The sequence below is a fragment of the Quercus robur genome, chromosome 4 (assembly GCF_932294415.1).
Source record: "Quercus robur chromosome 4, dhQueRobu3.1, whole genome shotgun sequence".
NCBI lineage: Eukaryota > Viridiplantae > Streptophyta > Magnoliopsida > Fagales > Fagaceae > Quercus > Quercus robur.
Genome location: NC_065537.1, coordinates 36,029,054 through 36,101,142, shown reverse-complemented (window position 1 = coordinate 36,101,142; position 72,089 = coordinate 36,029,054).

Sequence of the window (72,089 nt, the reverse complement as noted above, 5' to 3'; positions counted from 1 at the left end):
AAATTCAAAAATAAATTCAAAAAAATTTTAAAAATTAAAAAACATCAACCAGGTTTCATTTTAAGACAAAACGGACCAGTACAGGCCGAAAAATAGAGAACAAAAATAATTTCCTCCCTATCCGTTCGAACCCGACCAGAGTTAGAAAATTCAAAAATAAATGTGAAAAAATTTCAAAAATTAAAAAACATCGTCCGGGCTTCATTTCGAGACGAAACGGGTCAGGACAAGCTAAAAAATTGAGAACAAAAAAAATTTCCTTCCTATCCGTTCGAACCCGACCCATGTTACAGAATTCAAAAATAAATGCAAAAAAATTTAAAAAATTAAAAAACATCATCCAGGTTTCATTACAAGACGAAACGGGCCAGTACAGGCCAAAAAATAGAGAACAAAAATAATTTCCTTCCTATCCGTTCGAACCCGACCCAAGTTACAGAATTCAAAAATCAATGCAAAAAAATTTGAAAAATTAAAAAACATCATCCCAGCTTCATTTCAAGACGAAACGGGTCAGGACAGGCTGAAAAATTGAGAACAAAAAAATTTTCTTTCCTATCCGTTCGAACCCGACCCGAGTTACAAAATTCAAAAATAAATTCAAAAAAGTTTTAATAATTAAAAAACATCATCCAGGCTTCATTTCAAGACGAAACGGGTTAGGACAGGCCGAAAAATAGAGAACAAAATAATTTTCCTTCCTAACCGTTCGAACCCGTCCCGAGTTAGAAAATTCATAAATAAATGCAAAAAAATTTTAAAAATTAAAAAACATCATCCGGGTGTCATTTCGAGACGAAACGGGTCAGGACAAGCTGAAAAATTGAGAACAAAAAAAATTTCCTTCCTATCCGTTCGAACCAGACCCAAGTTACAGAATTCAAAAATAAATGCAAAAAAATTTAAAAAATTAAAAACATCATCTCGGCTTCATTTCAAGACGAAACAGGTCAGAACAGGCTGAAAAATTGAGAACAAAAAAAATTTCCTTCCTATCCGTTCGAACTCGACCCGAGTTAGAAAATTCAAAAATAAACGCAAAAAAATTTTAAAAATTAAAAAACATCTTCCAGGTTTCATTTCAAGACGAAACGGGCCAGTACAGGCCGAAAAATAGAGAACAAAAATAATTTCCTCCCTATCCGTTCGAACCCGACACAAGTTCGAGAATTCAAAAATAAATGCAAAAAAATTTTAAAAATTAAAAAACATCAGCCAGGTTTCATTACAAGACGAAACGGGCCAGTACAGGCCAAAAAATAGATAACAAAAATAATTTCCTTCCTATCCGTTCGAACCCGACCCAAGTTACAGAATTCAAAAATAAATGCAAAAAAATTTGAAAAATTAAAAAACATCATCCCGGCTTCATTTCAAGACGAAACGGGTCAGGACAGGCTGAAAAATTGAGAACAAAAAAAATTTCCTTCCTATCCGTTCGAACCCAACCCGAGTTACAAAATTCAAAAATAAATGCGACAAAATTTCAAAAATTAAAAAACATCCTCCGAGCTTCATTTCAAGACGAAACGGGCAAGGATAGGCCTAAAAATAGGGAACAAAAAAATTTTCCTTCCTATCCGTTCGAACCCGACCCGAGTTAGAGAATTAAAAAATAAATGCAAAAAAATTTTAAAAATTAAAAAATATCATCGAGGCTTCATTTGAAGACGTAACGGGTAAGGACAGACTGAAAAATAGTGAACAAAAAAATTTTCCATCCTATCCATTCGAACCCGACCCGAGTTATAAAATTCAAAAATAAATGCAAAAAAATTTTAAAAATGAAAAAACATCATCCAGGCTTCATTTGAAGACGAAACGGGTCAGGACAAGCCGAAAAATAGAGAACAAAAAAATTTTCCTTCCTATCCGTTCGAACCCGACCTGAGTTAGAAAATTCAAAAATAAATGCAAAAAAATTTTAAAAATTAAAAAACATCATTCAGGCTTCATTTCAAGACGAAACGGGTCAGAACAAGCTGAAAAATTGTGAAAAAAAAAAATTTTTCCTTCCTATCCGTTCGATCCCGACCCAAATTAGAGAATTCAAAAATAAATGCAAAAAAATTTTAAAAATTAAAAAACATCATCCAGGTTTCATTTCAAGACGAAAAGGCCCAGTACAGGCCGAAAAATAGAGAACAAAAATAATTTCCTCCCTATCCGTTCGAACCCGACCTGAGTTAGAAAATTCAAAAATAAATGTGAAAAAATTTCAAAAATTAAAAAACATCTTCCGGGCTTCATTTCAAGCCGAGACAGATCAGGACAAGCTTAAAAATTGAGAACAAAAATAATTTCCTTCCGATCCGTTCGAACCCGACCCAAATTAGAGAATTAAAAATAAATGCAAAAAAATTTTAAAAATTAAAAAACATCATCCAGGTTTCATTTCAAGACGAAACGGGCCAGTACAGGCCGAAAAACAGAGAACAAAAATAATTTCCTCCCTATCCGTTCGAACCCGACCCGAGTTAGAAAATTCAAAAATAAATGCGAAAAAATTTCAAAAATTAAAAAACATCCTCCGGGCTTCATTTCAAGACGAAACGGGCAAGGACAGACCGAAAAATAGAGAACAAAAAATTTTCCTTCCTATTCGTTTGAACCCGACCCGAGTTACAAAATTCAAAAATAAATTCAAAAAAATTTTAAAAATTAAAAAACATCATCCGGGCTTCATTTCGAGACGAAACGAGTCAGGACAAGCTGAAAAATTGAGAACAAAAAAAATTTTCTTCCTATCTATTCGAACCAGACCCAAGTTACAGAATTCAAAAATAAATGCAAAAAAATTTAAAAAATTAAAAAACATCATCCCGGCTTCATTTCAAGACGAAACGGGCCATTACAGGCCAAAAAATAGAGAACAAAAATAATTTCCTTCCTATCCGTTCGAACCCGACCCAAGTTACAGAATTCAAAAATAAATGCAAAAAAATTTTAAAAATTAAAAAACATCATCCCGGCTTCATTTCAAGACGAAACGGGTCAGGACAGGCTGAAAAATTGAGAACAAAAAAATTTTCCTTCCTATCCGTTCGAACCCGACCCGAGTTACAAAATTCAAAAATAAATGCAAAAAAATTTTAAAAATTAAAAAACATCATCCAGGCTTCATTTCAAGAGGAAACGGGTCAGGACAGGCCGAAAAATAGAGAACAAAATAATTTTCCTTCCTAACCGTTCGAACCCGACTCGAGTTAGAAAATTCATAAATAAATGCAAAAAAATTTTAAAAATTAAAAAACATCGTCCGGGCTTCATTTCGAGACGAAACGGTTCAGGACAAGCTGAAAAATTGAGAACAAACAAAATTTCCTTCATATCCGTTCGAACCAGACCCAAGTTACAGAATTCAAAAATAAATGCAAAAAAATTAAAAAAATTAAAAAACATCATCCCGGCTTCATTTCAAGACGAAACGGGTCAGAACAGGCTGAAAAATTGAGAACAAAAAAAATTTCCTTCCTATCCGTTTGAACCCGACCCGAGTTAGAAAATTCAAAAATAAATGCAAAAAAATTTTAAAAATTAAAAAACATCATCCAGGTTTCATTACAAGACGAAACGGGCCAGTACAGGCCAAAAAATAGAGAACAAAAATAATTTCCTCCCTAACCGTTCGAACCCCACACAAATTAGAGAATTTAAAAATAAATGCAAAAAAATTTTAAAAATTAAAAAACATCATCCAGGTTTCATTACAAGACGAAACGGGCCAGTACAGGCCAAAAAGTAGAGAACAAAAATAATTTCCTTCCTATCCGTTCGAACCCGACCCAAGCCAAGGCCAAGGCAGCCCCCATAGGCAAGCAGCGCTGTCATGGGCAAGGGGCACGCAGCCAAGGCACTCGGGGGGCTAGCCTCCGGAGGGCACGGGGTAAAGAGTTGATTTTTTTTTAGGGGGGGATTGGGAGAGGAGAGGGGGGAGGGACGAATCGAAGCGACACAGGGCTGAATCTCAGTGGATCGTGGCAGCAAGGCCACTCTGCCACTTACAATACCCCGTCGCCTGTCCTGACCCGTTTCGTCTTGAAATGAAGCCGGGATGATGTTTTTTAATTTTTCAAATTTTTTTGCATTTATTTTTGAATTCTGTAACTTGGGTCGGGTTCGAACAGATAGGAAGGAAATTATTTTTGTTCTCTATTTTCTGGCCTGTACTGGCCCGTTTCGTCTTGTAATGAAACCTGGATGATGTTTTTTAATTTTTAAAATTTTTTTGCATTTATTTTTGAATTCTCTAACTTGTGTCGGGTTCGAACGGATAGGGAGGAATTTATTTTTGTTCTCTATTTTTCGGCATGTACTGGCCCGTTTCGTCTTGAAATGAAACCTGGATGATGTTTTTAAATTTTCTAAATTTTTTTGCATTTATTTTTGAATTCTGTAACTTGGGTCTGGTTCGAACAGATAGGAAGGAAATTTTTTTTGTTCTCAATTTTTCAGCTTGTCCTGACCCGTTTCGTCTCGAAATGAAGCCTGGATGATGTTTTTTAATTTTTAAAATTTTTTTGCATTTATTTATGAATTTTACAACTCGGGTCGGGTTCGAACGGTTAGGAAGGAAAATTATTTTGTTCTCTATTTTTCGGCCTGTCCTGACCCGTTTCGTCTTGAAATGAAGCCTGGATGATGTTTTTTAATTTTTAATATTTTTTTGAATTTATTTTTGAATTTTGTAACTCGGGTCGGGTTCAAACGGATAGGAAGGAAAATTTTTTTGTTCTCTATTCTTGGGCCTGTCCTTGCCCGTTTCGTCTTTAAATGAAGCTTGGATGATGTTTTTTAATTTTTAAAATTTTTTTGAATTTATTTTTGAATTTTGTAACTCGGGTCGGGTTCGAACGGATATGAAGGAAATTTTTTTTGTTATCTATTTTTCAGTCTGTCTTGACCCGTTTCGTCTTGAAATGAAGCGCGGAGAATGTTTTTTAATTTTTTAAATTTTTTCGCATTTATTTTTGAATTTTCTAACTCGGGTCGGGTTCGAACGGATAGGGAGGAAATTATTTTTGTTCTCTATTTTTCGGCCTGTACTGGCCCGTTTCGTCTTGAAATGAAACCTGGATGATGTTTTTAAATTTTTAAATTTTTTTTGCATTTATTTTTGAAAAATTGAGAAAAAAAAAATTTCCTTCCTATCCGTTCGAACCCGACCGGAGTTAGAAAATTCAAAAATAAATGCAACAAAATTTCAAAAATTAAAAAACATCCTCCGGGCTTCATTTCAAGACAAAACGGGCAAGGACAGGCCGAAAAATAGAGAACAAAAAAATTTTCCTTCCTATCCGTTCGAACCCGACCCGAGTTAGAGAATTAAAAAATAAATGCAAAAAAATTTTAAAAATTAAAAAATATCATCGAGGCTTCATTTGAAGACGAAACGGGTAAGGACAGACCGAAAAATAGAGAATAAAAAAATTTTCCATCCTATCCATTCGAACCCGAACCGAGTTACAAAATTCAAAAATAAATGCAAAAAAATTTAAAAAATGAAAAAACATCATCCAGGCTTCATTTGAAGACGAAACGGGTCAGGACAGGCCGAAAAATAAAGAACAAAAAAATTTTCCTTCCTATCCATTCGAACCCGACCTGAGTTAGAAAATTCAAAAATAAATGCAAAAAAATTTTAAAAATTAAAAAACATCATCCAGGCTTCATTTCAAGACGAAACGGGTCAGAACAAGCTGAAAAATTGTGAAAAAAAAAATTTTCCTTCCTATCCGTTCGAATCCGACCCAAGTTAGAGAATTCAAAAATTAATGCAAAAAAATTTTACAAATTAAAAAACATCAACCAGGTTTCATTTCAAGACGAAGCGGACCAGTACAGGCCGAAAAATAGAGAACAAATATAATTTCCTCCCTATCCGTTCGAACCCGACCAGAGTTAGAAAATTCAAAAATAAATGTGAAAAATTTTCAAAAATTAAAAAACATCCACCGGGCTTCATTTCAAGATGAAACGGGTCAGGACAAGCTTAAAAATTGAGAACAAAAAAAATTTCCTTCCTATCCGTTCGAACCCGACCCAAATTAGAGAATTCAAAAATAAATGTAAAAAAATTTTAAAAATTAAAAAACATCATCCAGGTTTCATTTCAAGACGAAACGGGCCAGTACCGGCCGAAAAACAGAGAACAAAAATAATTTTCTCCCTATCCGTTCGAACCCGACCCGAGTTAGAGAATTAAAAAATAAATGCAAAAAAATTTTAAAAATTAAAAAACATCATCCAGGCTTCATTTCAAGACGAAACGGGTCAGGACAGGCCGAAAAATAGAGAACAAAATAATTTTCCTTCCTATCCGTTTGAACCCGACCCGAGTTACAAAATTCAAAAATAAATTCAAAAAAATTTTAAAAATTAAAAAACATCATCCAGGCTTTATTTCAAGACGAAACGGGTCAGGACAGACCGAAAAATAGAGAACAAAATAATTTTCCTTCCTAACCGTTCGACCCGACCCGAGTTAGAAAATTTATAAATAAATGCAAAAAAATTTTAAAAATTAAAAATCATCATCCGGGCTTCTTTTTGAGACGAAACGAGTCAGGACAAGCTGAAAAATTGAGAACAAAAAAAATTTCCTTCCTATCTGTTCGAACCAGACCCAAGTTACAGAATTCAAAAATAAATGTAAAAAAATTTAAAAAATTAAAAAACATCATCCCGGCTTCATTTCAAGACGAAACGGGTCAGGACAGGCTGAAAAATTGAGAACAAAAAAAATTTCCTTCCTATCCGTTCGAACTCGACCCGAGTTAGAAAATTCAAAAATAAATGCAAAAAAAATTTCAAAAATTAAAAAACATCATCCCGGCTTCATTTCAAGACGAAACGGGTCAGGACAGGCTGAAAAATTGAGAACAAAAAAAATTTCCTTCCTATCCGTTCGAACCCAACCCGAGTTAGAAAATTAAAAAATAAATGCGAAAAAAATTCAAAAATTAAAAAACATCCTCCGGGCTTCATTTCAAGACGAAACGGGCAAGAACAGGCCGAAAAATAGAGAACAAAAAAATTTTCCATCCTATCCGTTCGAACCCGACCCTAGTTACAGAATTCAAAAATAAATGCAAAAAAATTTTAAAAATTAAAAAACATCATCCAGGCTTCATTTCAAGACGAAACGGGTCAGGACAGGCTGAAAAATTGAGAAGAAAAAAAATTTCCTTCCTATCCGTTCGAACCCGACCCAAGTTACAGAATTCAAAAATAAATGCAAAAAAATTGTAAAAATTAAAAAACATCATCCAGGCTTCATTTCGAGACGAAACGGGTCAGGACAAGTTGAAAAATTGAGAACAAAAAAAATTTCCTTCCTATCCGTTCGAACCCGACACAAGTTACAGAATTCAAAAATAAATGCAAAAATATTTTAAAAATTTAAAAACATCATCCAGGCTTCATTTCAAGACGAAACGGGTCAGTACAGGCTAAAAAACAGAGAACAAAAATAATTTCCTCCCAATCCGTTCGAACCCGACCCGAGTTAGAAAATTCAAAAATAAATGCGAAAAAATTTCAAAAATTAAAAAACATCCTCCGGGCTTCATTTCAAGACGAAACGGGCAAGGACAGGCCGAAAAATAGAGAACAAAAAAATTTTCCTTCCTATCCGTTTGAAACCGTCCCGAGTTACAAAATTCAAAAATAAATTCAAAAAAATTTTAAAAATTAAAAAACATCATCCAGGTTTCATTACAAGACGAAACGGGCCAGTACAGGCCAGAAAATAGTGAACAAAAATAATTTCCTTCCTATCCGTTCGAACCCGACCCAAGTTACAGAATTCAAAAATAAATGCAAAAAAATTTGAAAAATTAAAAAACATCATCCCGGCTTCATTTCAAGACGAAACGGGTCAGGACAGGCTGAAAAATTGAGAACAAAAAAAATTTCCTTCCTATCCGTTCGAACCCGACCGGAGTTAGAAAATTCAAAAATAAATGCAACAAAATTTCAAAAATTAAAAAACATCCTCCGGGCTTCATTTCAAGACGAAACGGGCAAGGACAGGCCGAAAAATAGAGAACAAAAAAATTTTCCTTCCTCTCCGTTCGAACCCGACCCGAGTTGGAGAATTAAAAAATAAATGCAAAAAAATTTTAAAAATTAAAAAATATCATCGAGGCTTCATTTGAAGACGAAACGGGTAAGGACAGACCGAAAAATAGAGAAGAAAAAAATTTTTCATCCTATCCATTCGAACCCGACCCGAGTTACAAAATTCAAAAATAAATGCAAAAAAATTTAAAAAATGAAAAAACATCATCCAGGCTTCATTTGAAGACGAAACGGGTCAGGACAGGCCGAAAAATAAAGAAAAAAAAATTTTTCCTTCCTATCCATTCGAACCCGACCTGAGTTAGAAAATTCAAAAATAAATGCAAAAAAATTTTAAAAATTAAAAAACATCATCCAGGCTACATTTCAAGACGAAACGGGTCAGAACAAGCTGAAAAATTGTGAAAAAAAAAAATTTTCCTTCCTATCCGTTCGAACCCGACCCAAGTTAGAGAATTCAAAAATTAATGCAAAAAAATTTTAAAAATTAAAAAACATCAACCAGGTTTCATTTCAAGACGAAACGGACCAGTACAGGCCGAAAAATAGAGAACAAAAATAATTTCCTCCCTATCCGTTCGAACCCGACCAGAGTTAGAAAATTCAAAAATAAATGTGAAAAAATTTCAAAAATTAAAAAACATTCTCCGGGCTTCATTTCAAGATGAAACGGGTCAGGACAGGCCAAAAAATTGAGAACAAAAAAAAAAAAATTTCCGATCCGTTCGAACCCGACCCAAATTAGAGAATTCAAAAATAAATGCAAAAAAAATTTAAAAATTTAAAAACATCATCCAGGTTTCATTTCAAGACGAAACGGGCCAGTACAGGTCGAAAAATAGAGAACAAAAATAATTTCCTCCCTATCCGTTCGAACCCGACCCGAGTTAGAAAATTCAAAAATAAATGCGAAAAAATTTAAAAAATTGAAAAACATTCTCCGCGCTTCATTTCAAGACGAAACGGGTCAAGACAGACTAAAAAATAGATAACAAAAAAAATTTCCTTCATATCCGTTCGAACCCGACCCGAGTTACAAAATTCAAAAATAAATTCAAAAAAATTTTAAAAATTAAAAAACATCATACAAGCTTCATTTAAAGACGAAACGGGCAAGGACAGGCCGAAAAATAGAATACAAAAAAATTTTCCTTCCTATCCGTTTGAACCCGACCCGAGTTACAAAATTCAAAAATAAATTCAAAAAAATATTAAAAATTAAAAAACATCATCCAGGCTTCATTTCAAGACGAAACGGGTCAGGACAGGCCGAAAAATAGAGAACAAAATAATTTTCCTTCCTAACCGTTCGAACCCGACCCGAGTTATAAAATTCATAAATAAATGCAAAAAAATTTTAAAAATTAAAAAACATCATCCGGGCTTCATTTCGAGAAGAAACGGGTCAGGACAAGCTGAAAAATTGAGAACAAAAAAAATTTCCTTCCTATCTGTTCGAACCAGACCCAAGTTACAGAATTCAAAAATAAATGCAAAAAAATTTAGAAAATTTAAAAACATCATCCAGGTTTCATTTCAAGACGAAACGGGCCAGTACAGGCCGAAAAATAGAGAACAAAAATAAATTCCTCCCTATCCGTTCGAACCCGACACAAGTTAGAGAATTCAAAAATAAATGCAAAAAAATTTTAAAAATTAAAAAACATCATCCAGGTTTCATTACAAGACGAAACGGGCCAGTACAGGCCAGAAAATAGAGAACAAAAATAATTTCCTTCCTATCCGTTCGAACCCGACCCGAGTTACAAAATTCAAAAATAAATCCAAAAAAATTTTAAAAATTAAAAAACATCATCCAGGCTTCATTTCAAGACGAAACGGGTCAGGACAGGCCGAAAAATAGAGAACAAAATAATTTTCCTTCCTAACCATTCGAACCCGACCCGAGTTATAAAATTCATAAATAAATGCGAAAAAATTTTAAAAATTAAAAAACATCATCCGGGCTTCATTTCGAGACGAAACGGGTCAGGACAAGCTGAAAAATTGATAACAAAAAAAATTTCCTTCCTATTTGTTCGAACCAGACCCAAGTTACAGAATTCAAAAATAAATGCAAAAAAATTTAAAAAATTAAAAAACATCATCCCGGCTTCATTTCAAGACGAAACGGGTCAGGACCGGCTGAAAAATTAAGAACAAAAAAAATTTCCTTCCTATCCGTTCGAACCCAACCCGAGTTAGAAAATTCAAAAATACATGCGAAAAAATTTCAAAAATTAAAAAACATCCTCCGGGCTTCGTTTCAAGACGAAACGGGCAAGGACAGGCCGAAAAATAGAGAACAAAAAAATTTTCCTTCCTATCCGTTTGAACCCGACACGAGTTACAAAATTCAAAAATAAATTCAAAAAAATTTTAAAAATTAAAAAACATCAACCAGGTTTCATTTTAAGACGAAACGGACCAGTACAGGCCAAAAAATAGAGAACAAAAATAATTTCCTCCCTATCCGTTCGAACCCGACCAGAGTTAGAAAATTCAAAAATAAATGTGAAAAAATTTCAAAAATTAAAAAACATCGTCCGAGCTTCATTTCAAGACGAAACGGGTCAGGACAAGCTTAAAAATTGAGAACAAAAAAAATTTCCTTCCTATCCGTTCGAACCCGACCCAAATTAGAGAATTCAAAAATAAATGCAAAAAAATTTAAAAAATTAAAAAACATCATCCCGGCTTCATTTCAAGACGAAACGGGTCAGAACAGGCTGAAAAATTGAGAACAAAAAAAATTTCCTTCCTATCCGTTCGAACCCGACCCGAGTTAGAAAATTCAAAAATAAATGCAAAAAAATTTGAAAAGTTAAAAAACATCATCCCGGCTTCATTTAAAGACGAAACGGGTCAGGACAGGCTGAAAAATTGAGAACAAAAAAAATTTCCTTCCTATCCGTTCGAACCCAACCCGAGTTAGAAAATTCAAAAATAAATGCGAAAAAATTTCAAAAATTAAAAAACATCCTCCGGGCTTCATTTCAAGACGAAACGGGCAAGGACATGCTGAAAAATTGAGAACAAAAAAAATTTTCTTTCCTATCCGTTCGAACCCGACCCAAGTTACAGAATTCAAAAATAAATGCAAAAAAATTGTAAAAATTAAAAAACATCATCCAGGCTTCATTTCGAGACGAAACGGGTCAGGACAAGCTGAAAAATTGAGAACAAAAAAAATTTCCTTCCTATCCGTTCGAACCCGACCCAAATTACAGAATTCAAAAATAAATGCAAAAATATTTTAAAAATTAAAAAACATCATCCAGCCTACATTTCAAGACGAAACGGGTCAGGACAGGCTGAAAAATTGTGAACAAAAATAATTTCCTCCCTATCCGTTCGAACCCGACCAAAGTTAGAGAATTCAAAAATAAATGCAAAAAAATTTTAAAAATTAAAAAACATCATCCAGGTTTCTTTTCAAGACGAAACGGGCCAGTACAGGCCGAAAAATAGAGAACAAAAATAATTTCTTCCCTACCCGTTCGAACCGGACCCGAGTTAGAAAATTTAAAAATAAATGTTAAAAATTTTCAAAAATTAAAAAAACATCCTACGGGCTTCATTTCAAGACGAAACGGGCAAGGACAGGCCAAAAAATAGAGAACAAAAAAATTTTCCTTCCTATCCGTTCGAACCCGACCCAAATTAGAGAATTCAAAAATAATTGCAAAAAAATTTTAAAAATTAAAAAACATCATCCAGGTTTCATTTCAAGACGAAACGGGCCAGTACAGGCTGAAAAATAGAGAACAAAAATAATTTCCTCCCTATCCGTTCGAATCCGACCAGAGTTAGAAAATTCAAAAATAAAGGCAAAAAAATTTCAAAAATTAAAAAACATTCTCCGGGCTTCATTTCAAGATGAAACGGGTCAGGACAAGCCTAAAAATTGAGAACAAAAAAAAAAATTTTCCGATCCGTTCGAACCCGACCCAAATTAGAGAATTCAAAAATAAATGCAAAAAAAATTTAAAAATTTAAAAACATCATCCAGGTTTCATTTCAAGACGAAACGGGCCAGTACAGGTCGAAAAATAGAGAACAAAAATAATTTCCTCCCTATCCGTTCGAACCCGACCCGAGTTAGAAAATTCAAAAATAAATGCGAAAAAATTTAAAAAATTGAAAAACATTCTCCGCGCTTCATTTCAAGACGAAACGGGTCAAGACAGACTAAAAAATAGATAACAAAAAAAATTTCCTTCATATCCGTTCGAACCCGACCCGAGTTACAAAATTCAAAAATAAATTCAAAAAAATTTTAAAAATTAAAAAACATCATCCAAGCTTCATTTAAAGACGAAACGGGCAAGGACAGGCCGAAAAATAGAGAACAAAAAAATTTTCCTTCCTATCCGTTTGAACCCGACCCGAGTTACAAAATTCAAAAATAAATTCAAAAAAATATTAAAAATTAAAAAACAACATCCAGGTTTCATTTCAAGACGAAACGGGCCAGTACAGATCGAAAAATAGAGAACAAAAATAATTTCCTCCCTATCCGTTCGAATCCGACCCGAGTTAGAAAATCCAAAAATAAATGCGAAAAAATTTAAAAAATTGAAAAACATTCTCCGCGCTTCATTTCAAGACGAAACGGGTCAAGACAGACTAAAAAATAGATAACAAAAAAAATTTCCTTCATATCCGTTCGAACCCGACCCGAGTTACAAAATTCAAAAATAAATTCAAAAAAATTTTAAAAATTAAAAAACATCATCCAAGCTTCATTTAAAGACGAAACGGGCAAGGACAGGCCGAAAAATAGAGAACAAAAAAATTTTCCTTCCTATCCGTTTGAACCCGACCCGAGTTACAAAATTCAAAAATAAATTCAAAAAAATATTAAAAATTAAAAAACATCATCCAGGCTTCATTTCAAGACGAAATGGGTCAGGACAGGCCGAAAAATAGAGAACAAAATAATTTTCCTTCCTAACCGTTTGAACCCGACCCGAGTTATAAATTTCATAAATAAATGCAAAAAAATTTTAAAAATTAAAAAACATCATCCGGGCTTCATTTCGAGATGAAACGGGTCAGGACAAGCTGAAAAATTGAGAACAAAAAAAATTTCCTTCCTATATGTTCGAACCAGACCCAAGTTACAGAATTCAAAAATAAATGCAAAAAAATTTAGAAAATTTAAAAACATCATCCAGGTTTCATTTCAAGACGAAACGGGCCAGTACAGGCCGAAAAATAGAGAACAAAAATAAATTCCTCCCTATCCGTTCGAACCCGACACAAGTTAGAGAATTCAAAAATAAATGCAAAAAAATTTTAAAAATTAAAAAACATCATCCAGGTTTCATTACAAGACGAAACTGGCCAGTACAGGCCAGAAAATAGAGAACAAAAATAATTTCCTTCCTATCCGTTCGAACCCGACCCAAGTTACAGAATTCAAAAATAAATGCAAAAAAATTTGAAAAATTAAAAAACATCATCCCGGCTTCATTTCAAGACGAAACGGGTCAGGACAGGCTGAAAAATTGAGAACAAAAAAAATTTCCTTCCTATCCGTTCGAACCCGACCGGAGTTAGAAAATTCAAAAATAAATGCAACAAAATTTCAAAAATTAAAAAACATCCTCCGGGCTTCATTTCAAGACGAAACGGGCAAGGACAGGCCGAAAAATAGAGAACAAAAAAATTTTCTTTCCTATCCGTTTGAACCCGACCCGAGTTACAAAATTCAAAAATAAATCGAAAAAAAATTTAAAAATTAAAAAACATCATCCAGGCTTCATTTCAAGACGAAACGGGTCAGGACAGGCCGAAAAATAGAGAACAAAATAATTTTCCTTCCTAACCATTCGAACCCGACCCGAGTTATAAAATTCATAAATAAATGCAAAAAAATTTTAAAAATTAAAAAACATCATCCCGGCTTCATTTCAAGACGAAACGGGTCAGGAGAGGCTGAAAAATTAAGAACAAAAAAAATTTCCTTCCTATCCGTTCGAACCCAACCCGAGTTAGAAAATTCAAAAATACATGCGAAAAAATTTCAAAAATTAAAAAAGATGCTCCGGGCTTCGTTTCAAGACGAAACGGGCAAGGACAGGCCGAAAAATAGAGAACAAAAAAATTTTCCTTCCTATCCGTTTGAACCCGACACGAGTTACAAAATTCAAAAATAAATTCAAAAAAATTTTAAAAATTAAAAAACATCAACCAGGTTTCATTTTAAGACGAAATGGACCAGTACAGGCCGAAAAATAGAGAACAAAAATAATTTCCTCCCTATCCGTTCGAACCCGACCAGAGTTAGAAAATTCAAAAATAAATGTGAAAAAATTTAAAAAATTAAAAAACATCGTCCGGGCTTCATTTCAAGACGAAACGGGTCAGGACAAGCCTAAAAATTGAGAACAAAAATAATTTCCTCCCTATCCGTTCGAACCCGACCAGAGTTAGAAAATTCAAAAATAAATGTGAAAAAATTTCAAAAATTAAAAAACATCGTCCGGGCTTCATTTCAAGACGAAACGGGTCAGGACAAGCTTAAAAATTGAGAACAAAAAAAATTTCCTTCCTATCCGTTCGAACCCGACCCAAATTAGAGAATTCAAAAATAAATGCAAAAAAATTTAAAAAATTAAAAAACATCATCCCGGCTTCATTTCAAGACGAAACGGGTCAGGACAGGCTGAAAAATTGAGAACAAAAAAAATTTCCTTCCTATCCGTTCGAACCCGACCGGAGTTAGAAAATTCAAAAATAAATGCAACAAAATTTCAAAAATTAAAAAACATCCTCCGGGCTTCATTTCAAGACGAAACGGGCAAGGACAGGCCGAAAAATAGAGAACAAAAAAATTTTCCTTCCTATCCGTTTGAACCCGACCCGAGTTACAAAATTCAAAAATAAATCGAAAAAAAATTTAAAAATTAAAAAACATCATCCAGGCTTCATTTCAAGACGAAACGGGTCAGGACAGGCCGAAAAATAGAGAACAAAATAATTTTCCTTCCTAACCATTCGAACCCGACCCGAGTTATAAAATTCATAAATAAATGCAAAAAAATTTTAAAAATTAAAAAACATCATCCCGGCTTCATTTCAAGACGAAACGGGTCAGGAGACGCTGAAAAATTAAGAACAAAAAAAATTTCCTTCCTATCCGTTCGAACCCAACCCGAGTTAGAAAATTCAAAAATACATGCGAAAAAATTTCAAAAATTAAAAAAGATGCTCCGGGCTTCGTTTCAAGACGAAACGGGCAAGGACAGGCCGAAAAATAGAGAACAAAAAAATTTTCCTTCCTATCCGTTTGAACCCGACACGAGTTACAAAATTCAAAAATAAATTCAAAAAAATTTTAAAAATTAAAAAACATCAACCAGGTTTCATTTTAAGACGAAACGGACCAGTACAGGCCGAAAAATAGAGAACAAAAATAATTTCCTCCCTATCCGTTCGAACCCGACCAGAGTTAGAAAATTCAAAAATAAATGTGAAAAAATTTAAAAAATTAAAAAACATCGTCCGGGCTTCATTTCAAGACGAAACGGGTCAGGACAAGCTTAAAAATTGAGAACAAAAATAATTTCCTCCCTATCCGTTCGAACCCGACCAGAGTTAGAAAATTCAAAAATAAATGTGAAAAAATTTCAAAAATTAAAAAACATCGTCCGGGCTTCATTTCAAGACGAAACGGGTCAGGACAAGCTTAAAAATTGAGAACAAAAAAAATTTCCTTCCTATCCGTTCGAACCCGACCCAAATTAGAGAATTCAAAAATAAATGCAAAAAAATTTAAAAAATTAAAAAACATCATCCCGGCTTCATTTCAAGACGAAACGGGTCAGGACAGGCTGAAAAATTGAGAACAAAAAAAATTTCCTTCCTATCCGTTCGAACCCGACCCGAGTTAGAAAATTCAAAAATAAATGCAAAAAAATTTGAAAAGTTAAAAAACATCATCCCGGCTTCATTTAAAGACGCAACGGGTCAGGACAGGCTGAAAAATTGGGAACAAAAAAAATTTCCTTCCTATCCGTTCGAACCCAACCAGAGTTAGAAAATTCAAAAATAAATGCGAAAAAATTTCAAAAATTAAAAAACATCCTCCGGGCTTCATTTCCAGACGAAACGGGCAAGGACATGCTGAAGAATTGAGAACAAAAAAAATTTTCTTTCCTATCCGTTCGAACCCGACCCAAGTTACAGAATTCAAAAATAAATGCAAAAAAATTGTAAAAATTAAAAAACATCATCCAGGCTTCATTTTGAGACGAAACGGGTCAGGACAAGCTGAAAAATTGAGAACAAAAAAAATTTCCCTCCTATCCGTTCGAACCCGACCCAAATTACAGAATTCAAAAATAAATGCAAAAATATTTTAAAAATTAAAAAACATCATCCAGGCTACATTTCAAGACGAAACGGGTCAGGACAGGCTGAAAAATTGTGAACAAAAATAATTTCCTCCCTATCCGTTCGAACCCGACCAAAGTTAGAGAATTCAAAAATAAATGCAAAAAAATTTTAAAAATTAAAAAACATCATCCAGGTTTCATTTCAAGACGAAACGGGCCAGTACAGGCCGAAAAATAGAGAACAAAAATAATTTCTTCCCTACCCGTTCGAACCGGACCCGAGTTAGAAAATTCAAAAATAAATGTGAAAAAATTTCAAAAATTAAAAAAACATCCTCCGGGCTTCATTTCAAGACGAAACGGGCAAGGACAGGCCAAAAAATAGAGAACAAAAAAATTTTCCTTCCTATCCGTTCGAACCCGACCCAAATTAGAGAATTCAAAAATAAATGCAAAAAAATTTTAAAAATTAAAAAACATCATCCAGGTTTCATTTCAAGATGAAACGGGCCAGTACAGGTTGAAAAATAGAGAACAAAAATAATTTCCTCCCTATCCGTTCGAACCCGACCAGAGTTAGAAAATTCAAAAATAAAGGCGAAAAAATTTCAAAAATTAAAAAACATTCTCCGGGCTTCATTTCAAGATGAAACGGGTCAGGACAAGCCTAAAAATTGAGAACAAAAAAAAAAATTTTCCGATCCGTTCGAACCCGACCCAAATTAGAGAATTCAAAAATAAATGCAAAAAAAATTTAAAAATTTAAAAACATCATCCAGGTTTCATTTCAAGACGAAACGGGCCAGTACAGGCCGAAAAATAGAGAACAAAAATAATTTCCTCCCTATCCGTTCGAACCCGACCCGAGTTAGAAAATTCAAAAATAAATGCGAAAAAATTTAAAAAATTAAAAAACATACTCCGCGCTTCATTTCAAGACGAAACGGGTCAAGACAGACTAAAAAATAGATAACAAAAAAAATTTCCTTCATATCCGTTCGAACCCGACCCGAGTTACAAAATTCAAAAATAAATTCAAAAAAATTTTAAAAATTAAAAAACATCATCCAAGCTTCATTTAAAGACGAAACGGGCAAGGACAGGTCGAAAAATAGAGAACAAAAAAATTTTCCTTCCTATCCGTTTGAACCCGACCCGAGTTAATAAATTCAAAAATAAATTCAAAAAAATATTAAAAATTAAAAAACATCATCCAGGCTTCATTTCAAGACGAAACGGGTCAGGACAGGCCGAAAAATAGAGAACAAAATAATTTTCCTTCCTAACCGTTCGAACCCGACCCGAGTTATAAAATTCATAAATAAATGCAAAAAAATTTTAAAAATTAAAAAACATCATCCGGGCTTCATTTCGAGATGAAACGGGTCAGGACAAGCTGAAAAATTGAGAACAAAAAAAATTTCCTTCCTATTTGTTCGAACCAGACCCAAGTTACAGAATTCAAAAATAATTGCAAAAAAATTTAGAAAATTTAAAAACATCATCCAGGTTTCATTTCAAGACGAAACGGGCCAGTACAGGCCGAAAAATAGAGAACAAAAATAAATTCCTCCCTATCCGTTCGAACCCGACACAAGTTAGAGAATTCAAAAATAAATGCAAAAAAATTTTAAAAATTAAAAAACATCATCCAGGTTTCATTACAAGACGAAACGGGCCAGTACAGGCCAGAAAATAGAGAACAAAAATAATTTCCTTCCTATCCGTTCGAACCCGACCCAAGTTACAGAATTCAAAAATAAATGCAAAAAAATTTGAAAAATTAAAAAACATCATCCCGGCTTCATTTCAAGACGAAACGGGTCAGGACAGGCTGAAAAATTGAGAACAAAAAAAATTTCCTTCCTATCCATTCGAACCCGACCGGAGTTAGAAAATTCAAAAATAAATGCAACAAAATTTCAAAAATTAAAAAACATCCTCCGGGCTTCATTTCAAGACGAAACGGGCAAGGACAGGCCGAAAAATAGAGAACAAAAAAATTTTCCTTCCTATCCGTTCGAACCCGACCCGAGTTAGAGAATTAAAAAATAAATGCAAAAAAATTTTAAAAATTAAAAAATATCATCGAGGCTTCATTTGAAGACGAAACGGGTAAGGACAGACCGAAAAATAGAGAACAAAAAAATTTTCCATCCTATCCATTCGAACCCGACCCGAGTTACAAAATTCAAAAATAAATGCAAAAAAATTTAAAAAATGAAAAAACATCATCCAGGCTTCATTTGAAGACGAAACGGGTCAGGACAGGCCGAAAAATAAAGAACAAAAAAATTTTCCTTCCTATCCATTCGAACCGGACCTGAGTTAGAAAATTCAAAAATAAATGCAAAAAAATTTTAAAAATTAAAAAACATCATCCAGGCTTCATTTCAAGACGAAACGGGGCAGAACAAGCTGAAAAATTGTGAAAAAAAAAAATTTCCTTCCTATCCGTTCGAACTCGACCCAAGTTAGAGAATTCAAAAATTAATGCAAAAAAATTTTAAAAATTAAAAAACATCAACCAGGTTTCATTTCAAGACGAAACGGACCAGTACAGGCCGAAAAATAGAGAACAAAAATAATTTCCTCCCTATCCGTTCGAACCCGACCAGAGTTAGAAAATTCAAAAATAAATGTGAAAAAATTTCAAAAATTAAAAAACATCCACCGGGCTTCATTTCAAGATGAAACGGGTCAGGACAAGCTTAAAAATTGAGAACAAAAAAAATTTCCTTCCTATCCGTTCGAACCCGACCCAAATTAGAGAATTCAAAAATAAATGCAAAAAAATTTTAAAAATTAAAAAACATCATCCAGGTTTCATTTCAAGACGAAACGGGCCAGTACAGGCCGAAAAAAAGAGAAAAAAAATAATTTCCTCCCTATCCGTTCGAACCCGATCCGAGTTAGAAAATTCAAAAATAAATGCGAAAAAATTTCAAAAATTAAAAAACATCCTCCGGGCTTCATTTCAAGACGAAACGGGCAAGGACAGGCCGAAAAATAGAGAACAAAAAAATTTTCCTTCCTATCCGTTTGAACCCGACCCGAGTTACAAAATTCAAAAATAAATTCAAAAAAATTTTAAAAATTAAAAAACATCATCCAGGCTTCATTTCAAGACGAAACGGGTTAGGACAGGCCGAAAAAAAGAGAACAAAATAATTTTCCTTCCTAACCGTTCGACCCGACCCGAGTTAGAAAATTTATAAATAAATGCAAAAAAGTTTTAAAAATTAAAAATCATCATCCGGGCTTCTTTTTGAGACGAAACGAGTCAGGACAAGCTGAAAAATTGAGAACAAAAAAAATTTCCTTCCTATTTGTTCGAACCAGACCCAAGTTACAGAATTCAAAAATAAATGCAAAAAAATTTAAAAAATTAAAAAACATCATCCCGGCTTCATTTCAAGACGAAACGGGTCAGGACAGGCTGAAAAATTGAGAACAAAAAAAATTTCCTTCCTATCCGTTCGAACTCGACCCGAGTTAGAAAATTCAAAAATAAATGCAAAAAAATTTGAAAAATTAAAAAACATCATCCCGGCTTCATTTCAAGACGAAACGGGTCAGGACAGGCTGAAAAATTGAGAACAAAAAAAATTTCCTTCCTATCCGTTCGGACCCAACCCGAGTTAGAAAATTCAAAAATAAATGCGAAAAAATTTCAAAAATTAAAAAACATCCTCCGGGCTTCATTTCAAGACGAAACGGGCAAGGACAGGCCGAAAAATAGAGAACAAAAAAATTTTCCATCCTATCCGTTCGAACCCGACCCAAGTTACAGAATTCAAAAATAAATGCAAAAAAATTTTAAAAATTAAAAAACATCATCCAGGCTTCATTTCAAGACGAAACGGGTCAGGACAGGCTGAAAAATTGAGAAGAAAAAAAATTTCCTTCCTATCCGTTCGAACCCGACCCAAGTTACAGAATTCAAAAATAAAAGCAAAAAAATTGTAAAAATTAAAAAACATCATCCAGGCTTCATTTCGAGACGAAACGGGTCAGGACAAGTTGAAAAATTGAGAACAAAAAAAATTTCCTTCCTATCCGTTCGAACCCGACCCAAGTTACAGAATTCAAAAATAAATGCAAAAATATTTTAAAAATTAAAAAACATCATCCAGGCTTCATTTCAAGACGAAACGGGTCAGGACAGGCTTAAAAATTGAGAACAAAAATAATTTCCTCCCTATCCGTTCGAACCCGACCCAAGTTAGAGAATTCAAAAATAAATGCAAAAAAATTTTCAGAATTAAAAAACATCATCCCGGTTTCATTTCAAGACGAAACGGGCCAGTACTGGCCGAAAAATAGAGAGCAAAAATAATTTCCTCCCTATCGGTTCCAACCCGACACAAGTTAGAGAATTCAAAAATAAATGCAAAAAAATTTTAAAAATTAAAAAACATCATCCAGGTTTCATTTCAAGACGAAACGGGCCAGTACAGGCCGAAAAATAGAGAACAAAAATAATTTCTTCCCTACCCATTTGAACCCGACCCGAGTTAGAAAATTCAAAAATAAATGTGAAAAAATTTTAAAAATTAAAAAAACATCCTCCGGGCTTCATTTCAAGACGAAACGGGCAAGGACAGGCCAAAAAATAGGGAACAAAAAAATTTTCCTTCCTATCCGTTCGAACCCGACCCAAATTAGAGAATTCAAAAATAACTGCAAAAAAATTTTAAAAATTAAAAAACATCATCCAGGTTTCATTTCAAGACGAAACGGGCCAGTACAGGCTGAAAAATAGAGAACAAAAATAATTTCCTCCCTATCCGTTCGAACCCGACCAGAGTTAGAAAATTCAAGAATAAAGGCGAAAAAATTTCTAAAATTAAAAAACATTCTCCGGGCTTCATTACAAGATGAAACGGGTCAGGACAAGCTTAAAAATTGAGAACAAAAAAAAAAATTTCCGATCCATTCGAACCCGACCCAAATTAGAGAATTCAAAAATAAATGCAAAAAAAATTTAAAAATTTAAAAACATCATCCAGGTTTCATTTCAAGACGAAACGGGCCAGTACAGGCCGAAAAATAGAGAACAAAAATAATTTCCTCCCTATCCGTTCGAACCCGACCCGAGTTAGAAAATTCAAAAATAAATGCGAAAAAATTTAAAAAATTAAAAAACATTCTCCGCGCTTCATTTCAAGACGAAACGGGTCAAGACAGACTAAAAAATAGATAACAAAAAAAATTTCCTTCATATCCGTTCGAACCCGACCCGAGTTACAAAATTCAAAAATAAATTCAAAAAAATTTTAAAAATTAAAAAACATCATCCAAGCTTCATTTAAAGACGAAACGGGCAAGGACAGGTCGAAAAATAGAGAACAAAAAAATTTTCCTTCCTATCCGTTTGAACCCGACCCGAGTTAATAAATTCAAAAATAAATTCAAAAAAATATTAAAAATTAAAAAACATCATCCAGGCTTCATTTCAAGACGAAACGGGTCAGGACAGGCCGAAAAATAGAGAACAAAATAATTTTCCTTCCTAACCGTTCGAACCCGACCCGAGTTATAAAATTCATAAATAAATGCAAAAAAATTTTAAAAATTAAAAAACATCATCCGGGCTTCATTTCGAGATGAAACGGGTCAGGACAAGCTGAAAAATTGAGAACAAAAAAAATTTCCTTCCTATTTGTTCGAACCAGACCCAAGTTACAGAATTCAAAAATAATTGCAAAAAAATTTAGAAAATTTAAAAACATCATCCAGGTTTCATTTCAAGACGAAACGGGCCAGTACAGGCCGAAAAATAGAGAACAAAAATAAATTCCTCCCTATCCGTTCGAACCCGACACAAGTTAGAGAATTCAAAAATAAATGCAAAAAAATTTTAAAAATTAAAAAACATCATCCAGGTTTCATTACAAGACGAAACGGGCCAGTACAGGCCAGAAAATAGAGAACAAAAATAATTTCCTTCCTATCCGTTCGAACCCGACCCAAGTTACAGAATTCAAAAATAAATGCAAAAAAATTTGAAAAATTAAAAAACATCATCCCGGCTTCATTTCAAGACGAAACGGGTCAGGACAGGCTGAAAAATTGAGAACAAAAAAAATTTCCTTCCTATCCATTCGAACCCGACCGGAGTTAGAAAATTCAAAAATAAATGCAACAAAATTTCAAAAATTAAAAAACATCCTCCGGGCTTCATTTCAAGACGAAACGGGCAAGGACAGGCCGAAAAATAGAGAACAAAAAAATTTTCCTTCCTATCCGTTCGAACCCGACCCGAGTTAGAGAATTAAAAAATAAATGCAAAAAAATTTTAAAAATTAAAAAATATCATCGAGGCTTCATTTGAAGACGAAACGGGTAAGGACAGACCGAAAAATAGAGAACAAAAAAATTTTCCATCCTATCCATTCGAACCCGACCCGAGTTACAAAATTCAAAAATAAATGCAAAAAAATTTAAAAAATGAAAAAACATCATCCAGGCTTCATTTGAAGACGAAACGGGTCAGGACAGGCCGAAAAATAAAGAACAAAAAAATTTTCCTTCCTATCCATTCGAACCGGACCTGAGTTAGAAAATTCAAAAATAAATGCAAAAAAATTTTAAAAATTAAAAAACATCATCCAGGCTTCATTTCAAGACGAAACGGGGCAGAACAAGCTGAAAAATTGTGAAAAAAAAAAATTTCCTTCCTATCCGTTCGAACCCGACCCAAGTTAGAGAATTCAAAAATTAATGCAAAAAAATTTTAAAAATTAAAAAACATCAACCAGGTTTCATTTCAAGACGAAACGGACCAGTACAGGCCGAAAAATAGAGAACAAAAATAATTTCCTCCCTATCCGTTCGAACCCGACCAGAGTTAGAAAATTCAAAAATAAATGTGAAAAAATTTCAAAAATTAAAAAACATCCACCGGGCTTCATTTCAAGATGAAACGGGTCAGGACAAGCTTAAAAATTGAGAACAAAAAAAATTTCCTTCCTATCCGTTCGAACCCGACCCAAATTAGAGAATTCAAAAATAAATGCAAAAAAATTTTAAAAATTAAAAAACATCATCCAGGTTTCATTTCAAGACGAAACGGGCCAGTACAGGCCGAAAAAAAGAGAACAAAAATAATTTCCTCCCTATCCGTTCGAACCCGACCCGAGTTAGAAAATTCAAAAATAAATGCGAAAAAATTTCAAAAATTAAAAAACATCCTCCGGGCTTCATTTCAAGACGAAACGGGCAAGGACAGGCCGAAAAATAGAGAACAAAAAAATTTTCCTTCCTATCCGTTTGAACCCGACCCGAGTTACAAAATTCAAAAATAAATTCAAAAAAATTTTAAAAATTAAAAAACATCATCCAGGCTTCATTTCAAGACGAAACGGGTTAGGACAGGCCGAAAAAAAGAGAACAAAATAATTTTCCTTCCTAACCGTTCGACCCGACCCGAGTTAGAAAATTTATAAATAAATGCAAAAAAGTTTTAAAAATTAAAAATCATCATCCGGGCTTCTTTTTGAGACGAAACGAGTCAGGACAAGCTGAAAAATTGAGAACAAAAAAAATTTCCTTCCTATTTGTTCGAACCAGACCCAAGTTACAGAATTCAAAAATAAATGCAAAAAAATTTAAAAAATTAAAAAACATCATCCCGGCTTCATTTCAAGACGAAACGGGTCAGGACAGGCTGAAAAATTGAGAACAAAAAAAATTTCCTTCCTATCCGTTCGAACTCGACCCGAGTTAGAAAATTCAAAAATAAATGCAAAAAAATTTGAAAAATTAAAAAACATCATCCCGGCTTCATTTCAAGACGAAACGGGTCAGGACAGGCTGAAAAATTGAGAACAAAAAAAATTTCCTTCCTATCCGTTCGGACCCAACCCGAGTTAGAAAATTCAAAAATAAATGCGAAAAAATTTCAAAAATTAAAAAACATCCTCCGGGCTTCATTTCAAGACGAAACGGGCAAGGACAGGCCGAAAAATAGAGAACAAAAAAATTTTCCATCCTATCCGTTCGAACCCGACCCAAGTTACAGAATTCAAAAATAAATGCAAAAAAATTTTAAAAATTAAAAAACATCATCCAGGCTTCATTTCAAGACGAAACGGGTCAGGACAGGCTGAAAAATTGAGAAGAAAAAAAATTTCCTTCCTATCCGTTCGAACCCGACCCAAGTTACAGAATTCAAAAATAAAAGCAAAAAAATTGTAAAAATTAAAAAACATCATCCAGGCTTCATTTCGAGACGAAACGGGTCAGGACAAGTTGAAAAATTGAGAACAAAAAAAATTTCCTTCCTATCCGTTCGAACCCGACCCAAGTTACAGAATTCAAAAATAAATGCAAAAATATTTTAAAAATTAAAAAACATCATCCAGGCTTCATTTCAAGACGAAACGGGTCAGGACAGGCTTAAAAATTGAGAACAAAAATAATTTCCTCCCTATCCGTTCGAACCCGACCCAAGTTAGAGAATTCAAAAATAAATGCAAAAAAATTTTAAGAATTAAAAAACATCATCCAGGTTTCATTTCAAGACGAAACGGGCCAGTACTGGCCGAAAAATAGAGAGCAAAAATAATTTCCTCCCTATCGGTTCCAACCCGACACAAGTTAGAGAATTCAAAAATAAATGCAAAAAAATTTTAAAAATTAAAAAACATCATCCAGGTTTCATTTCAAGAGGAAACGGGCCAGTACAGGCCGAAAAATAGAGAACAAAAATAATTTCTTCCCTACCCATTTGAACCCGACCCGAGTTAGAAAATTCAAAAATAAATGTGAAAAAATTTTAAAAATTAAAAAAACATCCTCCGGGCTTCATTTCAAGACGAAACGGGCAAGGACAGGCCAAAAAATAGGGAACAAAAAAATTTTCCTTCCTATCCGTTCGAACCCGACCCAAATTAGAGAATTCAAAAATAAATGCAAAAAAATTTTAAAAATTAAAAAACATCATCCAGGTTTCATTTCAAGACGAAACGGGCCAGTACAGGCTGAAAAATAGAGAACAAAAATAATTTCCTCCCTATCCGTTCGAACCCGACCAGAGTTAGAAAATTCAAGAATAAAGGCGAAAAAATTTCTAAAATTAAAAAACATTCTCCGGGCTTCATTACAAGATGAAACGGGTCAGGACAAGCTTAAAAATTGAGAACAAAAAAAAAAATTTCCGATCCATTCGAACCCGACCCAAATTAGAGAATTCAAAAATAAATGCAAAAAAAATTTAAAAATTTAAAAACATCATCCAGGTTTCATTTCAAGACGAAACGGGCCAGTACAGGCCGAAAAATAGAGAATAAAAATAATTTCCTCCCTATCCGTTCGAACCCGACCCGAGTTAGAAAATTCAAAAATAAATGCAAAAAAATTTAAAAAATTAAAAAACATTCTCCGGGCTTCATTTCAAGACGAAACGGGTCAAGACAGACTCAAAAATAGATAACAAAAAAAATTTCCTTCCTATCCTTTCGAACCCGACCCGAGTTACAAAATTCAAAAACAAATTCAAAAAAATTTTAAAAATTAAAAAACATTATCCAAGCTTCATTTAAAGACGAAACGGGCAAGGACAGGCCGAAAAATAGAGAACAAAAAAATTTTCCTTCCTATCCGTTTGAACCCGACCCGAGTTACAAAATCCAAAAATAAATCCAAAAAAATTTTAAAAATTAAAAAACATCATCCAGGCTTCATTTCAAGACGAAACGGGTCAGGACAGGCCGAAAAATAGAGAACAAAATAATTTTCCTTCCTAACCATTCGAACCCGACCCGAGTTATAAAATTCATAAATAAATGCAAAAAAATTTTAAAAATTAAAAAACATCATCCGGGCTTCATTTCGAGACGAAACGGGTCAGGACAAGCTGAAAAATTGATAACGAAAAAAATTTCCTTCCTATTTGTTCGAACCAGACCCAAGTTACAGAATTCAAAAATAAATGCAAAAAAATTTAAAAAATTAAAAAACATCATCCCGGCTTTATTTCAAGACGAAACGGGTCAGGACAGGCTGAAAAATTAAGAACAAAAAAAATTTCCTTCCTATCCGTTCGAACTCGACCCGAGTTAGAAAATTCAAAAATAAATGCGAAAAAATTTCAAAAATTAAAAAACATCCTCCGGGCTTCATTTCAAGACGAAACGGGCAAGGACAGGCCGAAAAATAGAGAACAAAAAAATTTTCCTTCCTATCCGTTTGAACCCGACACGAGTTACAAAATTCAAAAATAAATTCAAAAAAATTTTAAAAATTAAAAAACATCAACCAGGTTTCATTTTAAGACGAAACGGACCAGTACAGGCCGAAAAATAGAGAACAAAAATAATTTCCTCCCTATCCGTTCGAACCCGACCAGAGTTAGAAAATTCAAAAATAAATGTGAAAAAATTTCAAAAATTAAATAACATCGTCCGGGCTTCATTTCAAGACGAAACGGGTCAGGACAAGCTTAAAAATTGAGAACAAAAAAAATTTCCTTCCTATCCGTTCGAACCCGACCCAAATTAGAGAATTCAAAAATAAATGCAAAAAAATTTAAAAAATTAAAAAACATCATCCCGGCTTCATTTCAAGACGAAACGGGTCAGGACAGGTTGAAAAATTGAGAACAAAAAAAATTTCCTTCCTATCCGTTCGAACCCGACCCGAGTTAGAAAATTCAAAAATAAATGCAAAAAAATTTCAAAAGTTAAAAAACATCATCCCGGCTTCATTTAAAGACGAAACGGGTCAGGACAGGCTGAAAAATTGAGAACAAAAAAAATTTCCTTCCTATCCGTTCGAACCCAACCCAAGTTAGAAAATTCAAAAATAAATGCGAAAAAATTTCAAAAATTAAAAAACATCCTCCGGGCTTCATTTCAAGACGAAACGGGTAAGGACAAGCTGAAAAATTGAGAACAAAAAAAATTTCCTTCCTATCCGTTCGAACCCGACCCAAGTTACAGAATTCAAAAATAAATGCAAAAAAATTGTAAAAATTAAAAAACATCATCCAGGCTTCATTTCGAGACGAAACGGGTCAGGACAAGCTGAAAAATTGAGAACAAAAAAAATTTCCTTCCTATCCGTTCGAACCCGACCCAAATTACAGAATTCAAAAATAAATGCAAAAATATTTTAAAAATTAAAAAACATCATCCAGGCTACATTTCAAGACGAAACGGGTCAGGACAGGCTGAAAAATTGTGAACAAAAATAATTTCCTCCCTATCAGTTCGAACCCGACGAAAGTTAGAGAATTCAAAAATAAATGCAAAAAAATTTTAAAAATTAAAAAACATCATCCAGGTTTCATTTCAAGACGAAACGGGCCAGTACAGGCCGAAAAATAGAGAACAAAAATAATTTCTTCCCTACCCGTTCGAACCGGACCCGAGTTAGAAAATTCAAAAATAAATGGGAAAAAATTTCAAAAATTAAAAAAACATCCTCCGGGCTTCATTTCAAGACGAAACGGGCAAGGACAGGCCAAAAAAGAGAGAACAAAAAAATTTTCCTTCCTATCCGTTCGAACCCGACACAAATTAGAGAATTCAAAAATAAATGCAAAAAAATTTTAAAAATTAAAAAACAACATCCAGGTTTCATTTCAAGACGAAACGGGCCAGTACTGGCTGAAAAATAGAGAACAAAAATAATTTCCTCCCTATCCGTTCGAACCCGACCAGAGTTAGAAAATTCAAAAATAAAGGCGAAAAAATTTCAAAAATTAAAAAACATTCTCCGGGCTTCATTTCAAGATGAAACGGGTCAGGACAAGCCTAAAAATTGAGAACAAAAAAAAAAATTTTCCGATCCGTTCGAACCCGACCCAAATTAGAGAATTCAAAAATAAATGCAAAAAAAATTTAAAAACATCATCCAGGTTTCATTTCAAGACGAAACGGGCCAGTACAGGCCGAAAAATAGAGAACAAAAATAATTTCCTCCCTATCCGTTCGAACCCGACCCGAGTTAGAAAATTCAAAAATAAATGCGAAAAAATTTAAAAAATTAAAAAACATTCTCCGGGCTTCATTTCAAGACGAAACAGGTCAAGACCGACTGAAAAATAGATAACAAAAAAAATTTCCTTCCTATCCATTCGAACCCGACCCGAGTTACAAAATTCAAAAATAAATTCAAAAAAATTTTAAAAATTAAAAAACATCATCCAAGCTTCATTTAAAGACGAAACGGGCAAGGACAGGCCGAAAAATAGAGAACAAAAAAATTTTCCTTCCTATCCGTTTGAACCTGACCCGAGTTACAAAATTCAAAAATAAATTCAAAAAAATATTAAAAATTAAAAAACATCATCCAGGCTTCATTTCAAGACGAAACGGGTCAGGACAGGCCGAAAAATAGAGAACAAAATAATTTTCCTTCCTAACCGTTCGAACCCAACCCGAGTTATAAAATTCATAAATAAATGCAAAAAAATTTTAAAAATTAAAAAACATCATCCGGGCTTCATTTCGAGACGAAACGGGTCAGGACAAGCTGAAAAATTGAGAACAAAAAAAATTTCCTTCCTATCTGTTCGAACCAGACCCAAGTTACAGAATTCAAAAATAAATGCAAAAAAATTTAGAAAATTTAAAAACATCATCCAGGTTTCATTTCGAGACGAAACGGGCAAGTACAGGCCGAAAAATAGAGAACAAAAATAAATTCCTCCCTATCCGTTCGAACCCGACACAACTTAGAGAATTCAAAAATAAATGCAAAAAAATTTTAAAAATTAAAAAACATCATCCCGGTTTCATTTCGAGACGAAACGGGCCAGTACAGGCCAGAAAATAGAGAACAAAAATAATTTCCTTCCTATCCGTTCGAACCCGACCCAAGTTACAGAATTTAAAAATAAATGCAAAAAAATTTGCAAAAATTAAAAAACATCATCCCGGCTTCATTTCAAGACGAAACGGGTCAGGACAGGCTGAAAAATTGAGAACAAAAAAAATTTCCTTCATATCCGTTCGAACCCGACCGGAGTTAGAAAATTCAAAAATAAATGCAACAAAATTTCAAAAATTAAAAAACATCCTCCGGGCTTCATTTCAAGACGAAACGGGCAAGGACAGGCCAAAAAATAGAGAACAAAAAAATTTTCCTTCCTATCCGTTTGAACCCGACCCGAGTTACAAAATTCAAAAATAAATCCAAAAAAATTTTAAAAATTAAAAAACATCATCCAGGCTTCATTTCAAGACGAAACGGGCCAGTACAGGCTGAAAAATAGAGAACAAAAATAATTTCCTCCCTATCCGTTCGAACCCGACCAGAGTTAGAAAATTCAAGAATAAAGGCGAAAAAATTTCTAAAATTAAAAAACATTCTCCGGGCTTCATTACAAGATGAAACGGGTCAGGACAAGCTTAAAAATTGAGAACAAAAAAAAAATTTTCCGATCCATTCGAACCCGACCCAAATTAGAGAATTCAAAAATAAATGCAAAAAAAATTTAAAAATTTAAAAACATCATCCAGGTTTCATTTCAAGACGAAACGGGCCAGTACAGGCCGAAAAATAGAGAATAAAAATAATTTCCTCCCTATCCGTTCGAACCCGACCCGAGTTAGAAAATTCAAAAATAAATGCAAAAAAATTTAAAAAATTAAAAAACATTCTCCGGGCTTCATTTCAAGACGAAACGGGTCAAGACAGACTGAAAAATAGATAACAAAAAAAATTTCCTTCCTATCCTTTCGAACCCGACCTGAGTTACAAAATTCAAAAATAAATTCAAAAAAATTTTAAAAATTAAAAAACATCATCCAAGCTTCATTTAAAGACGAAACGGGCAAGGACAGGCCGAAAAATAGAGAACAAAAAAATTTTCCTTCCTATCCGTTTGAACCCGACCCGAGTTACAAAATTCAAAAATAAATCCAAAAAAATTTTAAAAATTAAAAAACATCATCCAGGCTTCATTTCAAGACGAAACGGGTCAGGACAGGCCGAAAAATAGAGAACAAAATAATTTTCCTTCCTAACCATTCGAACCCGACCCGAGTTATAAAATTCATAAATAAATGCAAAAAAATTTTAAAAATTAAAAAACATCATCCGGGCTTCATTTCGAGACGAAACGGGTCAGGACAAGCTGAAAAATTGATAACCAAAAAAATTTCCTTCCTATTTGTTCGAACCAGACCCAAGTTACAGAATTCAAAAATAAATGCAAAAAAATTTAAAAAATTAAAAAACATCATCCCGGCTTCATTTCAAGACGAAACGGGTCAGGACAAGCTGAAAAATTAAGAACAAAAAAAATTTCCTTCCTATCCGTTCGAACTCGACCCGAGTTAGAAAATTCAAAAATAAATGCGAAAAAATTTCAAAAATTAAAAAACATCCTCCGGGCTTCATTTCAAGACGAAACGGGCAAGGACAGGCCGAAAAATAGAGAACAACAAAATTTTCCTTCCTATCCGTTTGAACCCGACACGAGTTACAAAATTCAAAAATAAATTCAAAAAAATTTTAAAAATTAAAAAACATCAACCAGGTTTCATTTTAAGACGAAACGGACCAGTACAGGCCGAAAAATAGAGAACAAAAATAATTTCCTCCCTATCCGTTCGAACCCGACCAGAGTTAGAAAATTCAAAAATAAATGTGAAAAAATTTCAAAAATTAAATAACATCGTCCGGGCTTCATTTCAAGACGAAACGGGTCAGGACAAGCTTAAAAATTGAGAACAAAAAAAATTCCCTTCCTATCCGTTCGAACCCGACCCAAATTAGAGAATTCAAAAATAAATGCAAAAAAATTTAAAAAATTAAAAAACATCATCCCGGCTTTATTTCAAGACGAAACGGGTCAGGACAGGTTGAAAAATTGAGAACAAAAAAAATTTCCTTCCTATCCGTTCGAACCCGACCCGAGTTAGAAAATTCAAAAATAAATGCAAAAAAATTTGAAAAGTTAAAAAACATCATCCCGGCTTCATTTAAAGACGAAACGGGTCAGGACAGGCTGAAAAATTGAGAACAAAAAAAATTTCCTTCCTATCCGTTCGAACCCAACCCAAGTTAGAAAATTAAAAAATAAATGCGAAAAAATTTCAAAAATTAAAAAACATCCTCCGGGCTTCATTTCAAGACGAAACGGGCAAGGACATGCTGAAAAATTGAGAACAAAAAAAATTTCCTTCCTATCCGTTCGAACCCGACCCAAGTTACAGAATTCAAAAATAAATGCAAAAAAATTGTAAAAATTAAAAAACATCATCCAGGCTTCATTTCGAGACGAAACGGGTCAGGACAAGCTGAAAAATTGAGAACAAAAAAAATTTCCTTCCTATCCGTTCGAACCCGACCCAAATTACAGAATTCAAAAATAAATGCAAAAATATTTTAAAAATTAAAAAACATCATCCAGGCTACATTTCAAGACGAAACGGGTCAGGACAGGCTGAAAAATTGTGAACAAAAATAATTTCCTCCCTATCAGTTCGAACCCGACGAAAGTTAGAGAATTCAAAAATAAATGCAAAAAAATTTTAAAAATTAAAAAACATCATCCAGGTTTCATTTCAAGACGAAACGGGCCAGTACAGGCCGAAAAATAGAGAACAAAAATAATTTCTTCCCTACCCGTTCGAACCGGACCCGAGTTAGAAAATTCAAAAATAAATGTGAAAAAATTTCAAAAATTAAAAAATCATCCTCCGGGCTTCATTTCAAGACGAAACGGGCAAGGACAGGCCAAAAAATAGAGAACAAAAAAATTTTCCTTCCTATCCGTTCGAACCCGACACAAATTAGAGAATTCAAAAATAAATGCAAAAAAATTTTAAAAATTAAAAAACAACATCCAGGTTTCATTTCAAGACGAAACGGGCCAGTACAGGCTGAAAAATAGAGAACAAAAATAATTTCCTCCCTATCCGTTCGAACCCGACCCGAGTTAGAAAATTCAAAAATAAATGCGAAAAAATTTAAAAAATTAAAAAACATTCTCCGGGCTTCATTTCAAGATGAAACGGGTCAGGACAAGCCTAAAAATTGAGAACAAAAAAAAAAATTTTCCGATCCGTTCGAACCCGACCCAAATTAGAGAATTCAAAAATAAATGCAAAAAAAATTTAAAAATTTAAAAACATCATCCAGGTTTCATTTCAAGACGAAACGGGCCAGTACAGGCCGAAAAATAGAGAACAAAAATAATTTCCTCCCTATCCGTTCGAACCCGACCCGAGTTAGAAAATTCAAAAATAAATGCGAAAAAATTTAAAAAATTAAAAAACATCATCCAAGCTTCATTTAAAGACGAAACGGGCAAGGACAGGCCGAAAAATAGAGAACAAAAAAATTTTCCTTCCTATCCGTTTGAACCCGACCCGAGTTACAAAATTCAAAAATAAATTCAAAAAAATATTAAAAATTAAAAAACATCATCCAGGCTTCATTTCAAGACGAAACGGGTCAGGACAGGCCGAAAAATAGAGAACAAAATAATTTTCCTTCCTAACCGTTCGAACCCGACCCGAGTTACAAAATTCATAAATAAATGCAAAAAAATTTTAAAAATTAAAAAACATCATCCGGGCTTCATTTCGAGACGAAACGGGTCAGGACAAGCTGAAAAATTGAGAACAAAAAAAATTTCCTTCCTATCTGTTCGAACCAGACCCAAGTTACAGAATTCAAAAATAAATGCAAAAAAATTTAGAAAATTTAAAAACATCATCCAGGTTTCATTTCAAGACGAAACGGGCAAGTACAGGCCGAAAAATAGAGAACAAAAATAAATTCCTCCCTATCCGTTCGAACCCGACACAACTTAGAGAATTCAAAAATAAATGCAAAAAAATTTTAAAAATTAAAAAACATCATCCAGGTTTCATTACAAGACGAAACGGGCCAGTACAGGCCAGAAAATAGAGAACAAAAATAATTTCCTTCCTATCCGTTCGAACCCGACCCAAGTTACAGAATTTAAAAATAAATGCAAAACAATTTGCAAAAATTAAAAAACATCATCCCGGCTTCATTTCAAGACGAAACGGGTCAGGACAGGCTGAAAAATTGAGAACAAAAAAAATTTCCTTCCTATCCGTTCGAACCCGACCGGAGTTAGAAAATTCAAAAATAAATGCAACAAAATTTCAAAAATTAAAAAACATCCTCCGGGCTTCATTTCAAGACGAAACGGGCAAGGACAGGCCGAAAAATAGAGAACAAAAAAATTTTCCTTCCTATCCGTTCGAACCCGACCCGAGTTAGAGAATTAAAAAATAAATGCAAAAAAATTTTAAAAATTAAAAAATATCATCGAGGCTTCATTTGAAGACGAAACGGGTAGGGACAGACCGAAAAATAGAGAACAAAAAAATTTTCCATCCTATCCATTCGAACCCGACCCGAGTTAGAAAATTCAAAAATAAATGCAAAAAAATTTAAAAAATGAAAAAACATCATCCAGGCTTCATTTGAAGACGAAACGGGTCAGGACAGGCCGAAAAATAAAGAACAAAAAAATTTTCCTTCCTATCCATTCGAACCGGACCTGAGTTAGAAAATTCAAAAATAAATGCAAAAAAATTTTAAAAATTAAAAAACATCATCCAGGCTTCATTTCAAGACGAAACGGGTCAGAACAAGCTGAAAAATTGTGAAAAAAAAAAAATTTCCTTCGTATCCGTTCGAACCCGACCCAAGTTAGAGAATTCAAAAATTAATGCAAAAAAATTTTAAAAATTAAAAAACATCAACCAGGTTTCATTTCAAGACGAAACGGACCAGTACAGGCCGAAAAATAGAGAACAAAAATAATTTCCTCCCTATCCGTTCGAACCCGACCAGAGTTATAAAATTCAAGAATAAAGGCGAAAAAATTTCTAAAATTAAAAAACATTCTCCGGGCTTCATTACAAGATGAAACGGGTCAGGACAAGCTTAAAAATTGAGAACAAAAAAAATTTCCTTCCTATCCGTTCGAACCCGACCCAAATTGGAGAATTCAAAAATAAATGCAAAAAAATTTTAAAAATTAAAAAACATCATCCAGGTTTCATTTCAAGACGAAACGGGCCAGTACAGGCTGAAAAACAGAGAACAAAAATAATTTCCTCCCTATCCGTTCGAACCCGACCCGAGTTAGAAAATTCAAAAATAAATGCGAAAAAATTTCAAAAATTAAAAAACATCCTACGGGCTTCATTTCAAGACGAAACGGGCAAGGACAGGCCGAAAAATAGAGAACAAAAAAATTTTCCTTCCTATCCGTTTGAACCCGACCCGAGTTACAAAATTCAAAAATAAAGTCAAAAAAATTTTAAAAATTAAAAAACATCATCCAGGCTTCATTTCAAGACGAAACGGGTCAGGACAGGCCGAAAAATAGAGAACAAAATAATTTTCCTTCCTAACCGTTCGACCCGACCCGAGTTAGAAAATTTATAAATAAATGCAAAAAAATTTTAAAAATTAAAAATCATCATCCGGGCTTCATTTTGAGACGAAACTAGTCAGGACAAGCAGAAAAATTGAGAACAAAAAAAATTTCCTTCCTATCTGTTCGAACCAGGCCCAAGTTACAGAATTCAAAAATAAATGCAAAAAAATTTAAAAAATTAAAAGACATCATCCTGGCTTCATTTCAAGACAAAACGGGTCAGGACAGGCTGAAAAATTGAGAACAAAAAAAATTTCCTTCCTATCCGTTCGAACCCGACCCGAGTTAGAAAATTCAAAAATAAATGCAAAAAAATTTGAAAAATTAAAAAACATCATCCCGGCTTCATTTCAAGACGAAACGAGTCAGGACAGGCTGAAAAATTGAGAACAAAAAAAATTTCCTTCCTATCCGTTCGAACCCAACCCGAGTTAGAAAATTCAAAAATAAATGCGAAAAAATTTCAAAAATTAAAAAACATCCTCCGGGCTTCATTTCAAGACGAAACTGGCAAGGACAGGCCGAAAAATAGAGAACAAAAAAATTTTCCATCCTATCTGTTCGAACCCGACCCAAGTTACAGAATTCAAAAATAAATGCAAAAAAATTTTAAAAATTAAAAAACATCATCCAGGCTTCATTTCAAGACGAAACGGGTCAGGACAGGCTGAAAAATTGAGAAGAAAAAAAATTTCCTTCCTATCCGTTCGAACCCGACCCAAGTTACAGAATTCAAAAATAAATGCAAAAAAATTGTAAAAATTAAAAAACATCATCCAGGCTTCATTTCGAGACGAAACGGGTCAGGGCAAGTTGAAAAATTGAGAACAAAAAAAATTTCCTTCCTATCCGTTCGAACCCGACCCAAGTTACAGAATTCAAAAATAAATGCAAAAATATTTTAAAAATTAAAAAACATCATCCAGGCTTCATTTCAAGACGAAACGGGTCAGGACAGGCCGAAAAATAGAGAACAAAATAATTTTCCTTCCTAACCGTTCGACCCGACCCGAGTTAGAAAATTTATAAATAAATGCAAAAAAATTTTAAAAATTAAAAATCATCATCCGGGCTTCTTTTTGAGACGAAACGAGTCAGGACAAGCTGAAAAATTGAGAACAAAAAAAATTTCCTTCCTATCTGTTCGAACCAGACCCAAGTTACAGAATTGAAAAATAAATGTAAAAAAATTTAAAAAATTAAAAAACATCATCCCGGCCTCATTTCAAGACGAAACGGGTCAGGACAGGCTGAAAAATTGAGAACAAAAAAAATTTCCTTCCTATCCGTTCAAACTCGACCCGAGTTAGAAAATTCAAAAATAAATGCAAAAAAATTTGAAAAATTAAAAAACATCATCCCGGCTTCATTTCAAGACGAAACGGGCAAGGACAGGCTGAAAAATAGAGAACAAAAAAATTTTCCATCCTATCCGTTCGAACCCGACCCAAGTTACAGAATTCAAAAATAAATGCAAAAAAATTTTAAAAATTAAAAAACATCATCCAGGCTTCATTTCAAAACGAAACGGGTCAGGACAGGCTGAAAAATTGAGAAGAAAAAAAATTTCCTTCCTATCCGTTCGAACCCGACCCAAGTTACAGAATTCAAAAATAAATGCAAAAAAATTGTAAAAATTAAAAAACATCATCCAGGCTTCATTTCGAGACGAAACGGGTGAGGACAAGTTGAAAAATTGAGAACAAAAAAAATTTCCTTCCTATCCGTTCGAATCCGACCCAAGTTACAGAATTCAAAAATAAATGCAAAAATATTTTAAAAATTAAAAAACATCATCCAGGCTTCATTTCAAGACGAAACGGGTCAGGACAGGCTTAAAAATTGAGAGCAAAAATAATTTCCTCCCTATCCGTTCGAACCCGACCCAAGTTAGAGAATTCAAAAATAAATGCAAAAAAATTTTAAGAATTAAAAAACATCATCCAGGTTTCATTTCAATACGAAACGGGCCAGTACAGGACGAAAAATAGAGAGCAAAAATAATTTCCTCCCTATCGGTTCCAACCCGACACAAGTTAGAGAATTCAAAAATAAATGCAAAAAAATTTTAAAAATTAAAAAACATCATCCAGGTTTCATTTCAAGATGAAACGGGCCAGTACAGGCCGAAAAATAGAGAACAAAAATAATTTCTTCCCTACCCGTTTGAACCCGACCCGAGTTAGAAAATTCAAAAATAAATGTGAAAAAATTTTAAAAATTAAAAAAACATCCTCCGGGCTTCATTTCAAGACGAAACGGGCAAGGACAGGCCAAAAAATAGAGAACAAAAAAATTTTCCTTCCTATCCGTTCGAACCCGACCCAAATTAGAGAATTCAAAAATAAATGCAAAAAAATTTTCAAAATTAAAAAACATCATCCAGGTTTCATTTCAAGACGAAACGGGCCAGTACAGGCTGAAAAATAGAGAACAAAAATAATTTCCTCCCTATCCGTTCGAACCCGACCAGAGTTAGAAAATTCAAGAATAAAGGCGAAAAAATTTCTAAAATTAAAAAACATTCTCCGGGCTTCATTACAAGATGAAACGGGTCAGGACAAGCTTAAAAATTGAGAACAAAAAAAATTTCCTTCCTATCCGTTCGAACCCGACCCAAATTAGAGAATTCAAAAATAAATGCAAAAAAATTTTAAAAATTAAAAAACATCATTCAGGTTTCATTTCAAGACGAAACGGGCCAGTACAGGCTGAAAAACAGAGAACAAAAATAATTTCCTCCCTATCCGTTCGAACCCGACCCGAGTTAGAAAATTCAAAAATAAATGCGAAAAAATTTCAAAAATTAAAAAACATCCTCCGGGCTTCATTTCAAGACGAAACGGCCAAGGACAGGCCGAAAAATAGAGAACAAAAAAATTTTCCTTCCTATCCGTTTGAACCCGACCCGAGTTACAAAATTCAAAAATAAATTCAAAAAAATTTTAAAAATTAAAAAACATCATCCAGGCTTCATTTCAAGACGAAACGGGTCAGGACAGGCCGAAAAATAGAGAACAAAATAATTTTCCTTCCTAACCGTTCGACCCGACCCGAGTTAGAAAATTTATAAATAAATGCAAAAAAATTTTAAAAATTAAAAATCATCATCCGGGCTTCATTTTGAGACGAAACTAGTCAGGACAAGCTGAAAAATTGAGAACAAAAAAAATTTCCTTCCTATCTGTTCGAACCAGGCCCAAGTTACAGAATTCAAAAATAAATGCAAAAAAATTTAAAAAATTAAAAAACATCATCCCGGCTTCATTTCAAGACGAAACGGGTCAGGACAGGCTGAAAAATTGAGAACAAAAAAAATTTCCTTCCTATCCGTTCGAACCCGACCCGAGTTAGAAAATTCAAAAATAAATGCAAAAAAATTTGAAAAATTAAAAAACATCATCCCGGCTTCATTTCAAGACGAAACGGGTCAGGACAAGCTGAAAAATTGAGAACAAAAAAAATTTCCTTCCTATCCGTTCGAACCCAACCCGAGTTAGAAAATTCAAAAATAAATGCGAAAAAATTTCAAAAATTAAAAAACATCCTCCGGGCTTCATTTCAAGACGAAACGGGCAAGGACAGGCCAAAAAATAGAGAACAAAAAAATTTTCCTTCCTATCCGTTCGAACCCGACCCAAATTAGAGAATTCAAAAATAAATGCAAAAAAATTTTCAAAATTAAAAAACATCATCCAGGTTTCATTTCAAGACGAAACGGGCCAGTACAGGCTGAAAAATAGAGAACAAAAATAATTTCCTCCCTATCCGTTCGAACCCGACCAGAGTTAGAAAATTCAAGAATAAAGGCGAAAAAATTTCTAAAATTAAAAAACATTCTCCGGGCTTCATTACAAGATGAAACGGGTCAGGACAAGCTTAAAAATTGAGAACAAAAAAAATTTCCTTCCTATCCGTTCGAACCCGACCCAAATTAGAGAATTCAAAAATAAATGCAAAAAAATTTTAAAAATTAAAAAACATCATTCAGGTTTCATTTCAAGACGAAACGGGCCAGTACAGGCTGAAAAATAGAGAACAAAAATAATTTCCTCCCTATCCGTTCGAACCCGACCCGAGTTAGAAAATTCAAAAATAAATGCGAAAAAATTTCAAAAATTAAAAAACATCCTCCGGGCTTCATTTCAAGACGAAACGGGCAAGGACAGGCCGAAAAATAGAGAACAAAAAAATTTTCCTTCCTATCCGTTTGAACCCGACCCGAGTTACAAAATTCAAAAATAAATTCAAAAAAATTTTAAAAATTAAAAAACATCATCCAGGCTTCATTTCAAGACGAAACGGGTCAGGACAGGCCGAAAAATAGAGAACAAAATAATTTTCCTTCCTAACCGTTCGACCCGACCCGAGTTAGAAAATTTATAAATAAATGCAAAAAAATTTTAAAAATTAAAAATCATCATCCGGGCTTCATTTTGAGACGAAACTAGTCAGGACAAGCTGAAAAATTGAGAACAAAAAAAATTTCCTTCCTATCTGTTCGAACGAGGCCCAAGTTACAGAATTCAAAAATAAATGCGAAAAAATTTCAAAAATTAAAAAACATCCTCCGGGCTTCATTTCAAGACGAAACGGGCAAGGACAGGCCGAAAAATAGAGAACAAAAAAATTTTCCATCCTATCCGTTCGAACCCGACCCAAGTTACAGAATTCAAAAATAAATGCAAAAAAAATTTAAAAATTAAAAAACATCATCCAGGCTTCATTTCAAGACGAAACGGGTCAGGACAGGCTGAAAAATTGAGAACAAAAAAAATTTCCTTCCTATCCGTTCGAACCCGACCCAAGTTACAGAATTCCAAAATAAATGCAAAAAAATTGTAAAAATTAAAAAACATCATCCAGGCTTCATTTCGAGACGAAACGGGTCAGGACAAGCTGAAAAATAGAGAACAAAAAAAATTTCCTTCCTATCCGTTCGAACCCGACCCAAGTTACCGAATTCAAAAATAAATGCAAAAATATTTTAAAAATTAAAAAACATCATCCAGGCTTCATTTCAAGACGAAACGGGTCAGGACAGGCTGAAAAATTGAGAACAAAAATAATTTCCTCCCTATCCGTTCGAACCCGACCCAAGTTAGAGAATTCAAAAATAAATGCAAAAAAATTTTAAGAATTAAAAAACATCATCCAGGTTTCATTTCAAGACGAAACGGGCCAGTACAGGCCGAAAAATAGAGAGCAAAAATAATTTCCTCCCTATCGGTTCGAACCCGACACAAGTAAGAGAATTCAAAAATAAATGCAAAAAAATTTTAAAAATTAAAAAACATCATCCAGGTTTCATTTCAAGACGAAACGGGCCAGTACAGGCCGAAAAATAGAGAACAAAAATAATTTCTTCCGTACCCGTTCGAACCCGACCCGAGTTAGAAAATTCAAAAATAAATGTGAAAAAATTTCATTAACTAAAAAAACATCCACCGGGCTTCATTTCAAGACGAAACGGGCAAGGACAGGCCAAAAAATAGAGAACAAAAAAATTTTCCTTCCTATCCGTTCGAACCCGACCCAAATTAGAGAATTCAAAAATAAATGCAAAAAAATTTTAAAAAATAAAAAATATCATCCAGGTTTCATTTCAAGACGAAACGGGCCAGTACAGGCTGAAAAATAGAGAACAAAAATAATTTCCTCCATATCCGTTCGAACCCGACCCGAGTTAGAAAATTCAAAAATAAATGCGAAAAAATTTAAAAAATTAAAAAACATTCTTCGGGCTTCATTTCAAGATGAAACGGGTCAGGACAAGCTTAAAAATTGAGAACAAAAAAAAAATTTTCCGATCCATTCGAACCCGACCCAAATTAGAGAATTCAAAAATAAATGCAAAAAAAATTTAAAAATTTAAAAACATCATCCAGGCTTCATTTCAAGACGAAACGGGCAAGGACAGGCCGAAAAATAGAGAGCAAAAATAATTTCCTCCCTATCGGTTCGAACCCGACACAAGTAAGAGAATTCAAAAATAAATGCAAAAAAATTTTAAAAATTAAAAAACATCATCCAGGTTTCATTTCAAGACGAAACAGGCCAGTACAGGCTGAAAAATAGAGAACAAAAATAATTTCCTCCCTATCCGTTCGAACCCGACCAGAGTTAGAAAATTCAAGAATAAAGGCGAAAAAATTTCTAAAATTAAAAAACATTCTCCGGGCTTCATTACAAGATGAAACGGGTCAGGACAAGCTTAAAAATTGAGAACAAAAAAAATTTCCTTCCTATCCGTTCGAACCCGACCCAACTTAGAGAATTCAAAAATAAATGCAAAAAAATTTTAAAAATTAAAAAACATCATTCAGGTTTCATTTCAAGACGAAACGGGCCAGTACAGGCTGAAAAACAGAGAACAAAAATAATTTCCTCCCTATCCGTTCGAACCCGACCCGAGTTAGAAAATTCAAAAATAAATGCGAAAAAATTTCAAAAATTAAAAAACATCCTCCGGGCTTCATTTCAAGACGAAACGGGCAAGGACAGGCCGAAAAATAGAGAACAAAAAAATTTTCCTTCCTATCCGTTTGAACCCGACCCGAGTTACAAAATTCAAAAATCAATTCAAAAAATTTTAAAAATTAAAAAACATCATCCAGGCTTCATTTCAAGACGAAACGGGTCAGGACAGGCCGAAAAATAGAGAACAAAATAATTTTCCTTCCTAACCGTTCGACCCGACCCGAGTTAGAAAATTTATAAATAAATGCAAAAAAATTTTAAAAATTAAAAATCATCATCCGGGCTTCATTTTGAGACGAAACTAGTCAGGACAAGCTGAAAAATTGAGAACAAAAAAAATTTCCTTCCTATCTGTTCGAACCAGGCCCAAGTTACAGAATTCAAAAATAAATGCAAAAAAATTTAAAAAATTAAAAAACATCATCCTGGCTTCATTTCAAGACAAAACGGGTCAGGACAGGCTGAAAAATTGAGAACAAAAAAAATTTCCTTCCTATCCGTTCGAACCCGACCCGAGTTAGAAAATTCAAAAATAAATGCAAAAAAATTTGAAAAATTAAAAAACATCATCCCGGCTTCATTTCAAGACGAAACGAGTCAGGACAGGCTGAAAAATTGAGAACAAAAAAAATTTCCTTCCTATCCGTTCGAACCCAACCCGAGTTAGAAAATTCAAAAATAAATGCGAAAAAATTTCAAAAATTTAAAAACATCCTCCGGGCTTCATTTCAAGACGAAACGGGCAAGGACAGGCCGAAAAATAGAGAACAAAAAAATTTTCCATCCTATCCGTTCGAACCCGACCCCAGTTACAGAATTCAAAAATAAATGCAAAAAAAATTTAAAAATTAAAAAACATCATCCAGGCTTCATTTCAAGACGAAACGGGTCAGGACAGGCTGAAAAATTGAGAACAAAAAAAATTTCCTTCCTATCCGTTCGAACCCGACCCAAGTTACAGAATTCCAAAATAAATGCAAAAAAATTGTAAAAATTAAAAAACATCATCCAGGCTTCATTTCGAGACGAAACGGGTCAGGACAAGCTGAAAAATAGAGAACAAAAAAAATTTCCTTCCTATCCGTTCGAACCCGACCCAAGTTACCGAATTCAAAAATAAATGCAAAAATATTTTAAAAATTAAAAAACATCATCCAGGCTTCATTTCAAGACGAAACGGGTCAGGACAGGCTGAAAAATTGAGAACAAAAATAATTTCCTCCCTATCCGTTCGAACCCGACCCAAGTTAGAGAATTCAAAAATAAATGCAAAAAAATTTTAAGAATTAAAAAACATCATCCAGGTTTCATTTCAAGACGAAACGGGCCAGTACAGGCCGAAAAATAGAGAGCAAAAATAATTTCCTCCCTATCGGTTCGAACCCGACACAAGTAAGAGAATTCAAAAATAAATGCAAAAAAATTTTAAAAATTAAAAAACATCATCCAGGTTTCATTTCAAGACGAAACGGGCCAGTACAGGCCGAAAAATAGAGAACAAAAATAATTTCTTCCGTACCCGTTCGAACCCGACCCGAGTTAGAAAATTCAAAAATAAATGTGAAAAAATTTCATTAACTAAAAAAACATCCACCGGGCTTCATTTCAAGACGAAACGGGCAAGGACAGGCCAAAAAATAGAGAACAAAAAAATTTTCCTTCCTATCCGTTCGAACCCGACCCAAATTAGAGAATTCAAAAATAAATGCAAAAAAATTTTAAAAAATAAAAAATATCATCCAGGTTTCATTTCAAGACGAAACGGGCCAGTACAGGCTGAAAAATAGAGAACAAAAATAATTTCCTCCATATCCGTTCGAACCCGACCCGAGTTAGAAAATTCAAAAATAAATGCGAAAAAATTTAAAAAATAAAAAAACATTCTTCGGGCTTCATTTCAAGATGAAACGGGTCAGGACAAGCTTAAAAATTGAGAACAAAAAAAAAATTTTCCGATCCATTCGAACCCGACCCAAATTAGAGAATTCAAAAATAAATGCGAAAAAAATTTAAAAATTTAAAAACATCATCCAGGCTTCATTTCAAGACGAAACGGGCAAGGACAGGCCGAAAAATAGAGAGCAAAAATAATTTCCTCCCTATCGGTTCGAACCCGACACAAGTAAGAGAATTCAAAAATAAATGCAAAAAAATTTTAAAAATTAAAAAACATCATCCAGGTTTCATTTCAAGACGAAACAGGCCAGTACAGGCTGAAAAATAGAGAACAAAAATAATTTCCTCCCTATCCGTTCGAACCCGACCAGAGTTAGAAAATTCAAGAATAAAGGCGAAAAAATTTCTAAAATTAAAAAACATTCTCCGGGCTTCATTACAAGATGAAACGGGTCAGGACAAGCTTAAAAATTGAGAACAAAAAAAATTTCCTTCCTATCCGTTCGAACCCGACCCAACTTAGAGAATTCAAAAATAAATGCAAAAAAATTTTAAAAATTAAAAAACATCATTCAGGTTTCATTTCAAGACGAAACGGGCCAGTACAGGCTGAAAAACAGAGAACAAAAATAATTTCCTCCCTATCCGTTCGAACCCGACCCGAGTTAGAAAATTCAAAAATAAATGCGAAAAAATTTCAAAAATTAAAAAACATCCTCCGGGCTTCATTTCAAGACGAAACGGGCAAGGACAGGCCGAAAAATAGAGAACAAAAAAATTTTCCTTCCTATCCGTTTGAACCCGACCCGAGTTACAAAATTCAAAAATAAATTCAAAAAATTTTAAAAATTAAAAAACATCATCCAGGCTTCATTTCAAGACGAAACGGGTCAGGACAGGCCGAAAAATAGAGAACAAAATAATTTTCCTTCCTAACCGTTCGACCCGACCCGAGTTAGAAAATTTATAAATAAATGCAAAAAAATTTTAAAAATTAAAAATCATCATCCGGGCTTCATTTTGAGACGAAACTAGTCAGGACAAGCTGAAAAATTGAGAACAAAAAAAATTTCCTTCCTATCTGTTCGAACCAGGCCCAAGTTACAGAATTCAAAAATAAATGCAAAAAAATTTAAAAAATTAAAAAACATCATCCTGGCTTCATTTCAAGACAAAACGGGTCAGGACAGGCTGAAAAATTGAGAACAAAAAAAATTTCCTTCCTATCCGTTCGAACCCGACCCGAGTTAGAAAATTCAAAAATAAATGCAAAAAAATTTGAAAAATTAAAAAACATCATCCCGGCTTCATTTCAAGACGAAACGAGTCAGGACAGGCTGAAAAATTGAGAACAAAAAAAATTTCCTTCCTATCCGTTCGAACCCAACCCGAGTTAGAAAATTCAAAAATAAATGCGAAAAAATTTCAAAAATTTAAAAACATCCTCCGGGCTTCATTTCAAGACGAAACGGGCAAGGACAGGCCGAAAAATAGAGAACAAAAAAATTTTCCATCCTATCCGTTCGAACCCGACCCCAGTTACAGAATTCAAAAATAAATGCAAAAAAAATTTAAAAATTAAAAAACATCATCCAGGCTTCATTTCAAGACGAAACGGGTCAGGACAGGCTGAAAAATTGAGAACAAAAAAAATTTCCTTCCTATCCGTTCGAACCCGACCCAAGTTACAGAATTCCAAAATAAATGCAAAAAAATTGTAAAAATTAAAAAACATCATCCAGGCTTCATTTCGAGACGAAACGGGTCTGGACAAGCTGAAAAATAGAGAACAAAAAAAATTTCCTTCCTATCCGTTCGAACCCGACCCAAGTTACCGAATTCAAAAATAAATGCAAAAATATTTTAAAAATTAAAAAACATCATCCAGGCTTCATTTCAAGACGGAACGGGTCAGGACAGGCTGAAAAATTGAGAACAAAAATAATTTCCTCCCTATCCGTTCGAACCCGACCCAAGTTAGAGAATTCAAAAATAAATGCAAAAAAATTTTAAGAATTAAAAAACATCATCCAGGTTTCATTTCAAGACGAAACGGGCCAGTACAGGCCGAAAAATAGAGAGCAAAAATAATTTCCTCCCTATCGGTTCGAACCCGACACAAGTAAGAGAATTCAAAAATAAATGCAAAAAAATTTTAAAAATTAAAAAACATCATCCAGGTTTCATTTCAAGACGAAACGGGCCAGTACAGGCCGAAAAATAGAGAACAAAAATAATTTCTTCCGTACCCGTTCGAACCCGACCCGAGTTAGAAAATTCAAAAATAAATGTGAAAAAATTTCATTAACTAAAAAAACATCCTCCGGGCTTCATTTCAAGACGAAACGGGCAAGGACAGGCCAAAAAATAGAGAACAAAAAAATTTTCCTTCCTATCCGTTCGAACCCGACCCAAATTAGAGAATTCAAAAATAAATGCAAAAAAATTTTAAAAATTAAAAAATATCATCCAGGTTTCATTTCAAGACGAAACGGGCCAGTACAGGCTGAAAAATAGAGAACAAAAATAATTTCCTCCATATCCGTTCGAACCCGACCCGAGTTAGAAAATTCAAAAATAAATGCAAAAAAATTTAAAAAATTAAAAAACATTCTTCGGGCTTCATTTCAAGATGAAACGGGTCAGGACAAGCTTAAAAATTGAGAACAAAAAAAAAATTTTCCGATCCATTCGAACCCGACCCAAATTAGAGAATTCAAAAATAAATGCAAAAAAAATTTAAAAATTTAAAAACATCATCCAGGTTTCATTTCAAGACGAAACGGGCCAGTACAGGCCGAAAAATAGAGAATAAAAATAATTTCCTCCCTATCCGTTCGAACCCGACCCGAGTTAGAAAATTCAAAAATAAATGCGAAAAAATTTAAAAAATTAAAAACCATTCTCCGGGCTTCATTTCAAACCGAAACGGGTCAAGACAGACTGAAAAATAGATAACAAAAAAAATTTACTTCCTATCCATTCGAACCCGACCCGAGTTACAAAATTCAAAAATAAATTCAAAAAAATTTTAAAAATTAAAAAACATCATCCAAGCTTCATTTAAAGACGAAACGGGCAAGGACAGGCCGAAAAATAGAGAACAAAAAAATTTTCCTTCCTATCCGTTTGAACCCGACCCGAGTTACAAAATTCAAAAATAAATTCATAAAAATTTTAAAAATTAAAAAACATCATCTAGGATTCATTTCAAGACGAAATGGGTCAGGACAGACTGAAAAATAGATAACAAAAAAAATTTCCTTCCTATCCATTCGAACCCGACCCGAGTTACAAAATTCAAAAATAAATTCAAAAAAATTTTAAAAATGAAAAAACATCATCCAGGCTTCTTTTCAAGACGAAAAGGGTCAGGACAGGCCGAAAAATAGAGAACAAAAAAATTTTCTTTCCTATCCGTTTGAACCCGACCCGAGTTACAAAATTCAAAAATAAATTCAAAAAAATTTTAAAAATTAAAAAACATCATCCAGGCTTCATTTCAAGACGAAACGGGTCAGGACAGGCCGAAAAATAGAGAACAAAATAATTTTCCTTCCTAACGGTTCAAACCCGACCCGAGTTAGAAAATTCATAAATAAATGCAAAAAAATTAAAAAAATTAAAAAACATCATCCGGGCTTCATTTCGAGACGAAACGGGTCAGGACAAGCTGAAAAATTGAGAACAAAAAAAATTTCCTTCCTATCCGTTCGAACCCGACCCGAGTTAGAAAATTCAAAAATAAATGCAAAAAAATTTTTAAAATTAAAAAACATCATCCAGGCTTCATTTCAAGACGAAACGGGTCCGGACAGGCTGAAAAATTGAGAACAAAAAAAATTTCCTTCCTATCCGTTCGAACTCGACCCAAGTTACAGAATTCAAAAATAAATGGAAAAAAATTTCAAAAATTAAAAAACATCATCCAGGCTTCATTTCGAGACGAAACGGGTCAGGACAAGCTGAAAAATTGAGAACAAAAAAAATTTACTTCCTATCCGTTCGAACCCGACCCAAGTTAAAGAATTCAAAAATAAATGCAAAAAAATTTTTAAAATTAAAAAACATCATCCAGGCTTCATTTCAAGACGAAACGGGTCAGGACAGGCTGAAAAATTGAGAACAAAAATAATTTCCTCCCTATCCGTTCGAACCCGACACAAGTTAGAGAATTCAAAAATAAATGCAAAAAAATTTTAAAAATTAAAAAACATCAACCAGGTTTCATTTCAAGACGAAACGGGCCAGTACAGGCCGAAAAATAGAGAGCAAAAATAATTTCCTCCCTATTGGTTCGAACCCGACACAAGTTAGAGAATTCAAAAATAAATGCAAAAAAATTTTAAAAATTAAAAAACATTATCCAGGTTTCATTTCTAGACGAAACGGGCCAGTACAGGCCGAAAAATAGAGAACAAAAATAATTTCCTCCCTACCCGTTCGAACCCGACCCGAGTTAGAAAATTCAAAAATAAATGTGAAAAAATTTCAAAAATTAAAACAACATCCTCCGGGCTTCATTTCAAGACGAAACGGGTAAGGACTGGCCGAAAAATAGAGAACAAAAAAATTTTCCTTCCTATCCGTTCGAACACGACCCAAATTAGAGAATTCAAAAATAAATGCAAAAAAAGTTTTAAAAATTAAAAAACATTATCCAGGTTTCATTTCAAGACGAAACAGGCCAGTACAGTCTGAAAAATATTGAACAAAAATAATTTCCTCCCTATCCGTTCGAACCCGACCAGAGTTAGAAAATTCAAAAATAAAGGTGAAAAAATTTCAAAAATTAAAAAACATTCTCTGGGCTTCATTTCAAGATGAAACGGGTCAGGACAAGCTTAAAAATTGAGAACAAATTTTTTTTTTTTTCCGATCTGTTCGAACCAGACCCAAATTAGAGAATTCAAAAATAAATGCAAAAAAATTTTAAAAATTTAAAAACATCATCCAGGTTTCATTTCAAGACGAAACGTGCCAGTACAGGCCGAAAAATAGAGAACAAAAATAATTTCCTCCATATCCGTTCGAACCCGACCCGAGTTAGAAAATTCATAAATAAATGCAAAAAAATTTTAAAAATTAAAAAACATCATCCAGGCTTCATTTCGAGACGTAACGGGTCAGGACAAGCTGAAAAATTGAGAACAAAAAAAATTTCCTTCCTATCTGTTCGAAACAGACCCAAGTTACAGAATTCAAAAATAAATGCAAAAAAATTTAAAAAATTAAAAAACATTATTCAGGCTTCATTTCAAGACGAAACGGATCAGGACAGGCTGAAAAATTGAGAACAAAAATAATTTCCTCCCTATCCGTTCGAACCCGACCCAAGTTGGAGAATTCAAAAATAAATGCAAAAAAATTTTAAGAATTGAAAAACATCATCCAGGTTTCATTTCAAGACGAAACGGGCCAGTACAGGCCGAAAAATAGAGAGCAAAAATAATTTCCTCCCTATCGGTTCGAACCCGACACAAGTTAGAGAATTCAAAAATAAATGCAAAAAAATTTTAAAAATTAAAAAACATCATCTAGGTTTCATTTCAAGACGAAACGGGCCGGTATAGGCCGAAAAATAGAGAACAAAAATAATTTCTTCCCTACCCGTTCGAACCCGACCCGAGTTAGAAAATTCAAAAATAAATGTGAAAAAATTTCAAAAATTAAAAAAACATCCTCCGGGCTTCATTTCAAGACGAAACGGGCAAGGACAGGCCAAAAAATAGAGAACAAAAAAATTTTCCTTCCTATCCGTTCGAACCCGACCCAAATTAGAGAATTCAAAAATAAATGCAAAAAAATTTTAAAAATTAAAAAACATCATCCAGGTTTCATTTCAAGACGAAACGGGCCAGTACAGGCTGAAAAATAGAGAACAACAATAATTTCCTCCCTATCCGTTCGAACCCGACCAGAGTTAGAAAATTCAAAAATAAATGCGAAAAAATTTCAAAAATTAAAAAACATTCTCCGGGCTTCATTTCAAGATGAAACGGGTCAGGACAAGCTTAAAAATTGAGAACAAAAAAAAAATTTTCCGATCCGTTCGAACCCGACCCAAATTAGAGAATTCAAAAATAAATGCAAAAAAAATTTAAAAATTTAAAAACATCATCCAGGTTTCATTTCAAGACGAAACGGGCCAGTACAGGCCGAAAAATAGAGAACAAAAATAATTTCCTCCCTATCCGTTCGAACCCGACCCGAGTTAGAAAATTCAAAAATAAATGCGAAAAAATTTAAAAAATTAAAAAACATTCTCCGGGCTTCATTTCAAGACGAAACGGGTCAAGACAGACTGAAAAATAGATAACAAAAAAAATTTCCTTCCTATCATTTCGAACCCGACCCGAGTTACAAAATTCAAAAATAAATTCAAAAAAATTTTAAAAATTAAAAAACATCATCCAAGCTTCATTTAAAGACGAAACGGGCAAGGACAGGCCGAAAAATAGAGAACAAAAAAATTTTCCTTCCTATCCGTTTGAACCCGACCCAAGTTACAAAATTCAAAATTAAATTCAAAAAAATTTTGAAAATTAAAAAACATCATCTAGGCTTCATTTCAAGACGAAATGGGTCAGGACAGGCCGAAAAATAGAGAACAAAATAATTTTCCTTCCTAACCATTCGAACCCGACCCGAGTTATAAAATTCATAAATAAATGCAAAAAAATTTTAAAAATTAAAAAACATCATCCGGGTTTCATTTCGAGACGAAACGGGTCAGGACAAGCTGAAAAATTGATAACAAAAAAAATTTTCTTCCTATCTGTTCGAACCAGACCCAAGTTACAGAATTCAAAAATAAATGCAAAAAAATTTAAAAAATTAAAAAACATCATCCCGGCTTCATTTCAAGACGAAACGGGTCAGGACAGGCTGAAAAATTAAGAACAAAAAAAATTTCCTTCCTATCAGTTCGAACCCAACCCGAGTTAGAAAATTCAAAAATAAATGCCAAAAAATTTCAAAAATTAAAAAACATCCTCCAGGCTTCATTTCAAGACGAAACGGGCAAGGACAGGCCGAAAAATAGAGAACAAAAAAATTTTCCTTCCTATCCGTTTGAACCCGACCTGAGTTACAAAATTCAAAAATAAATTCAAAAAAATTTTAAAAATTAAAAAACATCATCCAGGCTTCATTTCAAGACGAAACGGGTCAGGACAGGCCGAAAAATAGAGAACAAAATAATTTTCCTTCCTAACCGTTCGACCCGACCCGAGTTAGAAAATTTATAAATAAATGCAAAAAAATTTTAAAAATTAAAAATCATCATCCGGGCTTCATTTTGAGACGAAACGAGTCAGGACAAGCTGAAAAATTGAGAACAAAAAAAATTTTCTTCCTATCTGTTCGAACCAGACCCAAGTTACAGAATTCAAAAATAAATGCAAAAAAATTTAAAAAATTAAAAAACATCATCCCGGCTTCATTTCAAGACGAAACGGGTCAGGACAGGCTGAAAAATTGAGAACAAAAAAAATTTCCTTCCTTTCCGTTCGAACCCGACCGGAGTTAGAAAATTCAAAAATAAAGGCGAAAAAATTTCAAAAATTAAAAAACATTTTCCGGGCTTCATTTCAAGATGAAACGGGTCAGGACAAGCTTAAAAATTGATAACAAAAAAAAAATTTTCCGATCCGTTCGAACCCGACCCAAATTAGAGAATTCAAAAATAAATGCAAAAAAAATTTAAAAATTTAAAAACATCATCCAGGTTTCATTTCAAGACGAAACGGGCCAGTACAGGCCGAAAAATAGAGAACAAAAATAATTTCCTCCCTATCCGTTCGAACCCGACCCGAGTTAGAAAATTCAAAAATAAATGCGAAAAAATTTAAAAAATTAAAAAACATTCTCCGGGCTTCATTTCAAGACGAAACGGGTCAAGAAAGACTGAAAAATAGATAACAAAAAAAATTTACTTCCTATCCGTTCGAACCCGACCCGAGTTACAAAATTCAAAAATAAATTCAAAAAAATTTTAAAAATTAAAAAACATCATCCAAGCTTCATTTAAAGACGAAACGGGCAAGGACAGGCCGAAAAATAGAGAACAAAAAAATTTTCCTTCCTATCCGTTTGAACCCGACCCGAGTTACAAAATTCAAAAATAAATTCAAAAAAATTTTAAAAATTAAAAAACATCATCTAGGCTTCATTTCAAGACGAAATGGGTCAGGACAGACTGAAAAATAGATAACAAAAAAAATTTCCTTCCTATCCATTCGAACCCGACCCGAGTTACAAAATTCAAAAATAAATTCAAAAAAATTTTAAAAATGAAAAAACATCATCCAGGCTTCTTTTCAAGACGAAAAGGGTCAGGACAGGCCGAAAAATAGAGAACAAAAAAATTTTCCTTCCTATCCGTTTGAACCCGACCCGAGTTACAAAATTCAAAAGTAAATTCAAAAAAATTTTAAAAATTAAAAATCATCATCCAGGCCTCATTTCAAGACGAAACGGGTCAGGACAGGCCGAAAAATAGAGAACAAAATAATTTTCCTTCCTAACGGTTCGAACCCGACCCGAGTTAGAAAATTCATAAATAAATGCAAAAAAATTAAAAAAATTAAAAAAATCATCCAGGCTTCATTTCGAGACGAAACGGGTCAGGACAAGCTGAAAAATTGAGAACAAAAAAAATTTCCTTCCTATCTGTTTGAACCAGACCCAAGTTACAGAATTCAAAAATAAATGCAAAAAAATTTAAAAAATTAAAAAACATTATCCCGGCTTCATTTCAAGACGAAACGGGTCAGGAAAGGCTGAAAAATTGAGAACAAAAAAAATTTCCTTCCTATCCGTTTGAACCCGACCCGAGTTAGAAAATTCAAAAATAAATGCAAAAAAATTTTAAAAATTAAAAAACATCATCCAGGCTTCATTTCAAGACGAAACGGGTCAGGACAGGCTGAAAAATTGAGAACAAAAAAAATTTCCTTTCTATCCGTTCGAACCCGACCCAAGTTACAGAATTCAAAAATAAATGCAAAAAAAATTTTAAAATTAAAAAACATCATCCAGGCTTCATTTCAAGACGAAACGGGTCTGGACAGGCTGAAAAATTGAGAACAAAAATAAATTCCTCCCTATCCGTTCGAACCCGACCAGAGTTAGAAAATTCAAAAATAAAGGTGAAAAAATTTCAAAAATTAAAAAACATTCTCTGGGCTTCATTTCAAGACGAAACGGATCAGGACAGGCTGAAAAAATGAGAACCAAAATAATTTTCCTTCCTAACGGTTCGAACCCGACCCGAGTTAGAAAATTCATAAATAAATGCAAAAAAATTAAAAAAATTAAAAAAATCATCCAGGCTTCATTTCGAGACGAAACGGGTCAGGACAAGCTGAAAAATTGAGAACAAAAAAAATTTCCTTCCTATCTGTTTGAACCAGACCCAAGTTACAGAATTCAAAAATAAATGCAAAAAAATTTAAAAAATTAAAAAACATTATCCCGGCTTCATTTCAAGACGAAACGGGTAAGGACTGGCCGAAAAATAGAGAACAAAAAAATTTTCCTTCCTATCCGTTCGAACACGACCCAAATTAGAGAATTCAAAAATAAATGCAAAAAAAGTTTTAAAAATTAAAAAACATTATCCAGGTTTCATTTCAAGACGAAACAGGCCAGTACAGTCTGAAGAATATTGAACAAAAATAATTTCCTCCCTATCCGTTCGAACCCGACCAGAGTTAGAAAATTCAAAAATAAAGGTGAAAAAATTTCAAAAATTAAAAAACATTCTCTGGGCTTCATTTCAAGATGAAACGGGTCAGGACAAGCTTAAAAATTGAGAACAAATTTTTTTTTTTCCGATCTGTTCGAACCCGACCCAAATTAGAGAATTCAAAAATAAATGCAAAAAAATTTTAAAAATTTAAAAACATCATCCAGGTTTCATTTCAAGACGAAACGTGCCAGTACAGGCCGAAAAATAGAGAACAAAAATAATTTCCTCCATATCCGTTCGAACCCGACCCGAGTTAGAAAATTCATAAATAAATGCAAAAAAATTTTAAAAATTAAAAAACATCATCCAGGCTTCATTTCGAGACGTAACGGGTCAGGACAAGCTGAAAAATTGAGAACAAAAAAAATTTCCTTCCTATCTGTTCGAACCAGACCCAAGTTACAGAATTCAAAAATAAATGCAAAAAAATTTAAAAAATTAAAAAACATTATTCAGGCTTCATTTCAAGACGAAACGGATCAGGACAGGCTGAAAAATTGAGAACAAAAATAATTTCCTCCCTATCCGTTCGAACCCGACCCAAGTTAGAGAATTCAAAAATAAATGCAAAAAAATTTTAAGAATTAAAAAATATCATCCAGGTTTCATTTCAAGACGAAACGGGCCAGTACAGGCCGAAAAATAGAGAGCAAAAATAATTTCCTCCCAATCGGTTCGAACCCGACACAAGTTAGAGAATTCAAAAATAAATGCAAAAAAATTTTAAAAATTAAAAAACATCATCTAGGTTTCATTTCAAGACGAAACGGGCCAGTACAGGCCGAAAAATAGAGAACAAAAATAATTTCTTCCCTACCCGTTCGAACCCGACCCGAGTTAGAAAATTCAAAAATAAATGTGAAAAAATTTCAAAAATTAAAAAAACATCCTCCGGGCTTCATTTCAAGACGAAACGGGCAAGGACAGGCCAAAAAATAGAGAACAAAAAAATTTTCCTTCCTATCCGTTCGAACCCGACCCAAATTAGAGAATTCAAAAATAAATGCAAAAAAATTTTAAAAATTAAAAAATATCATCCAGGTTTCATTTCAAGACGAAACGGGCCAGTACAGGCTGAAAAATAGAGAACAAAAATAATTTCCTCCCTATCCGTTCGAACCCGACCAGAGTTAGAAAATTCAAAAATAAAGGCGAAAAAATTTCTAAAATTAAAAAACATTCTCCGGGCTTCATTTCAAGATGAAACGGGTCAGGACAAGCTTAAAAATTGAGAACAAAAAAAAAAATTTTCGATCCGTTCGAACCCGACCCAAATTAGAGAATTCAAAAATAAATGCAAAAAAAATTTAAAAATTTAAAAACATCATCCAGGTTTCATTTCAAGACGAAACGGGCCAGTACAGGCCGAAAAATAGAGAACAAAAATAATTTCCTCCCTATCCGTTCGAACCCGACCCGAGTTAGAAAATTCAAAAATAAATGCGAAAAAATTTAAAAAATTAAAAAACATTCTCCGGGCTTCATTTCAAGACGAAACGGGTCAAGACAGACTGAAAAATAGATAACAAAAAAAATTTCCTTCCTATCCATTCGAACCCGACCCGAGTTACAAAATTCAAAAATAAATTCAAAAAAATTTTGAAAATTAAAAAACATCATCTAGGCTTCATTTCAAGACGAAACGGGTCAGGACAGGCCGAAAAATAGAGAACAAAATAATTTTCCTTCCTAACCATTCGAACCCGACCCGAGTTATAAAATTCATAAATAAATGCAAAAAAATTTTAAAAATTAAAAAACATCATCCGGGCTTCATTTCGAGACGAAACGGGTCAGGACAAGCTGAAAAATTGATAACAAAAAAAATTTCCTTCCTATCTGTTCGAACCAGACCCAAGTTACAGAATTCAAAAATAAATGCAAAAAAATTTAAAAAATTAAAAAACATCATCCCGGCTTCATTTCAAGACGAAACGGGTCAGGACAGGCTGAAAAATTAAGAACAAAAAAAATTTCCTTCCTATCAGTTCGAACCCAACCCGAGTTAGAAAATTCAAAAATAAATGCAAAAAAATTTCAAAAATTAAAAAACATCCTCCGGGCTTCATTTCAAGACGAAACGGGCAAGGACAGGCCGAAAAATAGAGAACAAAAAAATTTTCCTTCCTATCCGTTCGAACCCGACCTGAGTTACAAAATTCAAAAATAAATGCAAAAAAATTTTAAAAATTAAAAAACATCATCCAGGCTTCATTTCAAGACGAAACGGGTCAGGACAGGCCGAAAAATAGAGAACAAAATAATTTTCCTTCCTAACCGTTCGACCCGACCCGAGTTAGAAAATTTATAAATAAATGCAAAAAAATTTTAAAAATTAAAAATCATCATCCGGGCTTCATTTTGAGACGAAACGAGTCAGGACAAGCTGAAAAATTGAGAACAAAAAAAATTTTCTTCCTATCTGTTCGAACCAGACCCAAGTTACAGAATTCAAAAATAAATGCAAAAAAATTTAAAAAATTAAAAAACATCATCCCGGCTTCATTTCAAGACGAAACGGGTCAGGACAGGCAGAAAAATTGAGAACAAAAAAAATTTCCTTCCTATCCGTTCGAACCCGACCGGAGTTAGAAAATTCAAAAATAAAGGCGAAAAAATTTCAAAAATTAAAAAACATTCTCCGGGCTTCATTTCAAGATGAAACGGGTCAGGACAAGCTTAAAAATTGAGAACAAAAAAAAAATTTTCGGATCCGTTCGAATCCGACCCAAATTAGAGAATTCAAAAATAAATGCGAAAAAAATTTAAAAATTTCAAAACATCATCCAGGTTTCATTTCAAGATGAAACGGGCCAGTACAGGCCGAAAAATAGAGAACAAAAATAATTTCCTCCCTACCCGTTCGAACCCGACCCGAGTTAGAAAATTCAAAAATAAATGGGAAAAAATTTCAAAAATTAAAAAAACATCCTCCGGGCTTCATTTCAAGACGAAATGGGTAAGGACTGGCCGAAAAATAGAGAACAAAAAAATTTTCCTTCCTATCCGTTCGAACACGACCCAAATTAGAGAATTCAAAAATAAATGCAAAAAAAGTTTTAAAAATTAAAAAACATCATCTAGGTTTCATTTCAAGACGAAACGGGCCAGTACAGGCCGAAAAATAGAGAACAAAAATAATTTCTTCCCTACCCGTTCGAACCCGACCCGAGTTAGAAAATTCAAAAATAAATGTGAAAAAATTTCAAAAATTAAAAAAACATCCTCCGGGCTTCATTTCAAGACGAAACGGGCAAGGACAGGCCAAAAAATAGAGAACAAAAAAATTTTCCTTCCTATCCGTTCGAACCCGACCCAAATTAGAGAATTCAAAAATAAATGCAAAAAAATTTTAAAAATTTAAAAACATCATCCAGGTTTCATTTCAAGACGAAACGTGCCAGTACAGGCCGAAAAATAGAGAACAAAAATAATTTCCTCCATATCCGTTCGAACCCGACCCGAGTTAGAAAATTCATAAATAAATGCAAAAAAATTTTAAAAATTAAAAAACATCATCCGGGCTTCATTTAGAGACGTAACGGGTCAGGACAAGCTGAAAAATTGAGAACAAAAAAAATTTCCTTCCTATCTGTTCGAACCAGACCCAAGTTACAGAATTCAAAAATAAATGCAAAAAAATTTAAAAAATTAATAAACAATATCCAGGCTTCATTTCAAGACGAAACGGGTCAGGACAGGCTGAAAAATTGAGAACAAAAATAATTTCCTCCCTATCCGTTCGAACCCGACCCAAGTTAGAGAATTCAAAAATAAATGCAAAAAAATTTTAAGAATTAAAAAACATCATCCAGGTTTCATTTCAAGACGAAACGGTCCAGTACAGGCCGAAAAATAGAGAGCAAAAATAATTTCCTCCCTATCGGTTCGAACCCGACACAAGTTAGAGAATTCAAAAATAAATGCAAAAAAATTTTAAAAATTAAAAAACGTCATCCAGGTTTCATTTCAAGACGAAACGGGCCAGTAAAGGCCGAAAAATAGAGAACAAAAATAATTTCTTCCCTACCCGTTCGAACCCGACCCGAGTTAGAAAATTCAAAAATAAATGTGAAAAAATTTCAAAAATTAAAAAAACATCCTCCGGGCTTCATTTCAAGACGAAACGGGCAAGGACAGGCCAAAAAATAGAGAACAAAAAAATTTTCTTCCTATCCGTTCGAACCCAACCCAAATTAGAGAATTCAAAAATAAATGCAAAAAAATTTTAAAAATTAAAAAACATCATCCAGGTTTCATTTCAAGACGAAACGGGCCAGTACAGGCTGAAAAATAGAGAACAAAAATAATTTCCTCCCTATCCGTTCGAACCCGACCAGAGTTAGAAAATTCAAAAATAAAGGCGAAAAAATTTCTAAAATTAAAAAACATTCTCCGGGCTTCATTTCAAGATGAAACGGGTCAGGACAAGCTTAAAAATTGAGAACAAAAAAAAAAAAATTTCCGATCCGTTCGAACCCGACCCAAATTAGAGAATTCAAAAATAAATGCAAAAAAAATTTAAAAATTTAAAAACATCATCCAGGTTTCATTTCAAGACGAAACGGGCCAGTAAAGGCCGAAAAATAGAGAACAAAAATAATTTCCTCCCTATCCGTTCGAACCCGACCCGAGTTAGAAAATTAAAAAATAAATGTGAAAAAATTTTAAAAATTAAAAAACATCATCCGGGCTTCATTTAGAGACGTAACGGGTCAGGACAAGCTAAAAAATTGAGAACAAAAAAAATTTCCTTCCTATCTGTTCGAACCAGACCCAAGTTACAGAATTCAAAAATAAATGCAAAAAAATTTAAAAAATTAATAAACATTATCCAGGCTTCATTTCAAGACGAAACGGGTCAGGACAGGCTGAAAAATTGAGAACAAAAATAATTTCCTCCCTATCCGTTCGAACCCGACCCAAATTAGAGAATTCAAAAATAAATGCAAAAAAATTTTAAAAATTTAAAAACATCATCCAGGTTTCATTTCAAGACGAAACGTGCCAGTACAGGCCGAAAAATAGAGAACAAAAATAATTTCCTCCATATCCGTTCGAACCCGACCCGAGTTAGAAAATTCATAAATAAATGCAAAAAAATTTTAAAAATTAAAAAACATCATCCGGGCTTCATTTAGAGACGTAACGGGTCAGGACAAGCTGAAAAATTGAGAACAAAAAAAATTTCCTTCCTATCTGTTCGAACCAGACCCAAGTTACAGAATTCAAAAATAAATGCAAAAAAATTTAAAAAATTAATAAACATTATCCAGGCTTCATTTCAAGACGAAACGGGTCAGGACAGGCTGAAAAATTGAGAACAAAAATAATTTCCTCCCTATCCGTTTGAACCCGACCCAAGTTAGAGAATTCAAAAATAAATGCAAAAAAATTTTAAGAATTAAAAAACATCATCCAGGTTTCATTTCAAGACGAAACGGTCCAGTACAGGCCGAAAAATAGAGAGCAAAAATAATTTCCTCCCTACCGGTTCGAACCCGACACAAGTTAGAGAATTCAAAAATAAATGCAAAAAAATTTTAAAAATTAAAAAACATCATCCAGGTTTCATTTCAAGACGAAACGGGCCAGTAAAGGCCGAAAAATAGAGAACAAAAATAATTTCTTCCCTACCCGTTCGAACCCGACCCGAGTTAGAAAATTCAAAAATAAATGTGAAAAAATTTCAAAAATTAAAAAAACATCCTCCGGGCTTCATTTCAAGACGAAACGGGCAAGGACAGGCCAAAAAATAGAGAACAAAAAAATTTTCTTCCTATCCGTTCGAACCCAACCCAAATTAGAGAATTCAAAAATAAATGCAAAAAAATTTTAAAAATTAAAAAACATCATCCAGGTTTCATTTCAAGACGAAACGGGCCAGGACAGGCTGAAAAATAGAGAACAAAAATAATTTCCTCCCTATCCGTTCGAACCCGACCAGAGTTAGAAAATTCAAAAATAAAGGCGAAAAAATTTCTAAAATTAAAAAACATTCTCCGGGCTTCATTTCAAGATGAAACGGGTCAGGACAAGCTTAAAAATTGAGAACAAAAAAAAAATTTTCCGATCCGTTCGAACCCGACCCAAATTAGAGAATTCAAAAATAAATGCAAAAAAAATTTAAAAATTTAAAAACATCATCCAGGTTTCATTTCAAGACGAAACGGGCCAGTACAGGCCGAAAAATAGAGAACAAAAATAATTTCCTCCCTATCCGTTCGAACCCGACCCGAGTTAGAAAATTCAAAAATAAATGCGAAAAAATTTAAAAAATTAAAAAACATTCTCCGGGCTTCATTTCAAGACGAAACGGGTCAAGACAGACTGAAAAATAGATAACAAAAAAAATTTCCTTCCTATCCATTCGAACCCGACCCGAGTTACAAAATTCAAAAATAAATTCAAAAAAATTTTGAAAATTAAAAAATATCATCTAGGCTTCATTTCAAGACGAAACGGGTCAGGACAGGCCGAAAAATAGAGAACAAAATAATTTTCCTTCCTAACCATTCGAACCCGACCCGAGTTATAAAATTCATAAATAAATGCAAAAAAATTTTAAAAATTAAAAAACATCATCCGGGCTTCATTTCGAGACGAAACGGGTCAGGACAAGCTGAAAAATTGATAACAAAAAAAATTTCCTTCCTATCTGTTCGAACCAGACCCAAGTTACAGAATTCAAAAATAAATGCAAAAAAATTTAAAAAATTAAAAAACATCATCCCGGCTTCATTTCAAGACGAAACGGGTCAGGACAGGCTGAAAAATTAAGAACAAAAAAAATTTCCTTCCTATCAGTTCGAACCCAACCCGAGTTAGAAAATTCAAAAATAAATGCCAAAAAATTTCAAAAATTAAAAAACATCCTCCGGGCTTCATTTCAAGACGAAACGGGCAAGGACAGGCCGAAAAATAGAGAACAAAAAAATTTTCCTTCCTATCCGTTTGAACCCGACCTGAGTTACAAAATTCAAAAATAAATTCAAAAAAATTTTAAAAATTAAAAAACATCATCCAGGCTTCATTTCAAGACGAAACGGGTCAGGACAGGCCGAAAAATAGAGAACAAAATAATTTTCCTTCCTAACCGTTCGACCCGACCCGAGTTAGAAAATTTATAAATAAATGCAAAAAAATTTTAAAAATTAAAAATCATCATCCGGGCTTCATTTTGAGACGAAACGAGTCAGGACAAGCTGAAAAATTGAGAACAAAAAAAATTTTCTTCCTATCTGTTCGAACCAGACCCAAGTTACAGAATTCAAAAATAAATGCAAAAAAATTTAAAAAATTAAAAAACATCATCCCGGCTTCATTTCAAGACGAAACGGGTCAGGACAGGCAGAAAAATTGAGAACAAAAAAAATTTCCTTCCTATCCGTTCGAACCCGACCGGAGTTAGAAAATTCAAAAATAAAGGCGAAAAAATTTCAAAAATTAAAAAACATTCTCCGGGCTTCATTTCAAGATGAAACGGGTCAGGACAAGCTTAAAAATTGAGAACAAAAAAAAAATTTTCGGATCCGTTCGAATCCGACCCAAATTAGAGAATTCAAAAATAAATGCGAAAAAAATTTAAAAATTTCAAAACATCATCCAGGTTTCATTTCAAGACGAAACGGGCCAGTACAGGCCGAAAAATAGAGAACAAAAATAATTTCCTCCCTACCCGTTCGAACCCGACCCGAGTTAGAAAATTCAAAAATAAATGGGAAAAAATTTCAAAAATTAAAAAAACATCCTCCGGGCTTCATTTCAAGACGAAATGGGTAAGGACTGGCCGAAAAATACAGAACAAAAAAATTTTCCTTCCTATCCGTTCGAACACGACCCAAATTAGAGAATTCAAAAATAAATGCAAAAAAAGTTTTAAAAATTAAAAAACATCATCCAGGTTTCATTTCAAGACGAAACAGGCCAGTACAGGCTGAAAAATATTGAACAAAAATAATTTCCTCCCTATCTGTTCGAACCCGACCAGAGTTAGAAAATTCAAAAATAAATGCGAAAAAATTTCAAAAATTAAAAAACATTCTCCGGGCTTCATTTCAAGATGAAACGGGTCAGGACAAGCTTAAAAATTGAGAACAAAATTTTTTTTTTTCCGATCTGTTCGAACCCGACCCAAATTAGAGAATTCAAAAATAAATGCAAAAAAATTTTAAAAATTTAAAAACATCATCCAGGTTTCATTTCAAGACGAAACGTGCCAGTACAGGCCGAAAAATAGAGAACAAAAATAATTTCCTCCATATCCGTTCGAACCCAACCCGAGTTAGAAAATTCATAAATAAATGCAAAAAAATTTTAAAAATTAAAAAACATCATCCGGGCTTCATTTAGAGACGTAACGGGTCAGGACAAGCTGAAAAATTGAGAACAAAAAAAATTTCCTTCCTATCTGTTCGAACCAGACCCAAGTTACAGAATTCAAAAATAAATGCAAAAAAATTTAAAAAATTAATAAACATTATCCAGGCTTCATTTCAAGACGAAACGGGTCAGGACAGGCTGAAAAATTGAGAACAAAAATAATTTCCTCCCTATCCGTTCGAACCCGACCCAAGTTAGAGAATTCAAAAATAAATGCAAAAAAATTTTAAGAATTAAAAAACATCATCCAGGTTTCATTTCAAGACGAAACGGTCCAGTACAGGCCGAAAAATAGAGAGCAAAAATAATTTCCTCCCTATCGGTTCGAACCCGACACAAGTTAGAGAATTCAAAAATAAATGCAAAAAAATTTTAAAAATTAAAAAACGTCATCCAGGTTTCATTTCAAGACGAAACGGGCCAGTAAAGGCCGAAAAATAGAGAACAAAAATAATTTCTTCCCTACCCGTTCGAACCCGACCCGAGTTAGAAAATTCAAAAATAAATGTGAAAAAATTTCAAAAATTAAAAAAACATCCTCCGGGCTTCATTTCAAGACGAAACGGGCAAGGACAGGCCAAAAAATAGAGAACAAAAAAATTTTCTTCCTATCCGTTCGAACCCAACCCAAATTAGAGAATTCAAAAATAAATGCAAAAAAATTTTAAAAATTAAAAAACATCATCCAGGTTTCATTTCAAGACGAAACGGGCCAGTACAGGCTGAAAAATAGAGAACAAAAATAATTTCCTCCCTATCCGTTCGAACCCGACCAGAGTTAGAAAATTCAAAAATAAAGGCGAAAAAATTTCTAAAATTAAAAAACATTCTCCGGGCTTCATTTCAAGATGAAACGGGTCAGGACAAGCTTAAAAATTGAGAACAAAAAAAAAAAATTTTCCGATCCGTTCGAACCCGACCCAAATTAGAGAATTCAAAAATAAATGCAAAAAAAATTTAAAAATTTAAAAACATCATCCAGGTTTCATTTCAAGACGAAACGGGCCAGTAAAGGCCGAAAAATAGAGAACAAAAATAATTTCCTCCCTATCCGTTCGAACCCGACCCGAGTTAGAAAATTAAAAAATAAATGTGAAAAAATTTTAAAAATTAAAAAACATCATCCGGGCTTCATTTAGAGACGTAACGGGTCAGGACAAGCTAAAAAATTGAGAACAAAAAAAATTTCCTTCCTATCTGTTCGAACCAGACCCAAGTTACAGAATTCAAAAATAAATGCAAAAAAATTTAAAAAATTAATAAACATTATCCAGGCTTCATTTCAAGACGAAACGGGTCAGGACAGGCTGAAAAATTGAGAACAAAAATAATTTCCTCCCTATCCGTTCGAACCCGACCCAAATTATAGAATTCAAAAATAAATGCAAAAAAATTTTAAAAATTTAAAAACATCATCCAGGTTTCATTTCAAGACGAAACGTGCCAGTACAGGCCGAAAAATAGAGAACAAAAATAATTTCCTCCATATCCGTTCGAACCCGACCCGAGTTAGAAAATTCATAAATAAATGCAAAAAAATTTTAAAAATTAAAAAACATCATCCGGGCTTCATTTAGAGACGTAACGGGTCAGGACAAGCTGAAAAATTGAGAACAAAAAAAATTTCCTTCCTATCTGTTCGAACCAGACCCAAGTTACAGAATTCAAAAATAAATGCAAAAAAATTTAAAAAATTAATAAACATTATCCAGGCTTCATTTCAAGACGAAACGGGTCAGGACAGGCTGAAAAATTGAGAACAAAAATAATTTCCTCCCTATCCGTTTGAACCCGACCCAAGTTAGAGAATTCAAAAATAAATGCAAAAAAATTTTAAGAATTAAAAAACATCATCCAGGTTTCATTTCAAGACGAAACGGTCCAGTACAGGCCGAAAAATAGAGAGCAAAAATAATTTCCTCCCTATCGGTTCGAACCCGACACAAGTTAGAGAATTCAAAAATAAATGCAAAAAAATTTTAAAAATTAAAAAACATCATCCAGGTTTCATTTAAAGACGAAACGGGCCAGTAAAGGCCGAAAAATAGAGAACAAAAATAATTTCTTCCCTACCCGTTCGAACCCGACCCGAGTTAGAAAATTCAAAAATAAATGTGAAAAAATTTCAAAAATTAAAAAAACATCCTCCGGGCTTCATTTCAAGACGAAACGGGCAAGGACAGGCCAAAAAATAGAGAACAAAAAAATTTTCTTCCTATCCGTTCGAACCCAACCCAAATTAGAGAATTCAAAAATAAATGCAAAAAAATTTTAAAAATTAAAAAACATCATCCAGGTTTCATTTCAAGACGAAACGGGCCAGTACAGGCTGAAAAATAGAGAACAAAAATAATTTCCTCCCTATCCGTTCGAACCCGACCAGAGTTAGAAAATTCAAAAATAAAGGCGAAAAAATTTCTAAAATTAAAAAACATTCTCCGGGCTTCATTTCAAGATGAAACGGGTCAGGACAAGCTTAAAAATTGAGAACAAAAAAAAAAAATTTTCCGATCCGTTCGAACCCGACCCAAATTAGAGAATTCAAAAATAAATGCAAAAAAAATTTAAAAATTTAAAAACATCATCCAGGTTTCATTTCAAGACGAAACGGGCCAGTAAAGGCCGAAAAATAGAGAACAAAAATAATTTCCTCCCTATCCGTTCGAACCCGACCCGAGTTAGAAAATTAAAAAATAAATGTGAAAAAATTTAAAAAATTAAAAAACATTCTCCGGGCTTCATTTCAAGACGAAACGGGTCAAGACAGACTGAAAAATAGATAACAAAAAAAATTTCCTTCCTATCCATTCGAACCCGACCCGAGTTACAAAATTCAAAAATAAATTCAAAAAAATTTTAAAAATTAAAAAACATCATCCAAGCTTCATTTAAAGACGAAACGGGCAAGGACAGGCCGAAAAATAGAGAACAAAAAAATTTTCCTTCCTATCCGTTTGAACCCGACCCGAGTTACAAAATTCAAAAATAAATTCAAAAAAATTTTAAAAATTAAAAAACATCATCTAGGCTTCATTTCAAGACGAAACGGGTCAGGACAGGCCGAAAAATAGAGAACAAAATAATTTTCCTTCCTAACCATTCGAACCCGACCCGAGTTATAAAATTCATAAATAAATGCAAAAAAATTTTAAAAATTAAAAAACATCATTCGGGCTTCATTTCGAGACGAAACGGGTCAGGACAAGCTGAAAAATTGATAACAAAAAAAATTTCCTTCCTATCCGTTCGAACCCGACCCATGTTACAGAATTCAAAAATAAATGCAAAAAAATTTAAAAAATTAAAAAACATCATCCCGGCTTCATTTCAAGACGAAACGGGTCAGGACAGGCTGAAAAATTAAGAACAAAAAAAATTTCCTTCCTATCCGTTCGAACCCAACCCGAGTTAGAAAATTCAAAAATAAATGCCAAAAAATTTCAAAAATTAAAAAACATCCTCCGGGCTTCATTTCAAGACGAAACGGGCAAGGACAGGCCGAAAAATAGAGAACAAAAAAATTTTCCTTCCTATCCGTTTGAACCCGACCTGAGTTACAAAATTCAAAAATAAATTCAAAAAAATTTTAAAAATTAAAAAACATCATCCAGGCTTCATTTCAAGACGAAACGGGTCAGGACAGGCCGAAAAATAGAGAACAAAATAATTTTCCTTCCTAACCGTTCGACCCGACCCGAGTTAGAAAATTTATAAATAAATGCAAAAAAATTTTAAAAATTAAAAATCATCATCCGGGCTTCATTTTGAGACGAAACGAGTCAGGACAAGCTGAAAAATTGAGAACAAAAAAAATTTTCTTCCTATCTGTTCGAACCAGACCCAAGTTACAGAATTCAAAAATAAATGCAAAAAAATTTAAAAAATTAAAAAACATCATCCCGGCTTCATTTCAAGACGAAACGGGTCAGGACAGGCTGAAAAATTGAGAACAAAAAAAATTTCCTTCCTTTCCGTTCGAACCCGACCGGAGTTAGAAAATTCAAAAATAAAGGCGAAAAAATTTCAAAAATTAAAAAACATTTTCCGGGCTTCATTTCAAGATGAAACGGGTCAGGACAAGCTTAAAAATTGATAACAAAAAAAAAATTTTCCGATCCGTTCGAACCCGACCCAAATTAGAGAATTCAAAAATAAATGCAAAAAAAATTTAAAAATTTAAAAACATCATCCAGGTTTCATTTCAAGACGAAACGGGCCAGTACAGGCCGAAAAATAGAGAACAAAAATAATTTCCTCCCTATCCGTTCGAACCCGACCCGAGTTAGAAAATTCAAAAATAAATGCGAAAAAATTTAAAAAATTAAAAAACATTCTCCGGGCTTCATTTCAAGACGAAACGGGTCAAGAAAGACTGAAAAATAGATAACAAAAAAAATTTACTTCCTATCCGTTCGAACCCGACCCGAGTTACAAAATTCAAAAATAAATTCAAAAAAATTTTAAAAATTAAAAAACATCATCCAAGCTTCATTTAAAGACGAAACGGGCAAGGACAGGCCGAAAAATAGAGAACAAAAAAATTTTCCTTCCTATCCGTTTGAACCCGACCCGAGCTACAAAATTCAAAAATAAATTCAAAAAAATTTTAAAAATTAAAAAACATCATCTAGGCTTCATTTCAAGACGAAATGGGTCAGGACAGACTGAAAAATAGATAACAAAAAAAATTTCCTTCCTATCCATTCGAACCCGACCCGAGTTACAAAATTCAAAAATAAATTCAAAAAAATTTTAAAAATGAAAAAACATCATCCAGGCTTCTTTTCAAGACGAAAAGGGTCAGGACAGGCCGAAAAATAGAGAACAAAAAAATTTTCCTTCCTATCCGTTTGAACCCGACCCGAGTTACAAAATTCAAAAGTAAATTCAAAAAAATTTTAAAAATTAAAAATCATCATCCAGGCCTCATTTCAAGACGAAACGGATCAGGACAGGCCGAAAAATAGAGAACAAAATAATTTTCCTTCCTAACGGTTCGAACCCGACCCGAGTTAGAAAATTCATAAATAAATGCAAAAAAATTAAAAAAATTAAAAAAATCATCCAGGCTTCATTTCGAGACGAAACGGGTCAGGACAAGCTGAAAAATTGAGAACAAAAAAAATTTCCTTCCTATCTGTTTGAACCAGACCCAAGTTACAGAATTCAAAAATAAATGCAAAAAAATTTAAAAAATTAAAAAACATTATCCCGGCTTCATTTCAAGACGAAACGGGTCAGGAAAGGCTGAAAAATTGAGAACAAAAAAAATTTCCTTCCTATCCGTTTGAACCCGACCCGAGTTAGAAAATTCAAAAATAAATGCAAAAAAATTTTAAAAATTAAAAAACATCATCCAGGCTTCATTTCAAGACGAAACGGGTCAGGACAGGCTGAAAAATTGAGAACAAAAAAAATTTCCTTCCTATCCGTTCGAACCCGACCCAAGTTACAGAATTCAAAAATAAATGCAAAAAAAATTTTAAAATTAAAAAACATCATCCAGGCTTCATTTCAAGACGAAACGGGTCTGGACAGGCTGAAAAATTGAGAACAAAAATAATTTCCTCCCTATCCGTTCGAACCCGACACAAGTTAGAGAATTCAAAAATAAATGCAAAGAAATTTTAAAAATTAAAAAACATCAACCAGGTTTCATTTCAAGACGAAACGGGCCAGTACAGGCCGAAAAATAGAGAGCAAAAATAATTTCCTCCCTATCGGTTCGAACCCGACACAAGTTAGAGAATTCAAAAATAAATGCAAAAAAATTTTAAAAATTAAAAAACATTATCCAGGTTTCATTTCTAGACGAAACGGGCCAGTACAGGCCGAAAAATAGAGAACAAAAATAATTTCCTCCCTACCCGTTCGGACCCGACCCGAGTTAGAAAATTCAAAAATAAATGTGAAAAAATTTCAAAAATTAAAAGAACATCCTCCGGGCTTCATTTCAAGACGAAACGGGTAAGGACTGGCCGAAAAATAGAGAACAAAAAAATTTTCCTTCCTATCCGTTCGAACACGACCCAAATTAGAGAATTCAAAAATAAATGCAAAAAAAGTTTTAAAAATTAAAAAACATTATCCAGGTTTCATTTCAAGACGAAACAGGCCAGTACAGTCTGAAGAATATTGAACAAAAATAATTTCCTCCCTATCCGTTCGAACCCGACCAGAGTTAGAAAATTCAAAAATAAAGGTGAAAAAATTTCAAAAATTAAAAAACATTCTCTGGGCTTCATTTCAAGATGAAACGGGTCAGGACAAGCTTAAAAATTGAGAACAAATTTTTTTTTTTTCCGATCTGTTCGAACCCGACCCAAATTAGAGAATTCAAAAATAAAAGCAAAAAAATTTTAAAAATTTAAAAACATCATCCAGGTTTCATTTCAAGACGAAACGTGCCAGTACAGGCCGAAAAATAGAGAACAAAAATAATTTCCTCCATATCCGTTCGAACCCGACCCGAGTTAGAAAATTCATAAATAAATGCAAAAAAATTTTAAAAATTAAAAAACATCATCCAGGCTTCATTTCGAGACGTAACGGGTCAGGACAAGCTGAAAAATTGAGAACAAAAAAAATTTCCTTCCTATCTGTTCGAACCAGACCCAAGTTACAGAATTCAAAAATAAATGCAAAAAAATTTAAAAAATTAAAAAACATTATTCAGGCTTCATTTCAAGACGAAACGGATCAGGACAGGCTGAAAAATTGAGAACAAAAATAATTTCCTCCCTATCCGTTCGAACCCGACCCAAGTTAGAGAATTCAAAAATAAATGCAAAAAAATTTTAAGAATTAAAAAATATCATCCAGGTTTCATTTCAAGACGAAACGGGCCAGTACAGGCCGAAAAATAGAGAGCAAAAATAATTTCCTCCCAATCGGTTCGAACCCGACACAAGTTAGAGAATTCAAAAATAAATGCAAAAAAATTTTAAAAATTAAAAAACATCATCTAGGTTTCATTTCAAGACGAAACGGGCCAGTACAGGCCGAAAAATAGAGAACAAAAATAATTTCTTCCCTACCCGTTCGAACCCGACCCGAGTTAGAAAATTCAAAAATAAATGTGAAAAAATTTCAAAAATTAAAAAAACATCCTCCGGGCTTCATTTCAAGACGAAACGGGCAAGGACAGGCCAAAAAATAGAGAACAAAAAAAATTTCCTTCCTATCCGTTCGAACCCGACCCAAATTAGAGAATTCAAAAATAAATGCAAAAAAATTTTAAAAATTAAAAAACATCATCCAGGTTTCATTTCAAGACGAAACGGGCCAGTACAGGCTGAAAAATAGAGAACAAAAATAATTTCCTCCCTATCCGTTCGAACCCGACCAGAGTTAGAAAATTCAAAAATAAATGCGAAAAAATTTCAAAAATTAAAAAACATTCTCCGGGCTTCATTTCAAGATGAAACGGGTCAGGACAAGCTTAAAAATTGAGAACAAAAAAAAAATTTTCCGATCCGTTCGAACCCGACCCAAATTAGAGAATTCAAAAATAAATGCAAAAAAAATTTAAAAATTTAAAAACATCATCCAGGTTTCATTTCAAGACGAAACGGGCCAGTACAGGCCGAAAAATAGAGAACAAAAATAATTTCCTCCCTATCCGTTCGAACCCGACCCGAGTTAGAAAATTCAAAAATAAATGCGAAAAAATTTAAAAAATTAAAAAACATTCTCCGGGCTTCATTTCAAGACGAAACGGGTCAAGACAGACTGAAAAATAGATAACAAAAAAAATTTCCTTCCTATCCATTCGAACCCGACCCGAGTTACAAAATTCAAAAATAAATTCAAAAAAATTTTGAAAATTAAAAAACATCATCTAGGCTTCATTTCAAGACGAAACGGGTCAGGACAGGCCGAAAAATAGAGAACAAAATAATTTTCCTTCCTAACCATTCGAACCCGACCCGAGTTAGAAAATTCATAAATAAATGCAAAAAAATTTTAAAAATTAAAAAACATCATCCGGGCATCATTTCGAGACGAAACGGGTCAGGACAAGCTGAAAAATTGATAACAAAAAAAATTTCCTTCCTATCTGTTCGAACCAGACCCAAGTTACAGAATTCAAAAATAAATGCAAAAAAATTTAAAAAATTAAAAAACATCATCCCGGCTTCATTTCAAGACGAAACGGGTCAGGACAGGCTGAAAAATTAAGAACAAAAAAAATTTCCTTCCTATCAGTTCGAACCCAACCCGAGTTAGAAAATTCAAAAATAAATGCCAAAAAATTTCAAAAATTAAAAAACATCCTCCGGGCTTCATTTCAAGACGAAACGGGCAAGGACAGGCCGAAAAATAGAGAACAAAAAAATTTTCCTTCCTATCCGTTTGAACCCGACCTGAGTTACAAAATTCACAAATAAATTCAAAAAAATTTTAAAAATTAAAAAACCTCATCCAGGCTTCATTTCAAGACGAAACGGGTCAGGACAGGCCGAAAAATAGAGAACAAAATAATTTTCCTTCCTAACCGTTCGACCCGACCCGAGTTAGAAAATTTATAAATAAATGCAAAAAAATTTTAAAAATTAAAAATCATCATCCGGGCTTCATTTTGAGACGAAACGAGTCAGGACAAGCTGAAAAATTGAGAACAAAAAAAATTTTCTTCCTATCTGTTCGAACCAGAACCAAGTTACAGAATTCAAAAATAAATGCAAAAAAATTTAAAAAATTAAAAAACATCATCCCGGCTTCATTTCAAGACGAAACGGGTCAGGACAGGCTGAAAAATAGAGAACAAAAATAATTTCCTCCCTATCCGTTCGAACCCGACCAGAGTTAGAAAATTCAAAAATAAAGGCGAAAAAATTTCTAAAATTAAAAAACATTCTCCGGGCTTCATTTCAAGATGAAACGGGTCAGGACAAGCTTAAAAATTGAGAACAAAAAAAAAAATTTCCGATCCGTTCGAACCCGACCCAAATTAGAGAATTCAAAAATAAATGCAAAAAAAATTTAAAAATTTAAAAACATCATCCAGGTTTCATTTCAAGACGAAACGGGCCAGTACAGGCCGAAAAATAGAGAACAAAAATAATTTCCTCCCTATCCGTTCGAACCCGACCCGAGTTAGAAAATTCAAAAATAAATGCGAAAAAATTTAAAAAATTAAAAAACATTCTCCGGGCTTCATTTCAAGACGAAACGGGTCAAGACAGACTGAAAAATAGATAACAAAAAAAATTTCCTTCCTATCCATTCGAACCCGACCCGAGTTACAAAATTCAAAAATAAATTCAAAAAAATTTTAAAAATTAAAAAAGATCATCCAAGCTTCATTTAAAGACGAAACGGGCAAGGACAGGCCGAAAAATAGAGAACAAAAAAATTTTCCTTCCTATCCGTTTGAACCCGACCCGAGTTACAAAATTCAAAAATAAATTCAAAAAAATTTTAAAAATTAAAAAACATCATCTAGGCTTCATTTCAAGACGAAACGGGTCAGGACAGGCCGAAAAATAGAGAACAAAATAATTTTCCTTCCTAACCATTCGAACCCGACCCGAGTTATAAAATTCATAAATAAATGCAAAAAAATTTTAAAAATTAAAAAACATCATCCGGGCTTCATTTCGAGACGAAACGGGTCAGGACAAGCTGAAAAATTGATAACAAAAAAAATTTCCTTCCTATCCGTTCGAACCCGACCCATGTTACAGAATTCAAAAATAAATGCAAAAAAATTTAAAAAATTAAAAAACATCATCCCGGCTTCATTTCAAGACGAAACGGGTCGGGACAGGCTGAAAAATTAAGAACAAAAAAAATTTCCTTCCTATCCGTTCGAACCCAACCCGAGTTAGAAAATTCAAAAATAAATGCCAAAAAATTTCAAAAATTAAAAAACATCCTCCGGGCTTCATTTCAAGACGAAACGGGCAAGGACAGGCCGAAAAATAGAGAACAAAAAAATTTTCCTTCCTATCCGTCTGAACCCAACCCGAGTTAGAAAATTCTAAAATAAATGCCAAAAAATTTCAAAAATTAAAAAACATCCTCCGGGCTTCATTTCAAGACGAAACGGGCAAGGACAGGCCGAAAAATAGAGAACAAAAAAATTTTCCTTCCTATCCGTCTGAACCCGACCTGAGTTACAAAATTCAAAAATAAATTCAAAAAAAATTTAAAAATTAAAAAACATCATCCAGGCTTCATTTCAAGACGAAACGGGTCAGGACAGGCCGAAAAATAGAGAACAAAATAATTTTCCTTCCTAACCGTTCGACCCGACCCGAGTTAGAAAATTTATAAATAAATGCAAAAAAATTTAAAAAATTAAAAAACATCATCCCGGCTTCATTTCAAGACGAAACGGGTCAGGACAGGCTGAAAAATTGAGAACAAAAAAAATTTACTTCCTTTCCGTTCGAACCCGACCGGAGTTAGAAAATTCAAAAATAAAGGCGAAAAAATTTCAAAAATTAAAAAACATTCTCCGGGCTTCATTTCAAGATGAAACGGGTCAGGACAAGCTTAAAAATTGAGAACAAAAAAAAAATTTTCCGATCCGTTCGAACCCAACCCAAATTAGAGAATTCAAAAATAAATGCAAAAAAAATTTAAAAATTTAAAAACATCATCCAGGTTTCATTTCAAGACGAAACGGTCCAGTACAGGCCGAAAAATAGAGAACAAAAAAATTTCCTCCCTATCCGTTCGAACCCGACCCGAGTTAGAAAATTCAAAAATAAATGCGAAAAAATTTAAAAAATTAAAAAACATTCTCCAGGCT